General features: G+C 37.3%; 1 protein-coding gene and 1 pseudogene across 2 annotated transcripts; one reads left to right on the plus strand and one right to left on the minus strand.

The window, feature by feature from the left end:
- Positions 1 to 7383: 7383 nt before the first annotated feature.
- Positions 7384 to 7728, minus strand: LOC308262331 (adapter SH3BGRL-like; annotated as a pseudogene). The gene has a single exon. The product of its transcript is annotated as an adapter SH3BGRL-like (transcript).
- A 26868-nt stretch (positions 7729 to 34596) lies between these two features.
- Positions 34597 to 56355, plus strand: BPNT2 (3'(2'), 5'-bisphosphate nucleotidase 2; the record flags this gene model as incomplete). Its single annotated transcript, XM_080694573.1, has 5 exons — positions 34597 to 34983; positions 46336 to 46498; positions 47626 to 47721; positions 54224 to 54385; positions 56084 to 56355. The coding sequence occupies 5 exons, from the start codon at positions 34597 to 34599 to the stop codon at positions 56353 to 56355; spliced, it is 1080 nt and encodes a 359-aa protein (XP_080550699.1).
- Between the last annotated feature and the right edge of the window lie 15734 nt (positions 56356 to 72089).

The following is a 72089-nucleotide window of genomic DNA, read 5'->3' on the forward strand; positions in this document are numbered from 1 at the left end:
ATTTTATATTTTATTTGGAAAGAGGGTCTCTTAAGCCAGCGAGGCTGGCTTCAAACTTGCGCGATCCTCCTGTATCCGCCTCCCAAGCATGAGGATTACAAGCGTGAGCCACCATGCCCGTCTCAAAAAGCATTTTATAAGATTTAAAAAAAAAAAGAAAATTCTTGCCTGGTTTTGTTCAATGTGCATTTCTTTGATTATTAGTGACATTGAACAGTTTTTAAGTTTATTAATCACTTACGTGTCCACATTTGTGAATTCCTTCTTTGTATAATTTGGATAACTATTTAATGATAATTCTGGCGGTTTCTTCATTTATTTGCATGATATAATTATACTGATCTTTTAGCATATCTGCCCTTTTTCAGTTCCTTTGTCCTTATTATTATTCATGATTATTTTATAGAACTTTTAAAATTTAATGTACTCAAAATTAATAAGCTATTTTTCTCAAAAGTATTTTAATCTTAGAAGCATTTTTCAAATTCGGGGATCAATAAATCTACATTAATAATTTCATTTACATTTGTAGAGTTTTTTGTTGTTGCTAGTTTTTATTTTTACAGTTACATCCTTAATTAAGCTATAATAGTTTTGGAAATACTGAACAAAATAAAACTTTAAAGTGATTTCCCTCAAAGAGCAGTCTTTAAATATTTAAATGGATGCCATCTGTGCAGATGTAGGTTGGAGAATTAAATTGGCTTTGCATGGCTGAGAGAGAATTAAAACCGATGGTTCTTAGAGCAATGTAAATGGTGATGATATTTAAAATATTGAACAACTGCTATGTCTTATTTTCAAAACATACCAGCAGATTCCAGTTGTAAAAAAAAAAAACTATAGTTGTCACAAAATAACTATCAGCTTTGTTTAAAACTACCTAAATATGAAATGGGTCACCTTGCAATTCAAAGTAGAGTGACCACATACCTCAGTTAGCCCAAGAGAGTCTTGTTTATTGTGCAGACATAAATATTTTTAATTCTTGCCTTCACTTTTAACACTTCCCCAATTCATTTTATGTGTCTTTTGAGATAGGGTCTCCCTATGCTTCCCAGGCAGGTCTCAGACATATGAGTTCAAATGATCCTTCTGCCTCAGTATCTCTAGTCCTACAGGCACATTCCAGCACACCTGGAACTCTCCTAATTTTTTTTTTTTTTTTTGGCATGTCTGGGGATGGAACCCAGGGGCATTCGACCTCCGAGCTATACCCCGTGCCCTATTTTTCTTTATTTTGAAACCAGGTCTCACTGAGTTGCAGAGGCCCTCACTAAGTAGTTGAGGCTGTCCGTGAACCGCAATGCTCTGGTCTCAGCCTCCCAAATGCTGAGAACTCTCCTAATTTATATGTCCAGATTAGAGGGTACTTCTTCCATGAAGATATTCAACTAAAAGTTTGGCCAGCTAACTTGGTGGGCATGGTAGAAAGAACAGTGGTGTTTTATTCAGGAGTTGCATTAAGGTTTTCCCATTTTCTTACTGCCCAATATGCATGCAGATGGGCCTCAGCCCTCACATCCTCCCCTCAGCTTGAAGAGTGCATGCAGAACTTCACATATACTAATAAATCAAGTTCCCTTGTAACATGTGATACTGTAATTTTTGCTTCTACTAACATCTCTAGCTAGTACCCACATAAAGCCAAACATCTTGTTTTGATTTTGGGCTTCTGGAATCTATGGAAGAGGTTGTTTACTACCTCCCTCCCCAGACCTGATCAAGTTTGAAGAAGCAAACTTGTCTCTCTGTTGGATATGGCGAAACTGTTGAAATTTGATAGCCAGAAACTGAGATTTCTGAGGTTCGTTCCATAGACAGTTGAAGTCCTGGAATAGTGAGGCCATCCTTAAAGAAAAGATAGAAGGTATGAAGTTCCTTGCAATTCCATCTCTTGCCTCTAATTTAGAGTCTTTAAGTTCTTTAAGCCTTAAGGATGATCAAGAAAAGTTCCCAGATCATTCCCAAGCAACCTTCCAAGTGTCCAGAGATCTGTCCACTTCCTAAGATCTGTCCACTTAGATCTGAAGTTTTAACTAAGCAAAATAAACACCCATGGGCCTTTTGGGCATAAACAAGAGTGGCAGTATGACACTTGGTAGAAAAAGAAGTCCCTCTCTGTGCATTATACCCAAAGGAAGGATGAATTAAAGATAATTTATTTTAATGATGGATTTGCATTAATGCAGTTTAATGAAATCTCATATTTTGTTGCAATGGGGATGGTTAATTCAGGACCCTCAGTTGCAGAGTTTTCCAGACTAACCAATAAAATTACTGACCCAGGTTTTTAGATTGAGGACTGTGAGTTATCAGGGTCAAATCTGCACTGAGAAGAGATTTCTCCACACATCTACACATACAAGAAATAGTTCTATTGAGACTCTAGCTTCCTTATGAGTAATCAAGCAAAAGTTTTATTTATTTATTTATTTTGCAGTACTGAGGATGGAACCCAGTGGTATTCTACTTTTGAGCTACACTCTTAGCCCTATTTTTTATTATTTTGAAAGAGGGTTTCACTAAAATGAAGAGGGCCTAAGTAGCTGAGATTGGCCACAAACCTGTGATCCTCCTATCTCAGCCTCACAAGTACTGGGATTACAAGTGTGCGCCACCATGCTCAGCTGAGTATAAGGTTTTAATATTGTTGTTCTTGGGAGTCATGAGGAAACCTCTTAACAAAACACTGGCTATATTAGCCTGGGCAGGGCCTTACTGTCAAAAGTCCTTACTTTTACTCTTGGAACAGTGTATAAATGTGAGATCTTGTAAGAGATAGGTTTTATTTTTTTTTGGGGGGGATACATTCCTTAACAGAGCAGATGCAGAAAAAATCTCCCAGATGTAATCAAGATGTAAGCTTGTGAGGAGAGAGCTTTTGGTTCATGGGAACCTATACATTGCTACTATGGGCTTTGCCTTTATTCAGGGCATTCTAATGTAGTATTTCCACTGAAGTTATCAACAAAGGCTGGTAGTGTTTCCAAGTTCAAGCTTTTCTGCCACCTCCAGCTTAAATGCTTGTCACATCAGGGCTTTGCTAGGGTTGATAAGATAGAACAATAGAGACTCTGGCTATCTCTTCCCAGTCCTCCTTGAATCTCTGTTAGCAGAGTTCTGAAAGTGAAAAAGAGTGATGGAGTGGCCCCCTGAGCCCACTCTCCTTTCGTAGGGCAGTGGAGTAAAGCAAGCAGCTTCTGTTGCTCACTTGTGTTTATGGCAAAAGCTTCCCAGGGAGATGAAGGAACCTGTAGCCTATGAGCTGGAAAATTACTTTAGGAGCACTTGAATTCCCCCTCAGCATTTTATGATATGCAGCCACTTTTGGGGGTGAAGGGAGATGCCCAAGTTAAGGAAAGACAAAGTATCCTTAAAATATTGCAGAGTTGAGACTCAGGGAGATAAACGCCTACAACCTGGAGCCAATTCCCCTATACAAAGGTAAAATGAATCTTTGTGGTAGCTTAAGCTGTTCTGCAGTGGCAAAGCAGCAGGAATCTTAGTGTTTTAGCATGTGAAGTTTTGCTCAAAGTCCCCTGGGGGCCACTAACTCTGCAGGGCACTTGCTTTGCAAGCAGTGACATAGGGCCTCAGAGTGATTTCACCTGTGTCTGCATCTGCTCAGTAGTGACCAAATCAATCGATAAGAAAGGAAAAGTGGGAACTGGAAGTCGCTCAAGTGCTTGGAGCACCCTTGTGATGAAGGCATGGCATAGCACACTCTTTCCACGTCTCATTGGCCAAGCCTCATCACATGGCACCATCCTGACCATAAGGATGCTGGGAAATGGAGGGCAGCACCTGAGTGTGTGATGAGCATTAAATGTCTCTGTGGTGACTCTTTCCTAAGTTAGGGAAAGCTAGAAGAAAGAGTCTTTGGCAGAAGAGCTGAATTTAATAATGTTATACTTGGATTGTCAATACTTACATTGTGTGCAGTTCCAGGTTTCTGAGAGTAACAGATGGAAAAATAGATGGGACAGTTCACGTATCACCTGCTAGAATTCTGGCCTTTGACTTCTGCTTTCTAAGCTCAATTACATTCCTTTAAGTCTCTGATTATAAATGATAAATTTTATTTATTTTCCTAATCTCCTTTATTTTTGCTGAGAATAATAAACAGCCATTAAAGCCTATTACAATGTAGTCAATGTTTTCAATTCAATTCAAGCGCAAAATATTTCCACAACAAATTCATTATTAATTGTTTCTTACATTCAATAGTCTTGTTTTCCCTGTTAATTTTAATTAAAAATCCATTTGAACTACAGCCATATCCTTACTGACATAATATTTCAAAAGATCTACACTGCATGAGATACGTATGAGTCATCTCTCTATATTGAATAATTATTTCATTATAATACTATGCTTTTCTATTATTTAAAACTCAACAATTTAGGGAGGCGATTCATGGAGCTCTTAATGATTTTATATTTAGTCATGTCTTCATCATTTTAAAAGGGAGTGTGTGGTTCATAAAGCAGATAATGAGCTTTTGGTAAAAATCATTTATAACATTTTTAAATCGAATTAAGAATATAAGGCAATGACCAGTAAGTAACACCAAAGTGATATAACAAATTAATAATAAGTCAAAAAAGATTAAGATAAACTGTTACTTGTTTTATTTTCTTTATAAATCTCTCATCTTTACTTAGAAAAATGGTAATTCACTTAAATTTAAGACAGATTTTAGACTAGGGATAAAGCTCAGGAGTAGGATGCTTACCTAGCATGTTGAAGGCCCTGGGTTCAATCCCTAGTACTGAAAAAAAGAAAAAAGAAAAAAAAAAGAATTAAAACTCTCCAAAAGAGCATTTCTAACTATTCATCTTAGTTGTGAAGTTCAACATTATTGTTCAAATAAATATAATGTCACTTGAAGTGTAGTCATATTTTGATGTCTCTGAGAGAAGTAAAAGACAATGCACTTAGCCCTACAAGTCACAGTTTTCTGGAGTTGTAAGGGCCATTAAGGATCATTTAGTTGAATCCCCTACTTACTGTGTAATTTTTTTCTCTGATATTGCTGTGAAGTAACCATCTGGATTCTTTTAAAATGTGTCCAGTGAATAGAAGCCCACAGTATTTCTAGGCCACTGCAGTTTTAAAGTTCACTATTGATGTAACTCACTTTATTTTTAACAGAAACTTGTGTTCATATATCTTCTTTCCAGTGCTCTTAATTATACCATTTCCAGTAACAAAATTCCCCTGCATAGCTATGATATCTGCTTTTAATCTTTATTTAATTCTAAACCCAATCCCTTAACGATTAACAACAAAATGGTCTAGAGACTCCTTCCTATATGAATCATCCTCTTAGTTGGTGATTCTTAGCTGGACCAGGATATTTCTTGTTCAGGGGAGAACTCTGTTTGCGTAGGAGGATGACAGGGCTTTCCACAACTTTGTGCTCTCATCCCAAGATCCTAAGATGCTTCCTAATGTCTGAGAGGAAATGTACTTTATCCTCACTCCTCATAAGTATGTAGCTGGAACTAACCCCTGTAACAAAAGAGAGATTAACAAGAGAAGGACAAGCAACTTCAGTGAAAGGTAATACACATCAGTGGCTCAGAATTCTGGCCTCTATCACATCTTCAACCAAGAACGACAGTTTTAGTAATGTGAAAAAACAAAGAAAAGCAGGCTTATCATTTAAGGCAAGAAACTATGGAAAATGTAGGGAAAGAATCCATGGAGTAAGCCTCATTTACAGATTCCTCTGGTGCCATATCTGAGTTGATAAGAGTTATTTCTAGTAAGGGAAAATTTGTATCCTGTCCTTAGGTGGAAATGGAGAGAACAGAGAGAACTCTTCTTCTGTGTTTCTTAAATTGCCTTTAATACAAAAAGTACTCATGTCAGAGAGGCACGTTTTGGGGTGACATATTCTGGTTTCCTTCACTACAGAGAATTTTTTTCTCCATTCTAGGAATGACAATGATTGATCAATCTGTGTGTGAGATCCATTCACAATGCCCATTGGTATGTGTTAATATGCTCTTCTAGTATGATGTCCCGATTTTACTATACAACTCCAGATTTAGTTTGGCAATTACAAAATACAATCAAACTTTTTTTTATGTTTCTAAAAGTATGGTTTATTTTAAAGCATCACATTTAGTTTGAATCTCAGTAAACAAAGCCATGTCTTCTTTATGTTGATTTTTACAATGAATACAAACTTTCAAACAACAAATACAGTAAATCAGTTTAAAGTAAAAGGTATTGTTTTTAGGAATAAAGTAGTATAGAACTAAAGTCCAATATGGTTTACCTAGTGGGTAAGTGATCTAGGCCACATTTCTTACTCTTATTTTTAGAAGTCTTCACTATTATTTTAAAAGTTAGCCCTTTTATTTGATACTTGTACTTTTTTGTAGAGAAGCATAGACAAATTCTCTCTGCTTAGATTAGTACACTTATAGAACATACGCCTAAACTGAAAAAAGGTTATATATCAAGAGATAGTGACATTCCTGATCACAAGTTGTATTCAAGGGAATTAAACTGATAAAATTTCTATTACCAAAATCCCAAGCTGATTAAATTGTAGGCAACGTGTGTCAAGATATTTTAATAGCTAACTGAGTATCTGAGCTCTACTCAAGAGGATGCCATTTTAAACTTCGATGCCATCCCACTTCCATGACATACACATGCATATTTGACTGACTGAGTGAGCAACTTAGAGATGTGACTCCATAACTGTGGAGTTCAATGAGGAATTTGTCAGCTCAATGCAGCTAATAAATTTTTGTGGGGAGTCATCTATTTTGATCTTTTAATATGCAATGACGGCTACATTTAGAAGCCAGGAAAACTTGAAGTTCAGGTCATGGAAATGTCTTCTACACAAGAATGGGAATGTTATAATTGCCACCAAAAATTACGATGTTTAACATATCAAAAACACTACCTGCAAGCATTTTAATCACAATAATATCACATCAAAAAGGTACATATTCTTGTTCACTGAAGTTAATGAGGCAATTTAGGAATAAGAGACAGATTGTCTCTCTTTTCTTCCCTTTCTCCTTAAGTTCCTCAATGTTGAGCTGCATACTTAAGCTGCAATAAAAATATCAAAAAGAGTGTCTTCTTTGTAAAATGACTGAAGTACATTAATGCCTTGGCAGATAACAATACTATTCTAGGATACTTAAAGTTTTATGTTTATCTTTCACTCTCCTCACCATAATGTTCACATTTTAATTATGTTTTCATTTTGATTGTTTGCCTGCAAGAACACCAACTAATCTATTATTTCAACATTAAGCCTGTGCCTTTTGAAGCCACAATAATTTCGCTGCTTTATAAAAGCCATGGAGACTCATTTTCAGGAAGCTAAGGCAGAATGCTTAAGGTTCACATTTGCTGCTGTGCCTGGGCTTCTGCTTCCTTTGAACCAGGTGGTGCTGTCAAGCCTAAAAAGGCATATACTGCATTGTTTTCTTGGGCTTCAAAGAAGGCATCATAGTCCCCACGGTACTGGCTTTCATTGAAAATCTGAGGCGGCAGGGGGTACCCTGTGGCTGGTCGACTATTTTCCGGTACATTTTCTCTCATTCACTTCCGGTTCTCTTCATTGGCTGCAGTATCTTTTTCTTCAAATCCTATTTTGTTGGCTTCTAAGAAACCAAGTACATCTTGCTGTTTCTTCTTAATCGCTGTGGAGCCCGAGGAAGATGCAATGTACACACGGATCACCATGCTGGCAATGGCGGCTCGAGGTTGTTTGGGTCCCGAAAATGGCAGCGGAGCAGCTGCAGCAGCGGCTGGGATGGAGCTGAGGGCCAGAGGTTGGAAGAGTCCTACCTGTAGCCGGGCGTGGTGGCGCACGCTTGTAATCCCTGTGCTTGGGAGGTGAAGACAGGAGGATTGCGCAGGTTCGAAGCCAGCCGCCCTAGCTTAAGGGACCCTGTTTCTAAATAAAAATATAAAATAGGTCTGGGAGTGTAGCCCAGAGGTAGAAGGGTTCCATCCCCTGTACCACCAATAAATAAATAAATAAATAAATAAATAAGTTCCTACCTGTAGTAATACAGCTACTATTTAATTTTTTCAGGCCTTAAAGCATGTGACTATATATACTTTTACTAACATTAAAATATTCCTTACTAATATTAAAAATGCATTTTGACTTTCTATCTCTGCTGTCCTACCCATCTACCTGGTGCTTCCTGTTAACCCATGTATCTTTTTTTTTTTTTCTTGCAATTTACTAAAACAAAAAAATGAATATATCTGCATTCAGTGTTAGGGCTGACCTTTCTAAGTGTGTTTCATTATCTGACTCCCAAAACGACTCTGTTGTAAGTTAGTATCCTTACTTTAGAAGGAAAGCACAACATTAGAAAACCTAAGTAATTTGCTAAGGTTCCATGTCTCTAAAGTGGTACATTACTGTGTAATTATATAAGTAATTGCAAGCTCTGCAGTAGGGTAACAGAAAACAATAATTCTGCACTATCACTTTAAGTTACCTGTCTGTCTCACATTCCCAGCAACCTAGATAACCATTCCAAGTCATTGCTATTTTTATTGTTTTCTCTAATCTCAGTACTTGATAGGCTGTGAGGATTGTCGGTTCGAAGCCAGCCTCAACAATTTAGCAAGACCCTATTTAAAAGTAAAATAGGGCTGGAGGTGTAACTCAGTGTTAAAGTATTCCTGGATTCAATCGCCAGCAACACACACACACACACACACACACACACACACACACACACATACACGCACATGCACAAACACATACATGTCTACAGCTTCTCGGCACTCAGGCTGCGTGATGACTGAGTTCAGGGCTGGAGTCAGAGACCTCAGTTTCTCAGAGTGAAGGTCACGCACCAGGCAGACTCACACTCTGTATTCAGGACAAGTGGAAGTGAAAGGTCACGGGGTTGATGACTGCTTTAGTATCTGATTGCCTAACTTTTCCACTTCCACTTCCTTACATATTACTGCCCCATATGTTTCTTACAACTACATTACTCAAATCTCACATCAGTCTGAGCTGTGCCTCTAACCTGGCTCCTACACCTTAAACACAACAGGAGTCATTGCTGCTGCAAATGGAAAGTGGCCACAGGGAGTTTCATGCCTGAGCTTTTCAAGTGGCATGGACAAGTCCAATTGATACAACTGAGGGAAACTCTCTAGTGTTTAAATTTGAAAATGATCCTGAAGATTACTTTTTTTTTTTTTTTTTTGGTGGTACTGGGGGTAGAACCAAGGGGCTTTCTACTCCCAGACCCATTTTATATTTTATTTGGAAACAGGGTCTCACTAAGTTGCAAAGAACCTCACTAAGTAGCTGAGGCTGGCTTCCAACCTGTGTGATCCTCCTGGCTCAGCCTCCCAAGCACTGGGATTACAAGCGTGCGCCACCATGCCCAGCTGAAGTTTACTTTTTAAATCTCTCCTCCTTGGCAAATAGTTTACAATAAAGAGCTCTGGAAAGTCTTAAAACAGTCATGATTTTTAGAATTTAAAGCCCTATGAGGAACTTGAAGCAGTTTAGTGACTTTCTTACAGCTGTGAAACCAAGCTGATCATGAGGCTCCCAGGAGCCTTTTTTGGGGCTTTGATCTAAGTGTCTCTTTGAAGGAAGTGGCTACTTGATGTAAAAAGAGGTTCTTCCATAAAGGAAGGAAGAAAAATATTCTGGATAAATTTCTCCTTTTGGATCAGAGTTCTGCAAATAGTACAGTTTTTCCTCCTCTTCTTGCTCCTCCTCTTCCCCTTTTTTCTCCTCCATTCTTTCTTTCCTTCCTTTCCTCTCTCTTCTCCTTCTCCGTTTTTCTTCTTTTTGGATTGAACCCATAAGAATTCTACTCTGAGCTATAATCCTAGCCCATTTTTAGTTTTTGATACAGGGTCCCACTAAAATGCTGAGGGTTTTGCGAAGTTGATGAGGCTGGCCTTGAGCCTGCAAATTTCCTGTCTCAGTCTCTCAAATCCTGGGATTACAGACATGGGTACTGGGCCTGGCTAACATTTCTTTCTTTTTTTTTTTCAAACAACTTATCTCTACCTTTATTAATGTTATCTTATGTAGCCAAAAAATTCTTATCTTGACAAATTTTATAGTAGCTCTGAATTGCATTGTCCTCTCCCCTAATTAATTCAATAATGATAAAATGAATAACTAGAGAACAAATCATCATCAAAGCAAACTAAGTGGACTCAAGGCATTGAACAAATTAAATAAATATGAAATTCATTTCTTCCTAACTGTTATCCCCTGAAACTACTTCACACTGACCACCTGCATTGGCACACACCTTCAACACAACTGTAGAAAGCAGCAGTGGCACAGCAGGTATCCTTTTCTTGTTTTGTTTTGCTTGTTTAGTGGGAAATCCGTTGATGTCCCTCTATTAAGAAAGTAGATCAAAGCTATAACTCATAAAGGAAGAAGAGCACTGTAATAGAAATCAGGTGATCAAGGCCGGGCGTGGTGGCGCACGCTTGTAAACCCCGTGCTTGGGAGGCGGAGACAGGGGGATCGCGCAGGTTCGAAGCCAGCCGCACTGGCGTAAGAGACCCCGTTTCAAAAATATAAAATAGGTTTGGGAGTGTAGTCCGGAGGTAGAAGGGCATCCAGGAATCCCAGTACCACCAAAAAAAAAAAAAAAAAAAATCAGGTGATCAATACCTGGGCAACCTCCTGGGGAACAAATACAATTTGCACACAAATGTAAATGCTATTTGTAATGCCATCATTAAATTTAAGCCCTTAGGTGGAACCAGGCTGATATATGCCCCCAGGCACTTAGTCAATCAACAAATATGGTGAGTGCTTTTCATGTACCACTGAAATAAATAGTAGCTATTCATTCTGCCCTAAGTGACTGAAAGTCATTCTAATCTAATCTATTCTTTTTATGGAGAAGATAATCATTTTCTGTTGCATGGAAATGTGTTTCTTCACATGGTGTTATCTGTGTTTATGGGGATACTGAGCGAAAAGCTTATTTTCATTGTTTTAACATATGGGGCTTCCTGTGACCTCTCATTTCTCATCAGGGTGGAGAGAGAGTGAGCGGAAAGAGCATGTGAGATATCAAATCTTTGGCGTCTATGGTCCAATTGTTTAAGAGAAGTGAAGTGAGGAAGTGCTGATTAGAGCAATTTAGCATGTTATTTTGAAAAAAACTGTGGTTGTGGAGGAGCCTGGGAGGGGCAGTTAGAGGATGGGGGGGGGGAGGTGGCAGAAGCCTGGTTTGATCCCCAGCTACAATCTCCCCTCCTGGAAAGGTGGGGTGGGCACTTCTCACCACACCCTTTCCAGGATGCTGGAGGTAGATGGCTGCCCCTTGGGGCTAAGGTGAAAGGGGCTGTTGTTAACAACTTGTGGCCAGGGAGGAAATGAGGACTCTTTTAAAATTAAAGCAATAAAAATAGCTGTGATCTACTTTCTTAATGGGGCACGTGAAATGATTCCCCATTAACATAGAAAAAAACAAGCAAAAGATTCCTGGCTTTTTCTACTGCTCTCTGAAATTGTGTTAAAGGTGTTTGCCAATACAATTTGTCAATATGAAGTGGTTTTAGGGGTAAGAATTAGAAAAAAAGTCATGTTTTCAAAAGATAAAACTATTAAATAGATTGAAATTTTCTAAGAATTTATGGGCAAATGATACAAAAATAATGGGATTTAGTTAAAGTAGAGAAATTATTAGTTTTTACACATACATGCAACAAACTGTCTGGCAAAGATTAAATGGGACAAACCCTCCATTTATAGTAATAGGGTATATATATATATATTCATAATAGTAATTATGTATATATAAATATATACACAAAAGCATAAAATGGAAGAGAAAAAGAAATAGCAATATGGGTTGGAAATTAGAGCATTAAGTAAAATATTATCTAATAATTTTTATTTTTTTATTTGGAAACAGAACCTTCTTAAGTTGCTGAGGCTGGCCTTGAACTTGCGACCTTCCTTTCTCAGTCTCCCAAATACTAAGATTACACGTGTGTACCACCATGTGCCTGGTTTAAAACATATTCTATCCTGGGCATTGTGGTTAATTACTTTATAAGCTAATAGTGAAAAAAAACTTTCCTAAATGTGACTCAAAAGTCTAAACCAGTAAGTAAATATAACAATAAATGTGACCACATGAAAATAAGAATATTGTGTTACAAGTATCTACCATAAGCAAATTAAAAAGTATAAATGTTAAGCTGGGGAAGAGTATTAGCAACTTTTATTATATATAAAGGGTTAGTATCTGTTAATATCTCATATTCAAAGAACTTCTAAGTTAGAATTGAGAAAAATAATCAACTACTTCAAATAGAAATATGCAAAAGACATAAAGAGACAGTTTCTGAAGAAAAATTCAAATAATATTAAATGTATAAAAATTGTTCAATATCCCTCTAAAAATAAATTAAAATTTATTGTAAAATCAAACTTCCCTTGCACACCATCTTTCACTTATCGAATTCAGAGAAATAAAGAAGTTTGACTACACACTATTGTCAAAACTGTGCAAAAATGGATTTTTATATTCCATGATGGAGTATTCCTCTAAGAAGTGAGGAGAACCATACAGTACAGTAAACTCCATGAGATATGTGTGTGGGGGGGTTGAATATAGGGCTCTGGCAATGCTAGGCAAGCCTTTTACTACTAAGCTACATCCCCAGCCCATGAACTCCATGACATACTGCTAAATAAAAAGGAAATTGCATAGCAGTGTGGATTATGTGATGGCTAATTGTATATGTCAACTTGACTGGGCCACAGTGTGCTTAGATATTTGGTTAAATATCATTTCTGAGTATGTCTGTGAGGGTGTGGGTGTTTCTAGATGAGATTAACATTTGAATATGTAATATTCGAATAGACTATTGTCCATCAGCATATGGATGGGCCTGACCCATTCATTGGCAGCCTGGAAAAAAACAGGAGGAATAAGGGAGAATTCATCCCCCTGCCTGTTTTCAAGCAGAGATGTTGGTTTTCTGCATTCATGCTAGATAAAATGGGGAGAATCCCTATAAGATAAAGACAAAACAAACAAACCTAACTATGCATAAAAATGGTAGCTTAATAACAGAAAAAATAAAATGACTTTATTTTTATATAGTTTTATTGGTGCATTGTAATTATACATCGAAATGAGTTTCAAAGTGATAATGTACACAGCACTTGATGTGACTTTAAAACAATAATTTTATTATGTAGCTCACTTGGAATATATTTTAAGGAAAAAAATAACTTCAAAGAAAGTATAAAGTGTGTCGTGTTCCCATGGATAATAGTAATAAAGGGCCCGGGTCTTTCTGTCTTTCTTTCCAGCGTCCTGAAGATGTTGGTTCTCATCCTTGGTTTGTCCTGCAGTGATCTTTCCTTTGGTATCATGGGCCAGAATTGGGTTACAAAGCCACTCTCTAGTTTTAAAAAAGGCTGAAAAAACAGGGAGCAGGGTCATCACAATTATTTAGATGGTGTGTGCACTATCACATGACACACATTGCTCTCTTCCACAATAGCAGGGATCTATTAGTAAAGAAGAAAGTGCTGACAAGAGGCAAGGGTGAGGGAAGGAGGTGGAGGATGAGGGGTTTCTAAGAGCGATGATGAGCTGGTCCTCTAGTGGGCACTAAGAGAGAACTACATGTGTGGACTGTGTGTGGGGTAAGTTAACTAAGGGAGAGATTTTACATCTATCACTCTTCTCATGAGTGGAATTACAATCCATCTTTCCATCTTTCCAAAGCATTTTTTGAAAAGTGTCTGACATCCGTGTGTGTTTGCATGGGTGTGTGCATGCACACTCTCTGAAAAAAGGACAGGCTCAGCATCTTGCCTGACATCATTCAGTCAGTGGTCCAACCTGGATTCCAGCTCACATGGTCCATTCATCAAGAGAGGCAGGCTCTTACCTTCTGAGCAGCTACCATTGAGACTAGTTCTACTGACTTCAAGATAAAGGGTACTACACTGACTTCCAAGCAAGGGCCAAAGGCAGAAAACATCCAGTGGCCAAACAATATACAAAGTGTTTTATCCACCACCTCATTAATTCTAGAAAAATCCCAACTATACTAAGGTGGTTCCAGATGAAAGCACTGAAACTCCAAAAGGCTGCGCTATGTATCTCAGAAGCAGCACTGGGATTTATTCTTAAGTTAGTTTTTCTCTAGGGGATTTGCCCTCACCTGCTTAGGAAACTTTGTCTGGAAAAAAGTTGTTTTGTTTTGTTAAAGTCTTTTTTTTCTCACATATTATTTTTTAGTTCAAAATCCTAACATCATAGGCTTTTTTTGTATGTGTCTCATTAAATGGGCAAAGATTTTAATAAAATATTTTTAAAATATAAAATATTATAGTGGATAATATGCAAATCAAAAGAAATTTACTCCATAAATAGTGAGAGTTGAGAATTCTGAGCACAGTGAAATCAGGCTGGGCACAATGGCACATTCCAGTAATTCCTGTACTTGGAGACAGCATAGAAAGATCATAGGTTCTAGACCAGCCTTGACAACTTAGTGAGACCCTCAACAACTTGATGAGACCTATTTCAAATAAAAAACAAAATGGACTGCGGGTGTAGCTTGGAGGTAGAATGCCTCTGTATTCAGTTCTCAGTACCAAAAAAATTTCTGTATTTCAGAATTGGTGGCCTAGATCAATTGTGCTTAAGCTTTAAAAAGCAAATTGTCTTGTGAGTAAGAAGCCTGGTAGGTAGAAAGGAGAAAGGGACATGGTTCCTAGAACAGGGGCCAAGAGGAGATCAAAGTCCACAGCACACTAGGCTCTGAGAATCAAATACGTAATGCAGTGGAACTTTCCAAGGTTGACTATTACAATAACAAAGGGATACAGGGGAATAGCTTCCTCCTCCAAACCCAGGAAAGCTTCTGCTGCATGACCAGCAACGCTGGTCTACACTGACAGCCCTAAGTGGCCTGTGTCTTATTTAAAGAATACTTTCTGCATCAGTGACTCTGAAAGAAATCATTGTCCAAGTTTAAGAGCGCCTGATCCCTGGGCTCCTCCTATGTTGATTTCTGAGGATTACCTGTTCATATTTAGCCTGGCAAGTTAACGATATTGAACAGAAGCAATTTACCAGAGCAAACACAGTGTCAGGCAAATGTTCCCATATTAAGGATAAATATATTCTAGAAATAGAAAAGCCACCTGAAAAAAATTAGGTTTATTTGTGAGAGATGCACTAATGTCCCAATAAATGAAAAGATAGTGACAGGGACACTGAAGTCCTGACATAGGAGGAGTTTACTAACCAACTGGGTGTTTGCTTTTAGCAGTTCTTTTGTTGGTGGCGTTGTTGCCTGGGATCTTACTTTAGCCATTCTCATTATCGTTACCATTTTCCTTTTGTATTTGTTATTCTTATAATGAGCAGTGGATTACCCAAAAGAAAATATAGATATATATTAATAAATATAATAAGTATATATAAAAAGTAGGTAATATATCAATATATAGATATTTACATAAGATATATATATATATATATATATATATATATATATATATATATATATGTTATCTTACTGCTGATTTAGGTTTGTTATCATCACCTGGCTTTTTGCTTACTCCACCACCTCATTACAACCACAGAGTATTCATTTCATTTCATGGAGTTTGGGTGTTACAGGTCAAGACTTAGTATTGCCTCTCAATCTATCTCCTAATACTGTGGGAAATATTTAGATTCACTGAAGCAGTTGTTTAAAAATTGTAAAATCAGGTTCTCAAAGGAATAATTGACTTTGGTAAAGAGTATATGAATCTTCTCTATCTTTAGTTTTCGTAATATTAAACTGGCTTACTGGGAATATTGCTATAATAAATATTGAGATTCTAGCCGTCAGCTGAACCCAGAATAGCTTGACATAACTCTTGCCTTCCTACAGCTTTTTTTTTTTTCCTTTGTTCCTCCACTCTGCTATTCTGGCTTCCTTCCATAGAGTCTACATAAATGTAAATGAAATAGAGTGCATGTAAATATACATAAGATCATTTTGAGAATAGCAGAAATGTTTAACTAAAATAATGGATTTTTGTGTTATTGGAGACCGAACCCAGGGATATTCTACCTCTGAGCTACACCCCTAGCCCCATTCTATTTTATTATTTAATTTTGAAACAGGGTCTTGCCAAGGGTTTGCTGCAAACCTGAGGAGACAGTATAGAGATTTTCTTTGTACTCTCTGCCCCCACAAGTATAGCCTTTCTCATTATCAATAAACCCCAACAGAGTGGTACATTAGCTACACCTGATAAGCCTGTGTTATCACACAGAGCCCATGGTTTACACTGCATTCTCTGCACCTCCACAGATTTAGACAAATGCATGATCACATGCAACCATCATCATAGTGTCATGCCAAGTAACTTCACTGGCCTAAAACCCCTCTATACTCTGTCTTTTCCTTTCTATCACCTAGTTTCTGGAAATTGCTGATTTTTTTTTTTTAACTATCCCCTAGTCTTTATAGAGTGCCACACAGTAAATAGCTTTTTGAAATTGGTTGCTTTTATTTGGTAATATGCACCTAAGATTTCTCTATATATTTTCATGGCTTGGTAGTCTCTATATTTTAGCACTGAATAATATTCCATTGTCTGGATGTACTACAATTTATTCATTGACCTACTGGAGAAACTGTTGGTTGCTTCCAAGTGTTGGAAATTAAGAATAAAGTTATCATGAACAATTATGTGCCAGTTTTTTTTTTTTTTTTGTATATTAGTTTTTAACTCCTTTGGTTAAATGCCAAGGAATTGCTAGAGTTATGGGGGAAGTAAGTTTAGTTCTATAAGAAATTGCCAATTTGTCCTCTAAAGTGGCAGAACCATTTCCCATTCCAACCAGCAGATGAGAGTTTCAGGGATGTTGTTGTAAATTCCTGCCAGCATTTAGTGTTGTCAGTGTTTGGATTTTTGCAATTCTTATGGGTGTGTAGTGGTATATCATTTTTTTAATTTGCATTTCCCTGATATATTATATGAAGCATTATTTATTGTATATCTTCTTTAGTAATGTATCTGTTAATGTCTTTGGCCTGTTTTAAATTGGCTTGTTTCTTATTATTGCATGTTAAGTGTTCTTTGTATATTTTAGATAATAATTCAGTCCAGATTTTTTTCAAATATTTTCTCCTGGTCTGTGATTTTTTTTTTCTTTTACTACTATCATTTAAGAAGCAGACATGTTTAACTAAAATAAGAGATTTTTGTGTTACTGGAGATTGAACCCAGGGATATTCTACGTCTGAGCTATACCCCTAGCCCCATTTTATTTTATTATTTAATTTTGAAACAGGGTCTTGCTAAGTTGCTGAGGGTTTTGCTAAGTTAGTAAGCCTGTCCCAGCCTCCCAAGTACATACCTGAGCCACTATGGCTGGCTAATGTTTAATTTTTATTATGTCCAGCTTACCAATTCTTTTTTTCGTGAATCATGCCTCTGGTGGTGTTTTTAAAACCCCATTGCTGTTCCGGGAAGATGGCGACTGAGAAAAGCGGGGCTTAAGAGTCCCGCTAAAAACCAATCTCCATTACCACAAAAAGAGCGCCTTTCATAGCCAGAAAACACCATCACCAGAAAAACAAAAAAAACCACCAGGCTCCAGAGAGAAAGCAGACTGAGAACAGAGCTCAGGGCCACAGAGGAGACACACGAGCCCGAGGACGCGGCAGCAGCGCCATACTGCCGGCGGCAGCGGCGAACTCAACGGACGGCTACAGCAAGCCAGGTGAGCCGCTGCGGAACAGCCAGGCGGGATCTTTCGGCGCAGACAGCATTTAAAGCTCCCAGTGGCTGAGCTCAGCACACGCTGCAGGGATTCAGAGTGGAAATCAAAACCAGAGAAGAAAAAATACGCCAGCCTCATGGCTGAGGGCGTGGCAGAGGCGCCATATTGCCACTGGCGGCGGCAGCAGCAGTGAATTCACCGAGTCCAGTACAGCTACATCTGCGTACTCAAGAACAGTGAGTCAAATTGCGGGCCACAGAGGAGAAATCGCAGTAGTGGGCCTCCTGGGACTTGACCCAGTGAGGGAGTGGTGGTGGCAGAGATATCACACCATAGGAGAACATGCAACCTGGCACCCCCCATAGTTTAAAGCAGCCTCTATCGACTCCCTGGGTCGGAGACTCTGTGATACAACCCAGTAAAGGAGTAGTGGGGTCTGAGATACTACTGACTCGAGATCCAGAACACCTTAAGTGAAGTCATAGTGACCCAAGGGAAGAACCCAGAGAAGGCACAAACATCCGAAATCATGGGAAAGAGGAATAACAATGGAGCAATGAATGCCCATAACCCCACAACATCAAAACCCGATAAAACAGAAAATCAGAGATTTCTAGAAGATCAAATCAGGAAAATAACTGTAGAAATAATAGAGGTGCTTCGAAAAGAACTCAGAGAGAGCCAAAAAGAGATAAAGGATGCAATTAATGAAGTAAAGGCCTCAATTCAAAGCACAAACAACCGATTAGACCACATGGAGAACAGAATCTCACTCTTAGAAGATGAGCAATCCAAAAATGAATGCATAGTTTCTAATCTAGAAAAAAATATCCAACAGCAGGAATCTGACATTGAAGAAATATGGGCCCATCTTAAGAGAGCTAACCTAAGAATAATTGGAATAGAGGAGGGAAAAGAAAGTGATACCAAAGGGATCAACAATCTCTTCAAGGAAGTAATAGCAGAAAATTTTCCAAATATAGAGCAAGAGGTTGATACACAGATCCAGGAAACTTATAGAACTCCCTTTAGACAGGATCGGAGAAGAGGATCCCCACGCCATATAATTGTCAAAATGACCAATGTGGAAGCCAAGCAGAGAATCTTAAAGGCAACAAAAACAAAGGGCCAACTGACATTCAGAGGCAAACCAATTAGAATCACTCCAGACTTCCCAAACCAAGTCATGAGAGCCAGAAGGGCTTGGAGTAACATATTCCAAACTCTGAAAGAAAACAACTTCCAGCCAAAAATTTCCTATCCAGCAATCTTTCTATCAAATTAGATGGAGAAATAAGAAGCTTCCATGACAAACAGAAACTGAAGGAATTTATGTCTTCAAAACCAGCGCTAGAGAAAATACTCAAAGAGATTAACTACAAAGAAGAAATAGGTAACACTCACCAGAACCAGAGAAACAAGAGTTTCCATCCAACAGACAACTAAGATTGGTTATCTGTGGAGATTCATTATTTATGTTAGTCTTTTACCTATCTCTAAGTTGTATTGTTTGCCTTTATTGTTGTTAATTTTTAGGATTTCTAGTTGGAATATTAATATACCTTCAGATATAGCATTTGGAAATATTTTATCCAATTCTATTAGTAACTTTTAACTCTGTTTACATTGTCTTTGGATATACAATATTTTCTTTTATTTTTTAGGGAGTTTGTATATTCTTCTGTTGCCTGTGCCATTGAAATCATATCCAAGAAATCACTGCCAATTTCAATGTTGTGAGGTTTTATGACCCAGATTTTCTCCTAAAAGTTTATAGTCTTAAGATTTATATTTAGATCTTTTATCTATTTTGAGTTAATACTTGTATATGGGATTAGGTAAAGGTCCAAGTTTATTCTTTTCCATGTAATTATTATTTTTCAACAATATTTAGTTAAAAGATTATTATTTCTACCACCAAATGTTCATGGAAACCTTGTCAAAAATAACTTGACAATATAGGGAAGAATTTAGCTCTAGGCTTGTATTTAACTCCAATGGTCTATATATCTGCCTTTAGAACAGTACTACACTGTTTCAATTATTGTAGCTTTATATGGTTTGAAATCAGAAAATATATATCTGCTAGCTTTGTTCTTTTTCAAGATCGTTTTGGGTATCTAGAATTCATATTCCATATTAGGATAGATTTTTTTCTGAAAAATAAATATATAAATATATGATAGTTTCACCTAAAAAAACAGAAAAAAATATGCTCTAGTAAGAAAGAAAGCAAAAAGAAATATTGAAATGCTATCTTTAAATCATCAAACACTTGGTATCAGACAAATGAAACTGTTATGTGAGATTATCATTTTTAATTTTGGATAAATTGCTATAATACTAGATGTCAACCACTAAGCCAAGCATGGGAAGGAGGGATGGGGAGAGAATGGGGTGGGGATCGGGTGGGGGCTGACTGGGCGATGTGTGCATGTATGTCTACAAAAGTTTGTATCCCACTATGATGTATGAATACAGTGCACCAATAAAATAAAATTAAAATAAATAAATAAATAAAACCCCATTGCCAAGTTGAAAATCACCTAGATTTTCTTCTGCTGTGTTATCCTCAAGAAGTTTTACACTTTTGTTTTTATATCTAAGTCTGAATTTACTTTTGTGAAGTGTGTAAAGTCTGTGTGTGGATTCTATTTATTTATTTTTGTATGTGACTGTTCAGCTGTACAGCACTATTTGCTGAAGACATTGACTATGTGAGCGTATTTATGTGCTCTCTCTCTATATTGTACTGATATATTTGTCTATTTTTCACCAATAATATACTATCTTGATTAATTTGGCTTTATAGTATGTCTTGAAGTCAGGTAATGTCAATCTTTCAACTTAATTATGCTTCTTCAGTATTGTATTAGCTATTCTGTGTCTTTTTCCTCCTTATGTAAGCTTTATTTCTATACACAAAATAAATTGCTGGGATTTTATATGGTATTACATTGAATCTGTACGTCAAGTTGGGGGTACTAACATTCTGACAATATTGCATTTTCCTATCAGTGAACATAGAATATCTCTCCAGCATTTATATTTTAAAATTACGAAGTATATTTAAATATATACTTGCCAAACATCTACTTAGTATGTGAGAAAACTACAAAATGCATCTCAATGGTAGCATTTCTTACATTTGGTTTTATTTCTCTACTTTCTATCCTTAAGGTTGGCCTCAGACATAGAAATATACATGGAAGAAGAAAGGCACAAGTGGATCTTTTTTTCCTGCCACTAGCTCTATGCAGAGGGAGGGAAAGAAGCCTCACATTAAAGGGTTTATGTGGTTCTCTTGTGATCTGATTCTGCAGCTCTGTATGTGGTAAAATCTCAAATTCAGGTTTTCTCTATTGGGGGATTTTTGTGGGTTCTCGGAGACCTCACACCCTCACTCCTCTTGCTGGGGGAACTTTGACCCCAGACTCCTGGTGTGAAAGACCTGCTCTCTAGTCCCTGGCTTAGTGGCTTCATCTCAGAGAGGCCTTCTCAAAGTCTCCTAGGCCTGGGAAGCAGGCATTGCCTCATGGAGAGTCCCAAATCAGAGAGCCCTCACCTGGTTACTTTCTACAGCCACTTTGTTCAGGGCAGAAAACCTGGTATTTTACTCCACTCCTTTCCCCTACTATATGAGCTGAGGCTGCTCCATATAGGCCTCACTCTTGGCTTTTTTAGGTCTTATCTGCTAACCTCTTTTCTCTAGCTTTTTCCATTGCTGGTGCTTCTGCAGTCTAGGACACCTATATCTAAGATTCTGTTACATACAGTTAGTATAGTTGGGCACCTCTTTCATTCTTCAAGTAAAAGGCATTACATAACCAACCAATAATCATATCTATCTGGGTCTCTGCCAAGTACTAAAAATGTTGTCAAAACTAGATTACAAACCTTTGCAAACAAATATTACAATAAATAAAACAAATGGCTTTTATTTAAATTCCATTAAGTCAACACCAATACCTGTGTCAACTGGCACAGTCTACTTGGGCTAGTCAGACCAGCCACAATAAAACAAGGATGTAGGAGATTCATCCAAGGCAGTGCACTGCAAGGGGCCAGTGGGAAGTGATATAGCCCCTCGTCAGAGTGTTCCTAAGCCACTCACAGGATGGCAACCCAGAGGCCAAGAGCAAAAAGTGCCTTTCAAGGTGACAGAGTGCAGGGGAGGAAAGCAAAGGGCAGTTAACAACTATGCCAGAAAGCCTAGAGTTTGAAGACACAGGGAGCCTCAGCCTTCCAGCCAAGTTTCAGCTTCTGGGTCATAGCCATCTGATCCAGCTCCAAGTCCTCAGGGAAGGTACTTCAGCAGCCTGGGAATGCTGACATGCACAGAGAGTGAGAAAAATAGATGGAAAAGGAAGGTGTAACTTTCAGTGTATATGAGAAAGTCAAATAAAAAAATGAGAACTGCCGGGTGTGGTGGTGCACGCTTGTAATCCCCGCACTTGGGAGGTGGAGACAGGAGGATCTCGCAGGTTTGAAGCCAGTTGTGCTGGCTTAAGAGACCCTGTTTCCAAATAAAAAGTATAAAATAGGTCTGGGAGTATAGCCCGGAGGTAGAAGGGCTTCCAGGAACCCCAGTACCAAGAGAGAGAGAGAGAGAGAGAGAGAGAGAGAGAGAGAGAGAGAGAGAGAGAGAGTCAGTCTTGGTTATTGGACTATATATTTCTTCTTTTCTTTCTTTTATTTTTTTTTTGTTCTTTCTTTTTTGGTGGTATTGGTGCCAGGTGTGTGATCCAGAATTTTTTCATGCTAGTCTACCACAAAAACCAAATTTCTTTGATTACATGAGACTAGATCATATTGGTGGGGTGTTACTAATGTCAGGTATGGTTTAATAAGATAAATACAAGCCAGGTATGGTGGCACATGCTTGTAATCCCAGCATTCAGGAGGCTGATACTGGAGGATGGTGGTTTGTGGCCAGCCTCAGCTCCTTAGTGAGGCTCTCGGCAACTTAGTAATACCCTGTTTCAAAATAAAAAATAAAAAAATAGGGCAGGAGATGTAGCTCAGAGGTGGAATGTCCCTGTGTTCCATCCCGACCCCCACACACACAGAAAAAGAAGATAAATGCAGTGATAAACTTAATAGTAAGTTATCTGAGCACAACAGAAATTCATAGAATGAATTAAGGGAAAAGAAAGACAAGTTCCAGGGGTTTGGAGACCCACTAAGATTTGGCAAGGCAAAGAGGGCAGAGAGAACACTTAGCAGAAGAGAAAATAGCTTCAGCAACTAAAAAAGATGCTCCTTGTTAAAAATCCTAGAACAGTTAAGGGTGGGGGGAAGAATTCTTTTCTTTTGTGACTTTGTTCTCTCCATTCTCAGTCTCAGGAGCCCTCTCCCAGGGTGACAGTTTTGACTAGAGTTGGCCTTAATTAAGTTTCAGTTAGGAGGCAAGCAGAATGTCTTTCCAAATTCTTTAGTGTGCATTTATCTCCTTGTATTTGATTAGTACCTTGTGATTGACATAGACATGTGATTTCCATATTAAATGTTATTCTAAGTTAATCTCTATCCATGTTAATCTCTGAAGGACCACGGGGCAAAAATTCAGCAAGCCTGGGACTTAACTCATCCTTATTTTTTATATTCATTTGCCTTATAATCCATTTATCTGTTGATGGAATCTTGGCTGGCTGCATAGTTTGAAAATTGTGAATTGTGCGGCTATGAACATAGATACCCATGCACTAATTTGGTAATTTGGTTTCAATTCATTCCCATTCTTCTGAGTATCCTCCATCCTGTTTTCCAAAGTGGTTGCATTAATTTGCAATCCCACCAAAAATGTATTAGAGTTCCTACTTTTTCACATCTTGCCAGCATTTGTTGTTCTTTGTGTTTTTTTTTTTTTTTTTCAACACTGGGAATAGAACCCAGGGACATTCTATCTCTGAGCTACACTCCCAGCCCTATTTTTCAGTTCTTTTTTTTTTTTTTTTTTTTGAAACAGGGTCTCACTGAGTTGCAAAGGGCCTCTCTAAGTAGCTGAGACTATCTGTGAACCACGATCCTTCGGTCTCTGCCTCCTGCATGCTGGGATTACAAGTGTATGCCACCATGCCCGGCCTGTTCTTTGTGTTTTTAATGATTGCCATTCTAATTGGAGTTATGTGAAATCTCAGGGTAGTTTTTATTTCTATCTCTTTGATTGCTAATGATGTTGAACATTTTTCCATATATTTATTGGCCATTTGAATTTCTTCTTTTGTGAAGTGCTTATTTAGTTCACGTGCCCATTTTCTGATTGGGTTATTTGTTTTATTAGTAGCGAGTATCTTGAGTTCTCTGCCTACTCTAGATATTAATCCTCTATCAGAGGAATAGTTGGCAAAACTTTTCTCCCATTCTGTGGGCTCTCTGTTGAGACTCTTGATGGTTTCCTTTGTTGTACAGAATCTATGTATTTAATGCAATCCCATGTATTGATCCTTCTTTTAGTTTCTTGTGCCTTTTGGGTCTTGTTGAGAAAGTTTTTACCTGTGCTTGTATGTTGAACTGTATGTTGAAGTGTTGGATCTATGCCTTGTACCTCCTGGAAAGGGGCTATCTTCTTGCCCACTTTCTGGTCATCTGTATTCTAGCTTGACTAGTATCTTTGCACCCCTTTATTTGTATTTATGTTTATTTTTATTACTCCATGGGAAGAATGAGCTTGAAGATCATGCTAGACAGCAATAGATGGCGTTTTTTAAAACATCACATCAGGACAATCTTGTTGGGACTGCACTCATAGCAAGACTGTGGCAGGCAATCAAATGTCAGCTCTACCCCTCCAGACAGAGTAGGTTTTGTCTCCAAAAAGTTACATTGATATCACATGAAAGATTTGCTTCCGTCTCAATATCTTTTTTTCCTTTGTCTCTCTCCCTTTCCCCAAATTTCTTTCTTCTTTGTCTTTCCTTCTCTTCTTTCTTTTTGCCTTACAAAAAAACGTTTTCAAGATACAACCTATATACTAAATTCACCAATTTTAAATGTTCAGTCTGATGATTTTGACAAATGTAAAGTCAGGTAACCAATCTATCATCATAATGTAGAAAACTTCTGTCACTTCAAATGTCCCCCTGGGCCCCTTGCAGTTAATCCTTACCTCCCAGCCTCTTGCTGGCACATTTTATCCTTTTCTTAAATATGAAAAGGGACATTAGCATCTAAAAAGAGCAAGGTAACATAAATATCCCAAAAGCTTTCTGATCTTAACTTACAGAGATTAAACTCTGTCAGCCACTTCCTAATTGGCACTCTCAATAATCAGAAATGATTATAACCTGTCTTGATTTTGGCTACTCTTTAGGAGGGACCAGCTGGAGTCTTTAACTCCATTGACTGCTCCTGGTATATCAAAGATTATATATATATATATATATATATATATATATATATATATTTTTTTTTTTTTTTTTTTTTGGTGGTGGTACTGGGGTTCCTGGAAACCCTTATACCTCTGGGATACACTCCCAGACACCTATTTTTCATATTTTTATTTGGAAACAAGGTCTCTTAAGCCAGCGCAGCTGGCTTCGAACCTGCGCGATCCCCCTGTCTCCACCTTCCAAGCGCGGGGATTACAAGCATGCGCCACCACACCTGGCTTTCAAAGATATTTTTGCTCCATGTTTTCATTGGCATTTCCTCAGGAGCATAAATAGAGCATTCTGACCATAAAGAGATAGAGATGTACAAGTTCAAATAAAGGTAGTAAACTCCACCTCCTTTTTTTTTTCTATTATCTTTTGGGTAGATCTTGGATATGTTCATATCTGAGCAATCTTCACCCTTATTTTATTAACTGTGAAATTACAAAGAGATATGAAGTAATGAATGAGGCTGGATTAAGAAATCTGGATGAAAGAGTGATTACATAAATATGGTGGGATGAACAAACAAATCACTTGTTGAACACATGTCAAGCAAAGTGTTGAGTTCTGGGATACTAAAACAAAATGGGATGTTGGATCTTGCCAACAAACTCTTTGTCCAAAGGGGAAACAGCCAGATAATAAAGCAAAGATGCTCTGTGTTTCATGCAATGACCACAGCAATGTTCCTTGATACAAGAGGGTATGTAAAGATAATAGAGACAAGGCATGTGACATGGGAAGCTTCCTGTACATCATGTTATCTAAAACCAGGTTTGAAAATCATAATCAGTATAATACCTGGTTGTTCCTGATAATAAGCAATTCAAAAAGTAGAAGTAGGAGAACATTTAAAACTAGGTGGTATCATTCAGAAGCACTCAAGAAATGAGACCAATTAAAAATTCAATCTGAATATGATCATATGCAAATTTGAAGTGATTTAATTCAATTAAAACAAATAAAAAGAGATGGAGAGAAGACAGAAAGCATACCCTACTGCCATGGAGCAAGTGCTTTGGCAAGGGCTGAAAATCCAGGTATTTGTATTTGAGGGTCTAACACTCTTGCAGCCTCCTAGAGAGGGTGATGTCATCCAGACCTGGGCTTTGGATGGAAACCATGCCAAAGAGAATGTAGGAGGCCAGGGTTCTTTGGAGAATTCAGTTTAGTATCTATAAAATCAAGAGATGGAACTAAATTCTCTCTCAAGCAGTCTAATCTCTAAACTTTTCTGATTTGATTTTCACTTGGCAGGTATTTGTGGCTTTATCATAAGGTATGAAGATGTTTAGATATCTAAGGAATTTTGCTAGATGGTATTATGCTTTGGATTTTAAATATCCTCCAAAAGCTTATGTGTTAAAGGTCAGGTCTCCAGCTAATAAACTATTGGTAGGTAGCAAAAACGATGGAGGTGGGGCCTACTTGGAGGAAATTAGGTAAATGGGGTATGCCCTCAAAGGAGATGCTAAAACTAGTCCTGACTTTACTTCATATCCAGTATGATGTGAGCAGCTCTGCTCCACCATGTGCTCCCAGCCACAATGTTCTGTCTTGTCACAGGCCCAAAGTTATAGGGACAACCCACCATGAACAGAAGGTATGGGCCCAAATAAACAATTCCTTCTTTAAGGAGGTTTCCTCTGCTATTATTTTTCACATCAGTGAAACTTTGACTGACACAGATGTGCAATGATGGCCATATCTGACCATGGCCCTTTGCGAACGAAAATTAAATCAGGCAATATTGCTCCTCAAGCTGTTACGGCTTTTCCCATGTGTGGATGTCAAACAAAATTGACCCGCTACCTTGGATGAAATGACCCAGTCAGATCCAAAGACATTGATGTAAATGCAGGTAAAAGAAAAATTATGGCAAGACAAGGAACTTGGGGCATAAAACACATCTGGTAGAGAGCTGTTTTTGCTGATGTGAACAGGATACACAGAAAAAAAAAGTGGTGAGTGAGTGAGTGAAGATGCTTTTGATCCTCTTCAGGTTAATTTTTGGGCATGATGATATTAAGCATAAGAAATAACACGTCATGTGGGAAAACTTATTCTTTGGACCTACTTTGCTTCGAAATTAGAGTTATAAAATTTTAAGTCATTCCTGTATTTTGCTTTTTAAAATATCTTTTTATGTAATTATACTTTGCTTTTAAAGTTCATACAAACACACACCATATATATATATTTTTTTTTTTCCTTGAATGCATAGTGAAATCTCAATGAGGACAAGATTAAAGCTTTGCATACAGAATATAGAATTGTCTTCCAAAATGTGGGGATTGTGATTGTCAAGACATTCTAAGGGTCTGAGCTCCTACATTATTTACAGCTCATAGTTATATAGCTGGTTTCACTGATGCTGACAGAGGAAGGAGACCTAGGCTCAGCGACCCAGGGATAGCAGCACTCAGAGTGTCAGCATTTGCACTTGTTCCTCAACCCAAAACCCCACAGGGTGACCCTAAGAGGCTCTCAGCTCCTACACACACAAGGGGATGCTTTCCAGAAGAGAAAGTTGAACTTAGAGACTCTGTCCTAGAAGAAGCCATTATCTATATTATAATGTAATATAACTTTCCTTTGCTCTGGAGGGAGAGGCCACCACTGTCTTCCAAGGCTGATTGCTGTACAAACATCCTTGAAAAGGTAACATGTTTGGAAAGGGAGTCAGTTCTTCCGCTGAGACACAAAGAAACATAAGAAACTCAGAACTGTCTTCAAACAGTGACCAATTAATTGAAGCAGGAAACCAATTTACAGAGTTCAAAAACATACAAGAATATTTCCTGTAGTAAGAGTAAGTATTGTTTAGTGAAAACTTTTGTTATTTCTACAAGTTTAATTCTTTACGTTATTTTTTCTTTGGCAAAAATTTTCAAAAACATTGACTATGGTAGGAGAACTTGACTTGTATTCTATCCAAATCTGTGTAATAGCAATATTTATTATGTTGAAGTTCTTCTGCAACATAAATCATGACCACAAGTCCATCGATCATATATTCTAATTATGATGTATAAACATGTATGAATGTAATTCCTTGCAATAAGAATATTTTAGCCCTAAATTGTATTTTAACTAAATTGAGTTTTAAAAAGATAAGTTTAGCCGGGCGTGGTGGCGCACGCTTGTAATCCCCGCGCTTGGGAGGTGGAGACAGGAGGATCGCGCAGGTTCGAAGCCAGCCGTGCGCTGGCTTAGGAGACCCTGTTTCCAAAATGAAAATGTAAAAATAGGTCTGGGAGTGTAGCCCCGAGGTAGAAGGGCTTCCAGGAACCCCAGTACCACAAAAAAATAAATAAATAAATAAATAAATAATTAAAAAAATAAAAAGATAAGTTTACCTTAGACTGGAGATGGATAATTAACAAATGATGCAAATACTGGCTCTTATAAGCTAGAAAATAAATAGAAGCTCTTATACAAGCTCTTGTCATCTAGAAAATAAAATACAAGGTGGGCAAATTTTACCAAGCATTAAATGTAACGAAGAACACACATAAAAATTAACAAATTGTCATCTCATTAGGTAGTTAGCTAACTATGAGCAGGACAGGGAAAAAAAAGTGGGGGAAGTGATTTCCCCACTCAGCTGTTATCAGAAAGTTCAGCCTATTATGTCACAGGTTTGGATTTCCCACATGATGCAATTGTGTGCAGCAGTACTAAGCTGTGGTGCAAAACTCAAAAAGTAATCACCTAAATTGCTATGCAAGAAAAGGAGTGGAATTTCTAGATGGTATAAGAGACTCACTATGCAGCAGACGAGGACTCTTCTCTCATTTATTCTACTCAGAGTTTAGCCAGTTCTGTGACTCTCTTGTGGAACCTACCCAGTAAGATCTTTCATGCCTACCCTATTTGAGTCGCTAGAATGAAATCTATCTTTTGAGGAGACAAGAATGGAGGGAAACTCATGGCCCTGTAATAATCTTAATAGTGCTAAAGCGAATATACATTCACTTTATACAATAGACAGAATTTCACTAAAATAGTTTTATAAATATTAGTTATAAAAAGTCCAGTTTTATAAATATTTTCTGAGTTATTAAAATATGTGAAGGATCAGAGTTAGAACCTATAAAGATATTCAAAATACCTATCTGGTCTTAGGTGCATATGGATTAGAATGATTATAACTTCAAAGGATTGAAAATGTACCACATTTTCTTTTGCATATACTTATGACATTGTCTCTGTTTAATAAGAACTTATTGTTGTTATTGCTAAGATGTGGGGAGCCATTAAGGTTTTCCCCTAAAAGAATATTTCTGACTCAGCTGACTGTCCTTCACCCAGAGTCAACAAGGTTTGGGGTCATAAAAGGTTCAAAGTAAAAGGTCTGAGAGAAGATTAGGTGGTGATGGCACGAGGCTATTGATTGACCTACCTGTAATGTATGTGCTTTGGATTGGTCTTTTATTGTATTCAAGTGGTGATAGCACAAGGATATTGATTGACCTGTAACTGTATAAATACCTCAAGAGAAATAAACCCATTGTCGGCTAGTAGAAATATTGACCCAGGAGCAGGGGTTGGCCAGTAGAAGATATCAACTCAGGAGTAGGCTGGTGCCCCCCATGTTAGAATTAAAAAATTCTTGGAATCAAATTCTTAAGAGTTGAATTCTTTCATCCTCACTCCTCTCTTCGGAACCCGTACTTTTGCCGGCTGGCTCCGGCACTAAGGTATGGGCCAAAGTAAAATGTTATAATGCTAGCATAATTTTTTTACATGAATAGTTACCGGTTCAATTGTCTGTTTCTAAGTCTTGGGGGAAAACAATTTTAACAATAGATACAGATGAGGTTTCAGAAATAGGTTGTCTACAATCGTAACATATGTGCACCACTATTTCAGAACTCAATGTAAGGAATAATACTCTTCTGGTAAATTGTATTTTAACATAAAAAATGTCATTGATTTGTTGTTATTTTTTTCCTCAGGAAGATACTAGAACCACTTTTAATGAGGGTTCCACTGGCCCAAACCTTTAGTTATGTTGCCCTTCTTTAATGCACTGTTTAAAGTCAAAAAAAAAGTAGGTATCTATTGTCCCCTAAGACTCCGACCCGCAGGGGCTTAGAGAACGACACAGACACCTCTTCAGCTGAAATATGAATTCTTCTTTAATGGATCCTTAATATGTCTCAATAATATGTCTCTCAATATGTCTAATAATGCGTACAACAAGCACAATATATATCAGCATCATAATCCCTCCCTCTATTCCCTACCAACCCCAAGCTTCCCACGGCTAGGGCATGCACATTTCTGACTCTCTCATAGGCAGGCTGGTGGTAGCATGAGGCTTTGCGTCACTGATCATTCTGCAGGCACGTAGCATGGCACACTGCGCATGCTCAAGGAGACGTCCATCTTGTGAGTCTCATGACTTGGCTGCAAGCCTAGGCGCCATCTTGAATCCATGCTGGCAACAAGCCTGGGTGCCATCTCGGTCCAGCCGAATGGGCCCCGACAGGTATCATTTATTTCATACATAATGGAGAGTATAGGAAAAGGTGGTATTTGTAGGAAAGGCAGCACTATCTAGATATTCAGGAGCAGTCCTTTGTCTCATGCAATTAGGATTGGGGTGGGTCAGTAAATTGAGAAGCCTCAAGTTGGGAAACTAGAGAAAACGTAGGTATTTTAAACATTTGAGTTTTCTTGTGTGTGAAGTTTTTTCAGTTCATTTTGTATTCTGGACATTAATCCTCCATCAGAGGAGTAACTAATCTAGCAAAGGTTTGCTTTTCCCCCCATTCTATAGGCTGTCTCTTCATGCTCTTCACTGTTTCCTTTGCTATGTAGAAGCTTTTTAATTTGATACTAACCCATTTATTGATTTTTGGTTTTATTACCTGAGCTATAGAAGTCGCACTGAAGCAGTCTCTGCGTCTGTCTATATGTTGGAGTTTTGACTCTGGCTTTTATTCTTCTGTTGCAAAGTTTCTGGTCTAATTTCTAGGTTATTGCTCCACTTTCAGTTAATTTTTGTGCAGGGTGAGAGATATAGATCTAGTTTCATTCTTCTTCACGTAGATATCAAGTTTCCCTGCACCACTTGTTGAATAATCTCTCTTTTCTCCAATATTTTTTGGCACCTTTGTCAAGGATCAGATGGCTACAACTGTGTGGCTCTTTCTCTGACTGTTCTATTTAATTTCATGAATTTGTTTTAATGTCAAACCCAAACTGTTTTTGTTCTTATTGCTCTATAGTATAATTTGAAACCAGATGCTATGATGCCTTTTGTATTATTCTTATTGCTCAGAATTGTTTTGGCTATGCTGGGTCTTTTGTTCTTCCATATGAATTTTAGTACTTCATTTTCTAGTTCTGTAAAGGCTGTTATTTGCATTACATTGGATGTATAGAATATAGCCATTTTTACAATACTCAGACAATTTACTAAATAGACATTTCTCAAAAAAATTACAAAAAGGCCAACAAATATAAAAAAAAAACCCTCTCAATCTTAGCAATCAGGGAAATGTGAATCAAAACTACACTGGGATTTAATCTCACTCCAGTTATAATGACAATCATTCAGAGATACAAACAATAATAGATGATGAAGTGATGGTAGGGGAAAGATTATACACCATTGGCGAGACTATAAATTAGTACAATCATAAAGATCAGTATGGAAGTTTCTTAGAAAACTAGGAATGAAACCATCACATGAACTAGCTACACCACTCCTTATATTTTTCCAAAACAACTAAAATAAGAGATATGGATAAAGACCAAATAATATAGTATGTGTATATGTGAATATATCACTATAGATATATATTACATACTAAACAAATAATAACTATTATTACATAATAAACCAATAAAAATTTAAGAAAATACATTAAAAGAAAACATAAACTTAAAAAGATAAAATATATATCCACCTGTCTTTTTAAATAATGCCATGTCTATGGGGGCATAGCTACTAGTTGCAGTTTTAAGTTGTATTTCTTGTATCAACCACATGTGTAATGAATTCTTGTATTCTTTCACACATTGGTTTTGGTTTTTTTAAAGAGGGTTGAAAGCTTCAAGGTTCTCATGAACCAATCCCATTTCAGCATCTGTTTGAATTTTTATGATTCCTTTTCTCCCAATCAGCTACATTATTTTGCTCTACCACACTTATCAAGTCATCCAAAGCAGTTAGTTTCATATTTCCACTGATATTTTATTGTTTTCCATATTTTACCCAGCAGATGTTTATAATAGTAACAAGATGGTAAAAGGGGTTGGAAATAAACAAAACTGACTTTTGGGAAGAATATAATGCTCAACTAGTAAGAGTGCCCCAAGAGCACTTACCTTGCCAGGTGTGAGCCCTGTGAATGGCATCATCAAAGCATGAAGAGCATGGTCCTGGCAGCCAGGTAAGTGGAAGTTGGTTAGGGAAGTTACTACTTGATCTCAATTCTTTTTGCTATCCATATATATACAGAAGAAACATTAGGTGAGCCTTGTCACTCTAACACCTAGGCAAAAAGTTTTTTTTGGGGGGGCGGTTGGGGATGGAACCTGGGGGCATTTGACCTCCGAGCCACACCCTCTGCCCTATTTTTTATTCTTTATCTTGAAACAGGGTCTCACTAAGTTGCAGAGAGCCTCACTAAGTATCTGAGGCTTTCTTCTAACCATGATCCTCCTGTCTCAGCCTCCAAATGCTGGGATTACAGGTGTGCACCACCACTCCCCGCTTGTTTTTGGTTTTAAAAGACCAGTTTGCTTCAAGTTTGCAAACTTCTTACTTTTATAAATGTTTCACTAGTAGGCATGCAGTTTTTAAAACTTTGGACAATTTGTTTTTGAACTGTACACCTTGTTCAATCAATTTCCTATGAAAAGTTTTAAAATCCCATCTGGGATGGGGATGTAGCCCAGTAGTAGAGCACCTTCCTAGCATGCTCAAGGCTTAAGGCCCTGGGTTCAATCCTTACAACTAAAAAAAAATTAAAAAATAAGAACATATGCAATCAATTAAATGTTTTCTTCTTGCCATAGTTTCTCAATTCCTAAATACGGTGTTGTCAATACCTATTGCATATTATCAATTATCACTGGAGTACTGGAGTGCCTCTTAGATCTACAATCTTTAAACACACTCTTTTACATATGGCTTGGCATTTTCTCCCTCAAGTCTTAGACCCCTTTCCCACAGCAGAAATACTCCAGAACTTTAAGAATCTCCTTCAGCCTTCTTACATAGTGCCAGAGTAAATGTGACCCTATATTCTTTCCAAAATCCTTGGAAAATACTGTCATATTTATATCCACAACCACTTCTGAACTGAAATCTTTTTGCTGTTCTCATGTTGCAGTCTGAGGTGGTTTTGCTGAACTCAAGCCTTTTCTTTTAACCCTGATAAAGATTCCTGAGATGAGTATCTTCACTTTCAAATTTGTTTACAAGGCAGCTTTACTTGTGTCCTTACTCAGAATAGGATGGGCAGCTTCTTTAAGGTCTGGCACAGTCAACACCTGAGGAAATGTCTTTTCATTGATTCATATTTGTACTTGATTTTGTACTATGTTTGCTTTAAAGCTAGTTACAGATAATCCGCAGAAAAAAATCAAGCAACAAGCGAAGAGTATTTATTGTATCTGTATAACCATATGCAAATTATGGAGAAGCCCTGCCCTCTAAGGTAGATCACAACTACTTTATTGAAATAAAGCTACAGGCTCTGTTCATACTCCGGAAAAAGGCTCCCAGAGGTGTGTTTTGAAATGGCTAGTTGTCTTTTCTCCCATTCCTCGATAACCTGAGAGTGATGGGAAGACATGGCCACTGTGGCTTCATTTCAGACATCTCTAAGGTACAAAGGGAAATTCCACTTAAATATCCGCCTAGTACTCAGTGGCCTTTTCTGCTTAGAGAGCAGCTGGAGGTCTCCCACAATGTTTCTAAAACCCAAACATCACCCGGCAAACTAATGAAGGTAGCTCAGCCCCCCGCCCCCTTCCAGGGAGCCGGCACCCCGCCCCCGGCCTCTCGCCCCGCCCTGGGAGGGCTGCGTGGCCCCGCCCCGCCAGCTCGCCCCGCCCCAGCCTCTCGCCACGCCCCTGGAGGGCTGCGTGGCCCCGCCCCAGCCTCTTGCCACGCCCCCAGCCTCCCGCCACGCCACGCCCAGTCCGCGTAACCCGGATACGCCCCGGCGCTCCCCTTTCACCTCGCGCCGCGGCGGACGTGGACGCCGTCCCTGCCGGCCGTCCCTGCCGGCCGGCCCGAGCGGGCAGCGCGGCCTGGGAGCGGGCGCGCCGGGCCGCGGGGTGTGCGCGGAGGCGGCGATGGGGCGCGCGGGCGCGGGGGAGCGGAGGCCAGTGTAGCCGCGGCGCCTGTCCCGGTCCCCGAGCGCGGCGGCGCGGGCGCGGGGAGGCCTGAGAGGCCGCGGCCGCTCGCCCGCGCCATGGCGCCCATGGGCATCCGCCTGTCCCCGCTGGGGGTGGCCGTGTTCTGCCTGCTGGGGCTCGGCGTGCTCTACCACCTCTACTCGGGGTTCCTGGCCGGCCGCTTCAGCCTCTTCGGCGTGGGCGGCGAGCCGGGCGGCGGCGTGGCGGGGCCCGCGGCCGCGGCCGACGGAGGCACGGTGGACCTGCGCGAGATGCTGGCGGTGTCGGTGCTGGCGGCCGCGCGCGGCGGCGAGGAGGTGAGGCGCGTCCGCGAGAGCAACGTCCTCCACGAGAAGTCCAAGGGGAAGACGCGCGAGGGGGCCGAGGACAAGATGACCAGCGGCGACGTGCTGTCCAACCGCAAGATGTTCTACCTGCTCAAGACCGCCTTCCCCAGCGTGCAGGTGGGTGCGCGAGCCCGGCTTCGGGGAGGCTGGCACGTGTTGCCGCCGCGGGCACTCCCAACACACCAGGTCCTGCAGCCTCCGGCTCCCATTTTGCAGATTTGAAAGCTGAGATGCTGAAGTTAAGGCGTGCAAAGTCAAGTAAATGGTTACATGCGGGAGGTGGACTCAGGACCTAGAGACCTGGGTTCTTGGGTGGGTTCTGATACCAAAAAGCTCAGAAGGTGGACTGCAGCATTGCTTCAGTCTCTTCTGTAAATGAAAAAGGATTGGACTAGAACCCCTCGGGCCTGTGTTCTGCCTTGATTTCTTTACAAGAAGGGTTATGACAGGAGTACTAGTTTTCTGATACATTGGCTGGTAGCGAACTAGAAGATCAAGAACTGTATATCTTGTACCCCATTAAGTTGTATGACTACAATGCAGCAATAAAAAAGTTAAAAACAAAACAAAAAAAAAACAGAAGTCCCTAGGAGAGCTGTTAGTATGCAGAGCATTGGGACGCAGGGGTACATATACTCATAAATTACTCTAGGCGTCATTTATGAGGACCTTTTTAATGGTACATAGTTTTGGAGCCCTTCAAGAAAGTATTTGGAAATACATATTCCTTTAGCTGTATATCCTACCTGACACTTAAAGATTCATTATTTACACCAGAGAATAAAAATTGATTTAACATTTACCTTTTCTTCTGGTAGGTTTGTGAGGGAGTTGATATTTTCTTAAGGAAATCTAGACATTTTGGGTTTGTTAATACTTTTGGGATTCTTTATTTCGGTGGAACTGGTATTGAATTAAATATATTGTGAAGCTTTTCTGAATTCATTTTAGTTCTAGAGAAAAGAGTTAAAGATTATAAGTGTATGTCTCATTTAACAGTAGCACTTGGCTACTAGAAAGATAAATTTTCAGTAAAATTGTATTAATTTAGCAGTGATAATTAAACTCAGGATTCCTTGGGACTTTTTACTATTGTTTTTGGAAGAGTTAGAGTATTGTCATTGTAGAATTGTATATCTTACATAACTCTCCTTCTAGTCTTTCATATTACTGCTTTGGTTTTCTTTATCCCCTCTTCTTCCCCTGCCTGCCTGCTTTTTTCTTTAAAAATTTTCCCCTATAAAACATTAGGTTTTATGTCAGGAACTGCTGGATGCCAGATGTAATTGACTTAGAATTTTTTTCAAATGTCTACTCAAAACCCTATTTCCACTTTTTCTTTTGCCCTATTAGACTTTATCTCCATATATAATACCTTATTTGCATCTAGGTGTAAGATGTGCTTGTGAGATGTCTTTCTGTCTTTTCCAAAACACACATGCTTCCTAAGAGTTTATAGAAAAAACAGGAGTTTCAGAGAAGTTCTTGTATGATAGTTAAAACAGTACTAACAGTGACCACTTACTCAGTGTATTTGGTGTCCAGATACTGTCTACACAGGACTTCATTTGATCTTCACAGCAACTTTAGTAAGTAAATTTTATTTATGCCCACTCTACAGGTGGAAAATCTGAGGCTCATAACATTCCCTTCCATGGCCTGTATGAATTATCTAATTCTTCATTTTGGCTAGATGTGTAAGTGGCTTCTTAAAATTTATATTATGACATCCTGGGGAAGAAACAACTATAGAAGCTTACAGACAGTAATAGTGAAATACAAAAAGCAGAGTCGAAAAAATTTTAAAAAGCATAAAGTCAGAAGTATCTTAAGCATTGAAAACACTGTGTGTGTACATGTGTCGCACTTACATTGTCACTTATTAGCAAGCAACAAAGGAATGAATGGCATAAACAAAACTTCTGGATTTGCAGATGTAAAAGCCTCTGCCTAATAAAGAAAATCACTATTTTCTTATCCTTATTTGTACATCTTTAGTGAGTTGGGTTTTTTTTTTTTTTGCGCTTGATTGGTGAAATAGAGGTGGTTGTGTTCAGTTATAACAGTTGTCATATTGAGCTATATCCCCTTTAAATCGTATTTTATTAGACTAGAGGCCAAATGTTCCAGCCATTTGAGTAGAGTTTGAGTAGAGATGATTTTTTTTTTCTGCTTGTCCCTTCCCTTCCACAGTATGCAGAAGCACAGTCCTAAAACGTTGTTTTTAAAGCCTCACCCCAAATTTTGTGGAAAGAAATTTAAATTATATCCCCAGCAGTTTACTTGCTAATGAAAAATGACCATTGAGAAGCTGCATCTACTTTATTTTTTCTTTTTTAATTTTGTCTAAAGGTCTGAGCTTTCCTTTCTAGTGTTCCTGCCTCAGTAAAAGAATATACCAGGAGTCATTCCAGAGCACTCTATTGGAGAAACTTTTGTCCTTCAAGGGACAAGGGACATTTGGCAACATCTGGAGACATTTTCGGTTTTCACAATGAGGAGTGGAGTGCCACTGGCATTGAATGAGTATAGAGAGTAAACATCCTCCATACTACAAGACATCCTACAAGTCAGTTCTTTAATTATCTTGCCCAAGTTGCCAGTTGATACCTAGGTTGACATACTACTCCAGAAAAATGTGTGCCAAACCAATATGACTCCTTTGTCATAGGCTTGCTAGATTTCCTTTTTTCTTGAGCCTTTCTCAAGTTAGGGATCTTGGGAGAGTCCTTGACTTATAGATGGGAGTTAAATTGATCCCTTTCATCAGAAGTATTCTCTGTTAGAAGTTGAGAAAATAATAAAGCACAGTTACACTTGCTTTATCATCTTGTTTGACCACCAGCATAGGTGATCTTGGCCAATCATTTAACAACTTTGAGCCAATTTCCTCTTATGTAAAGTCAGGATAACTAATAATTGTGCCAACATAAGCAATACAGGGAGAGAACTCTAGTTCAAAGGAGCAGGCCCAAGAGATGGTAGCATGGCAAATTCAAGTACTCTGATGAACTTGAATGAAATTCTCTGGAGGAAATTAGATAGGCCTGTGCTAGATTATATTCCAGGCTGAAATGAGTTTGGACCTGATCTCTAAATTATTGCTGTTGTATAGAAAGAAGGCTTCGTCTTCTTGAGGCTTACAATTTACCATACTTTGGGCTTTGAACATTTTTTTTTAGAAGCCTTCTAGGATAGACCATGTGAGAGATGAGGTCCAGAACTCAGGCAATGGGAAAGTTATGCTTGACTTGCTTGAAGCTGGGTGTGGTGGCTCACGCTTATAATCCCAGTACTTGGGAGGTTAAGACAGATGTATTGAAGGTTCTCTGCCAGCTCCAGCTACTTAGTGAGGCCCTCTATAATCTAGTTAAACCCTATTTCAAAATAATAAAATAAATATATAGGACTGGGCTTGTAGTTCGGAGGCAGAATGTCCTTGGATTCAATCCCCAGTACTGAGGGGAGGAAAAATCACACAGCTAGAAAATAATCATAGAAATTCACATAATAGTCTGAGAATCATTTCAGGTCTGATTATGCACATAAGCAGTATAGGAGGTGTAACAAAAATGTACTCTTAACTGGTATTTTGAATGAATGAAAACACTCAGTAAATCCTTGGAGAATCCTTTAGATGAGAGTCAAGTAGGTACTGAGAAACAGGTTTGGAGGCTTTTTCAGATGAGATATGATATGTTTTGAATTGGAGTTGTGGTTATAGAGGGAATGGATATGGAAGAATATGAAAGAATTTTAGGGATTTGTTAAAAAAAACTCTAGCTGGGAGGCTGAGACAGGAGAATCATGGTTTGAAGACAGCCTCAGCTATTTAGACCTCATTTCAAAATAAAGATCAAATAGGGCTGGGAGGTGTAGTTCAGAAGTAGAATGTCCCTGCGTTCCATTCGCAGTACTGCCAAAAAAAAAAAAAAAAAAATCTTTTACAGTTGGTGTTTTGTTGGTAGCAAAGGGGAATGGATGAGAGATTATGAGTTCCTTTTTAAAATGGTGTTAGAGATATCCTTGATGTGTCCAAGGGGACAAGGAGGCAATTGAATATGTGGGTCTGAAGCTATGAAGAAAATGTCTGAATTGGAAATAAAAACTTGTAAGTCATCAGTGTTGCAGAGTTAACTGAAACTGATTGTGGACAGGATTGTTAAGGGAGAGACTATGGTGTGAAGGGGAAGATTGGGGCTTTGGACCAAGGATAGTGAAGACTAAAAAGTCATTTAACAAGAATAGTAGCAGCTAGCCTTCATTAAATGCTTACTCTGCAGTTAAGAACTGTACTGAGTTTGTTTTACCTTTTCTATTTTATTGGTTCTCCTTAAGAATCCTATAAGAAAGTATATTTATTTTTCTACCAATGAAGAGGTAACTACCGCAAAGAAAGGTTGGGTGACTAGTATAAGTCGGTCACATACCAAATAAATCAAACAGCTGGAATTTGAAAGTAGGCAGCTCAGTCTCTTAATCATGCTTCTATATGTTGGTCATTGATAACTTTTGTGAAAGCTGACTCTGTGACATGATGGGGTAGAGTGACTTTATTTTTATATATACATCTATTGTCAGGCAGAAGAAGTGGTGAATTCTCTTTTCCTCTCTCTTGTTCTATTCTGACCCTCAAAGGATTGAATAATGCCCACTCACATTAGGGAGGGTGAACTACTGAGTCTACTCATTCTGATGCTAATCTCATCCAGAAATACACACCCATAAATAATGTTTATCCACATATCTAGGTACCCCATGTCCTATGAAGCTGACATTAAAAAAATACCACCACAAATACTGTGTGATAGGCATTATGTGAGGTGTTATATCCAAAAACCTATTAGGGTATAATCCTTGAGAATTGCAGGATATAGTTGATTCTTTCTATAAGCATTAACCAAAAGTCCCTCCAGTGCCAAATTGACTGAACTGTAAATAGCATTATGTTTTGGTCTTTGTCAATACTGATGAATTGTTTCCTTCCTGGAGCCCAGGATACTAGCCTAGCTTTGATATATGTATGTGGGTATATCTGTGGTAATATGTACATGTATGTCTATATGCACATATAATTAAGATATTTAAATAAAGAAATTCACCTTAACCATTGTATTCAATCAGTATTCAATTAATCACTGACTCCTGACTTGGCTGGTGGCTGTGTTAACTTAGAGTTACTTTTCATATAGATAAAACATTTTCCATTTTTAGAATTAAGGACCACCCTTACTAATCTGTACCTGTTCTCATCTTCCTTAAGCAGTGTTTCTTCTTCAAACTTACTCCTGCCTTTCTTAATTTTTGCCTTTTTATATTCCCCCTACTTTCCAATTTTAAAATAATTTTCCTCAAAGTTGCTGATCCAAAGTTGGGATTTAGAGAAAGAGAAGCAAACTAATATTGAATTACTCATATATGGATTTCTTCTGCCTCTTAAACTGATTGAGAGTGTGAACTTTGATATAAAAGAAAAAATGCATTAGTCAGGAAAAACAGAGTAAGCAATGCTGTATTAGCTCACCTCCATGGAATGATTCTAAGACCTGGCTGATTCGTACATGTATGATTCTGTCAGTCAACATGGCAAGAAAAGAGAAGAGATTGGAGAACCAAACAGAGCATTTCTTTTCCTTGCCACAGCCATGAATTTGAATTTATGTATTTTTTATCATATTTCATACATATATACCTTTGTCCATATTTCACTGACCAGAACTCCTGTCATGAGCCTCTGACTGCAAGAGAGGTAGAAAGTATAGTCTCCCTTATGTTTAGGAAGGAAATGAACCTGGTAAAATTATAGCTAACAAAGAATATGAGACTATTTTGACAGTTGCCGGGTATAGATGGAAACTATAAGATGAGCTGTTATGGTTATAGCCCAGGGTCATTTTTGCAGTTTTCTGATTTCTAGAAGCTTTTTATGTTACCCTGCTAAAATTTTGTAGATTCTTGAAAGCTGCATTTTTTTCTTCTCACATTAATGGCTCCTTTGGAAGTGGGCCAGGCTTCATTATCTTCAGTAATGAAATATTTATTGAGCACCTACTTTGGTGTAGGCAGTAAGGATGAGGCTATAGTAATGAAACAAAATTTGCCCTTCTAGTTATAAAAGTTATGTCCTAGCTGATGAAGATAGGTAAGTAAACAAGGGAACAATAAGGTCATTTTAGGTACTGATAGAGCTTTGAAGAAAATGGGGTCATGTGGGAGATTGTCCTGGAGCTCCTCCTCTCTGGTAGCCAGGGAAGGCTTTTCTGAGGTAGTTATTTGAATTAAGACCTTGATTAAATATAAGTAGGCCACCATGCAGAGATCTGGGGAAAGTATGTTTTGCAGAAGAGTACAGCAAGTACAAAGGTCTTAGAAGCTGGGACCATAGAGGACTCCTAGGTCTGGAGTGAAGTAAATAAGTGTGCAAGTAGAGAACGGTACTGGAGATTATGTACTGCCATCAGATCATATAGAATATACCATGTAGAGCATGGTAGGGAATCTAGATTTTTCTCTGCATGTTGAGAGCATTTATACAATTTTTTTTTTTTTGAGGTATTGGGGATGGAACCCAGGGACATTCTACCTCTTAGCTATACTCCCAGCCCTATTTTTTATTCTTTATTTTGAAACAGGGTATCACTGAGCTGCAAAGGGCCTCACTAAGTAGCTGAGGCTGTCTGTGAACCCTGATCCTCCTGTCTGAGCCTCCCAAGTGCTGGGATTACAAAGTGTGAGCCACCACACCCTGCTCATTGTACAATTTTTAAGTCGGAGTAACATGACCCAATTTTGGAAGATAGCAAGTTGCATGATTGAGAAGGGAAGTTCTGTAAAGGTACTGACTTTGTCTGTTTTGTTCATTATTGTAGTCTAATGCCCCAGTTTAAAGTATGGTAGTCATTAAATAGTTGTTGAATTAATACAGAATAGAAAACAAGAATAATCAAAGAGGAATCCAAGTGCAAGACAGATTCTAGTGGATTAATGTAATATTTCCTTGATAGACTTGTTACATATACTTAAAATTGGGATGTAGAATTTTTAGGTCTTACTGAGAGATCAGATATTAAATATGGAAAATGAGTCAGGTGTGGTGGTGCACGCTGGTAATTTCAGCATTCTGGGGGCTGAGACGGAGGATCAGAGGATTTTTTTTATTCTTTAATTTAAAACAGGGTCTCACTGAGTTGTAAAGGGCCTCAGTAAGTAGCTGAGGCTGCTTGCAAACCAGGATCCTCCTGTCTTGGTCTCCCAAATGCTGGGGTTACAAGCCTGTGCCACCACGCCCAGCTGCTAGCGCATATTTAGTTAAAAGTACTTGAAGTTGACTTGAACTCTAGGCAAAAATCTTAGTCATAAATCTCAATAGTTACTTGTCAGGCACCGCCATTTTTGTAAACTATGATGTTCATGACCCATTAACTACTTTAAATTTTCTGGGAGACATTTTTTTATTTGTTTATTTTTAAGTTTATTTCTTGTATGGTGGTGTTGCTACATTCATCATCCTGACCTAGCCTAGCATTTTCATCAAAAGAGTGTGGGATCTGCTGAGCAGTGTCTCACATCTCTAATCCCAGTACTTGAGAGGCTGAGACAGGAGGATTGAAGGTTTGAGACCACTAAACCCTTTATTTATTTATTTATTTATTTATTTATTTATTTTTGGTGGTACTGGGGTTCCTGGAAACCCTTCCTCCGGGCTACACCCCCAGACCTATATTTTTATATTTTTTATTTGGAAACAGGGTCTCTTTAAGCCAGCAAGGCTGGCTTCGAACCTGTGCGATCCTCCTGTCTTCACCTCCCAAGCACGGGGATTAGAAGCGTGCGCCACCACTCCTGGCTTATTTATTTATTTTTGCGGTACTGAGAGTGAGACCCAGACTAGACCATATTTCAAAATGGATGGATGGATGGGAGGGGCTTGAAAGTAGAATGTTCCTGGGCTCAATAACCAGTACCAGAAAAAAAGTATGAGCTCTGAAGTCAGAATGCTTCACCATTGTCTTACTGTGTTAATTCTTCTTTTTTTTTCTTAATTTTTTTTGCGGGTCTAGGGATGGAACCCAAAGGCATTTGACCTCTGAGCTACACCCCCTGCCCTATTTTTTATTCTTTATTTTGAAACAGGGTCTCACTAAGTTGCAGAGGGCCTAAGTAGCTGAGGTTTTCCGTGAACCATGATCCTCTGGTCTCAATCTCTAGGAATGCTGGGATTACAAGCCTGCACCACCACACCCGGCTTAATTATTCTAACATTAAACTAAGTCTTTATATCTGGTAGGGAAAGTCCTCTCACCATGATACTCCTTTTCTTTCTTTCTCGCTCTCTCTTTCTCTCTCTCTCTTCCTCCTTCCCTCCCTCTCTCCCTCTCTCTCTCTTTCTCTCTGCCTCCCCCTCCAAAATACTGTGCTCTTTTGGCTGCTTACTATATAAAGTTTAGAAATGCTTTGTCCAATTTTTAAGTGAAAAAGCTAGGGATTTGGGTTGAAATTCCATTTTTTGATAGGATTGACATCTTTACTATTTTTAAGTCCTTTTAGCCATTAAAATGGGGTTTCTCTTTATGTAGTCTTGCTCTTTCTCTTTCATTCTTTCTTTATTTCTTGGGTTAAACACAGAGGCATTCTACTGCTGAGCTATATTTCTAGTCCCGGCCCTATTTTATTTTTTATTTTGAAACAGAGTCTCACTAGGTTGCTGAGACTGTTTTCCTGTCTTGGCTTCTGAAGTACTGGGGTTACAAGCTTGTGCCACCATGCCTTGCAATAGATTTTTATTAATGTCTTTTTTATTTTTTATTTTTTTCAGTACTGGGGATGGAACCCAGGGGCATTCTACCTCTGAGTGACACCCCCAGCCCTATTTTTTATTCTTTATTTTGAGTTGCAAAGGGCCTCACCAAATAGCTGAGGCTGGCTTCAAACCTGAGCAATCCTCCTGTCTCAGCCTCCCAGATGCTGGGATTACTAATGTGCATCACCACGCCTGGCTTCATTTATGCCTTTTAAAATTTAATTTTTTTCATATGTCTTTTACTTTATTTCTGTTTTAATGCTTTTCTTTTTTAGTTACATATTTGTTGCTGATATATCAAAATGTAGTTTTATAAGTATTTACCTTATATCTAGCAGCTTTTTGACATTCTGTTATTTTGTAAATTATCTCAGGTTTTTTGCTATTTTCACAGTTCTCAGTACTAGCATATTTATGGTTTTATTTCTTTCTAACATGCCCCTTTCCTACCATCTTCAGCTTACTGCAATGTTTAGGACCCTGTGAACATTGTTAATAGAGGTTATGAGGGAAGGCAACTGACTATGTTGTGGCCTGCAAGATTCTTAACCATGTGGCTTCCATTGCTCTCTGACCTCATGTCTGGTCCTTTTCTTCTTAGCTGACTCTTCCCTAGCTTTGCTTTCCTCCTTGCTGCCCTGTGAACATGCCAAGATAATCCCATCTCAGGGTCTTTGTTATTCCATGGGCTAGAATGCACGTCCCCTAGATGCCCTGAGAGCCTTTTAGGTCTTCACTCAAATAGAACCTTTTTCACTGAAGGCTTCTATGGCTACCCTTTAAAAATATATATTGTAGCAGTTTATGCATCATATAGTTTGTCCATTTCAAGTGTATAATTTAGTAGTTTTTAAATGCCAATTTGTCATCATTAATCAGTTTTACAATATTTTTTTTATAACCCTAGTAGTATCCCTGTGACCATTTACTGTTCTTATACCCACCCCTTGCCTGCTAATCTTTCTTCCGTCTCTGTAGATTTGCCTACATTGGACATTTTACATTGATGGCATCATATAGATTATGATATCTTTGCCTTCTTTCACAAAGCAGGGAGTTCATCTTTGTTCTAGCCTGAATCAGTACTTCATTCCAATTCATCCTGCTTATAGCTGGATAACTTTCTATTTTATAGATATATCACTGTGTATTTATGTATTCATCAATTGATCGATAGTAGGTAGTTTCTTCTAGCCATCTGATTTTAAAGAGTAACTTTTTCTTCCCTCTCCGTCAACACATTTCCTGTCCTTCTCTGCTTTATTTTCTCCTTTTTACAATATCCAGCATACTACATGTTGTACTGAATGCTTTGCTTATGTATCTTGCTTACTGTTTTCTCCCCTAGATTCTGAGTTTCATAGGGGCAGAGATTTTTGTCCCATATTGATTTCTGTTTTATCTTTAGGTCCTGAAACTATGTCTGGCATAAAGCTGGCAGTCAGTAAGCATTTGATGAATTAATAAAATACTAAGTGAATGGATAAAATGGATGTTTTCTGTGCTCTGTACTGAGAAATATTTTATGATTTAAGTGGTTTAATGTTTCTAGACTGTTACTATTTTTAATCTCCTTTGTGACAATTCATGAACTTTCAGGGCACCTTCCATAGATTGCTGAAGATTTGTCCCCAGAACAAATAATTATCCAGTGCAAACTGTTAGTAGTGCCAAGGCTAAGAAATCTCATTTTTAAGGAATCTAGTACATTCTTAATAGTACTACATAGATAAATGACGGTTTACAAAAATATTTCTAAAGACATATCTTTGTATAAACATTTATATGTATACATATGTATGATATATATACATATACATACACAGACATATACACACATACATATGTGTGATATATCTCATCTCCTCACTCCACATGCTTACTTATCTGTATGGTCTGCTTTTGTATATTTTAATTTTGTTCCTCAAAATGCTAGCTTATTTTCTGTCTCATAATTTTTAGGATTACTTTTCCATATAGGATAAAGGTATATTTTAGGTGATCGCTGTTCTAGGATATTTTATCTTTTAGCATTTCTAATTTCTTATTTTGAAGGCATATTGCATTTTGAAATACATTGTCACTTTTCTTCCATTCTATTTACTTCTCATTATACTTGCTTATGTTTCATGTTTCAGAATATTACCTACCTTCATATTTTAGGTCTTTTTAATATAAATCATCAGTAAGCTTTAAATAGCTTGTTTGATGTTTAGTTTCTGTACCTTTGAATTTTCTGTCTTAACAAAACTTTGCTTAAATATAGGTTGGTAAGTATTTAAAGGCAAGATATCCTGGCTTTTTTTTTTTTTTTTTTTTTTTCAGGTCTGGGAATGGAACCCAGGGGCATTTGACCTCCGAGCTATACCCCCTGCCCTATTTTTTCTTCTTTATTTTGAAACAGGGTCTCACTGAGTTGCAGAGGGCCTCACTAAATAGCTGAGGCAGCCTCCCGAATGCTGGGATTACAAGCGTGTGCCACCACGCCTGGCTTAGCGATTTCTTTTATAATCTATTTTTATCTTGTTACACGTACCTTAATAGACAAATATAAGAATTTATTTAATAACAATTTATGTGATTTTTGTCCATAATTTGTTGTCGCTCTGGTTTTATTAGGTAGTAATATTGTTCTCATTTTTTTTTAACTGTCAACTATTTTTGTGCAGATAAATACTGAGGAACATGTGGATGCAACTGATAAAGAGGTTATCTTATGGGATCATAAGATTCCTGAGGATATCCTGAAAGAAATCACTACCCCTAAAGAGGTACCAGCAGAAAGTGTTACTGTCTGGATTGACCCACTTGATGCTACACAGGAATATACAGGTGATTTTAAAATTGACCTTCACCTTTAGATTGTCATTGTATACTAGAGAACCAGAACCAAGGCAAGAGGTATATATGTAATGGAAGATATGGAAGATATCTTCCAAATTTTGTAACTTTAAGATAAGAAAACTGGGTTAGTGCAGTGATATATGGAACATTTGAACTAGATGGATGATCTCAACCTTTTTTATTTTTTACTCCAAATCTATATTGTAGCATATACCTCTAGGTGATACTAGCTTACTCAGAATAAGTGGCTCACTGATTCTTCAGTAAAGGAGCATTTCTAACAGTAGCAGCAAAATAGTTTCTATTGGACACCTATTACTGAAGTATTATTATTATTTTTTGAAGTACTGGGGATGGAACCCAGGAACATTCTACCTCCAAGCTATACCTCCAGCCCATTTTTTATTCTTTAGTTTGAAACAGGGTCTCACTGAGTTGCAGAGGGCCTAAGTAGCTGAGGCTGTCTGTAAACCATGATCTTCCTGTCTCAGCTTCCCAAATGCTGGGATTACAAGCATGTGCCACTACACCCAACTTATTGAGGTATTATTGAGGAAATTTATTTTGCCAGGATGAGATATTTAGAATTGGGGTTCACTGCGTGTGCATCTATTTGACCTTGGTTTTAAAAACAGTAAATCTAATTACTCAGAAAGCAAGTAAGATGCAAAATAGAACCCCTTCTCCTCTTTTTTTTTTTTTTTTAAATTTTAACCTAGTGTTAGCTCAGCTTCATTTCTCTATTTTTTATCAGGCCTTATTTCTTACCCAGAGATATCTAATTCCTATTAAAAGTTATTTTAATTTATACTAAAGATGAGTAATTAATTATTGTCTGTATTATATAGATGAGAAAACTGAATGTAAGTATTTTGTCCCAAAACATGCAGCAAATAAAATGGTGAGCTGGGAGATTAACACAGGTAATCTGGGTTTAGAACCAAAACTCTTACCTACTCCTACAGATGGCCCTTATTCCTATCTGTTTTCTTTAGGGAATTGTTATCTTTGAAAGTCATATCATGTCTATAAATTTTTAATGAAACATAATATTGTATCCTGAATTTATGCATAGCACTTAAAAATTATGTATTTATTTGTTTTTTTCCTTGTAGAGGATCTTCGACAATACGTCACTACTATGGTGTGTGTGGCTGTAAATGGTAAACCTGTACTAGGAGTTATACATAAGCCATTTTCTGAATATACAGGTATGAAATGTATAGCTTTCAAGAGTTAATGTTATTGAACTGTTTGTCTCTACTACTTGCTGTTGTGTTAGGGTCTCATCAGTAGCTCAGTAATTACTGAAGTATGTCTCCTTGCCTGTCACACCCCTTCACTGGATATAGTGAGGATTTATAATTAAAATTGATAACATATGAAAAAACATGGCTTCCTAAACTATGTTTTAATGGGCTGGACACTGTGGGATGGAAAAAAGATTCCTAGTGTATTGAGGGATATCATTGGACACAGATGCAACCTAGTGGTTGGGGTTCTCTTGCTGAAGCTGGGGGGTGAGGCTCAGGACTCTTGCATTGTGAATTTTGTGGTCCACTCTAGAGTTGCCATAGCCAAATCTGTTGTGGTGGTGGGGAGTTTGTGTTTAAGGGCTGTGCCACCTCAACATCAAAAATGAAATGTCACTCTAAAAGTTGAAGAGTTGGGAAAATCCTTTACAACTCCTTCAGACCCTTTGTCCCCCACTTCTTGATGCTCTCATATTAGTTGGCTTATAGCAGAAGGTGGGACAGGTCAGTGATGGTCAGGTTGGAAGTGAGAAGGTATGGAACACCATGCTAGTCGATAGAATATTTTGGTAGCAGTTATGGTGTGAACTACAATGTTTACCATGACATCATCAGCTGTCATGCTGGAGTTGGGAGGGAAACAGTTGGTATGAGCAGTATTACTGAAGCCTGAAGGGAATTGTCAGATCTTTAATTGATAACTCCCATCATCACAGGGGAAAAATTATGGCTCTTTGGCTCCACCTTTCTCTAAAATGCTAAGGGCGATTTTTTTGTTTTTGTTTTTTGTTTTTGTTTTTTGTTTTGTTTTGGCAGTACTGGGGAAGGAACCCCAGGGTATTGTACCTCTGAGCTACATCCCCAGCCCTATTTTTAGTCTTTTTATTGTGAAACAGGGTCTTACTGAGTTGCAAAGGGCCTTGCTAAGTAGCTGAGGCTGTTCATGAACTGCTATCCTCCAGTCTCCGCCTCCCAAATGCTGGGATTATAAGCGTGCGTCACCATGCTCAGCTAAAATGTAAGGTGTTTTATGGTGACAGCATCCACTTTACCAGTATTGAAAACAGCTCTGATGACTAGGGAGAGTGGACTATATAATGTCATTTCCAAAGGACTACATTACACCCACCCTTGTATTAGTTTCCTAGGGCTGCCACAATTAAAAATTACCAACTCTGTGTATTGAAAAACAGTAATATATTCCAGTACTGGAGGCCAGAGGTCCAAAATTGGGACTGGTGTTGGTAGAACCATGTTTTCTCTGAAACCTGTAAGGAACACTCCTTCCATGTTTTTTTCCAACTTAAGATAGTTTTAGTTCATGGTATCCTTTGACTTGTAACACATCACTCCAGTTTCCACCTCCATTTTCACATGGCATTCTCCCTGCTTTGTGTCATCTCCTTTATTTTTTAATGATACCAGCTGTATTGAACTAAGGGCCCACCCTACACTAGTATTATGTCACCTAAATGAATACATCTGTAGTGACTCTATTTCTAAATAATGTCAGATTCTGAGGTTCTAGGGTTGGGGCTTCCTTATATATTTTTTGGGGGGAGCAATTCAACCTATAATAACCTAAAAAGCTAAGTGATCAGTAGCGTATGCCCTTAAACAAATGAGATTAAGAAACAAAAAAGGTATAGATGCATGTGGGATAAGACATTGTGAAGGAAGAGGCAGAGATTTGAGGAATCCTTGAGTAAGCCAAGGGTTGCCAGCAGTCCTGAGAAGCTAGGAGATAGGTATTCTCCATCTTAGCCTCCAGAAAGAGCCAACACTGACAAGATATTGATTTCAAACATCTGACCTTCAAGAACTAGAGAAGATACATTCCTTTCTATAAGCTACTGAGTTTGTGTAATGTTATAGCAGCCCTAGAAAACCAATTCACTAGGGTGTCCCATACAATTATTTACTATAGCTATCTCTATGGTGGCTCAAGAAGTACAGCTAACTCACAAAAAGACAGAAATAGACAAGTTAAATTTTTATCAGGTATATTTATTTTACTAAACATAGATTCGAAATTCCAGCTGATTTGAAACAGGCTCAACATATTTGTGCTTGGCTCTGCATTTCAAAATCATATCTATTTTATACTATCTAACTTTTATCTCCTTTTTATAATTCATATAGTTATTAAATGTTGACAGTTTGTTAAGCTATCAAAGGTTTATTCCATTGCAGTGATGATGAACCTTAAGATTAGTTATAAATGTGTTTTTAACATCTTCCCTTTATTCCTTAGTGAATTAGTTAACATAACAGGTTAGACTTAAATTTAGGCCACTGTACTACACACCAAAGTACAGGAACTTTGTTTTCTGATTCCTGGTACTTAAGCAATCCAAGGCTATCATGGTAACTCCCTGGGACTAGAAATGCAGGCCTGTTGCTCCTCCTGTATTGCTTTCCTAACACTTGTGGCCCTCCCCAGCATGACTGAGCCATATACCACCAGTGGAGAGGTACAAATGGAGGCCATGCTTATTAAGGGTTTGGCCTGTAAGTCCCATGTGTCACTTCTGACTTCTCACTCATCCTCTTGTTATATCTAGAACCAAGCCACAAGGAAGGCAAAAAAATGTAGTCTTTATTTTCAGTAGCCATTCAGACTTAACATTTAGGGATTCTATCCCTGGAAGAAAATAGAGAAAGAGAATATCAGAGTACAGCTTAGTAGTATTGTACACTTACTCTAGCCTATAAGAGGATTGTTTCTTAAATTAAAACTCCTACTTCCAGAAAAGTAAATAAGACTAAAAAATTAAGTACTTTTCTCAAGGTTAATCAGCTAAATTAGTGGCAGAGTTCATATGCCTAAGAGCATATCACAGGGCTTTCACAATAATAACTTTATAATTCTTAATATTTGTATAGTATGTTAGAGTTTTGCAGTGTACTCTATGTTATTTCATTAAAACCTTTTGATGTAAGTCTATTTGGCAAGGAAAACTTTGCTTTTAATTATTGTTATAGGTACGAAAATGGGCTTAGGAACTTAGGAACTTCTGTCATGAAATCTATATAGTTCAATAGATTCATGTAAGAACTGACCACTTCTTGTAAGTATCTTGCAATTAGTAATTTCAGTTTATAAAGTACATTGTGATACATTTTTATGATGAAATAACTGTAAGGAATATGAAATGGGAATTATAGTCACTTTTTATAATATAAAAAGGCATATAAAGGTTATGTATAGAACCTTTCAAACCTTGTTCTTTGGCATTTTTCTTTCTTTCATTGCCTCTATATCAGTTAGGATTGCATTTAGCTACCTCAAAAAGTCATTTGGGTGATAGTGGTTCAGCAAGTGAAGGTTTTTGTTGTTGTCGTTGTTGTTGTTGTTGTTGTTTTCCCACTTAACAGCAGTTCAAAAAATAGGGATGAGTCAGTGATAACAAGGACTTGACTTCACTTTTCTTGTTGCAAGATAACTTTTTGTTTTTATCCTTGGAAAGATGGATCCCCCAATTTACCCTGACTTACTTTCTACAGGAAAAAGGAAAGAAGGACAGAGTCCTTTGTATCTGGAAAAAATAAAATTGCACCATTAGCTAAAAATGGAGACTGCTACTCCAAAGAGAATTAGGACTTCATAAAGGAAATGAAGAGAAAATTGATACTAGATAGACAAAGAGATTCACATTCTTTGGGCCAGCCTTTGTTTTCATATCTTGTTAATGTTAGAGGGGAAGAATAAAGATAGTAGAATGCCCATTTTCAAAAACCTGTATTCTTTAATAATTATAAACCCTTAAAGAAGCCAAAAGTCTAATGTAGGAAGTTTTTCCAAAAGTGTCCTTTTAAGTTAGCATTATAATGCCTCTTTCTGTGCAGTGACTTGCCCAATGTACAGGAACATAAAAGTGCTTACTAGTCTGTGCATATTCTAAAGGAATCAAAATGTTCATACATAAGTATGGGGTGACATTTCATTTCTAGATAGAAGGTTTGCTTGATGTTGGCCTTCTTTTGGGAATGTTATTTTCAGACCCACACTGTATATTGGTGTTGGCAGAGTACCAATTTTAAAGTAGGCTCTGCTTACTAGAAGTTAGCTGTACCTGACTATAATGGGAACAAGGTATCTTTGTTGATAGCAGCTGGCAAAAAACTGATCAAAATTTTTATGAGACATAATTGTAATTAATTCCTTGACTTTGAAATTCTTAGAGGAAATACTTGTATCATATTTAATGAAGTAAGGGATAAATGTAGAAGTATGATATGTTCACTTAGTGGAAATTTGTAGTGAGTAAATCAACCACTTTAATAGAAATATCAACCACTTCCATTTTTCACTTATTTTTAGCATATCTTACCAATAAAATAAACATTCTATAGGTGCTATTTTACCTTAACACTGTTATTTCCTCCTTACCAATCATTATATTTAAGTAACCTATTGTACCTTTAAAATGTGTTCATATCAGTATTATAAGTGAATGTACTGAGTTTAGACAACATGAAATACATTTTAAAAAATACTGAAGTAGTCTTATATAAAATTACTCTTACATAAATTTATATCTACTGAGATGCAATTTTTATTCTGTTACACAATACTGACCTCTACAGGTACAGAATTGTAAATTTACTTAGTAGATAGAACTGAACATTTTAACAAAGAATTTGATTCTTTTCTTCAATTCTTTTTACTTTTATTATGAATAATTTCAACTGATAACATTTTATATATTTGCTGCTCTTTTGGCTTATATAATCTAAAGGATTAACAAGGATCATAACATTTTACCCCTATATACTTAAATATACAGCTCTAAAAATTAAGGATATTTTCTACATAAAAACAGTTCTGTTATAAAATTAAATTATTTCTTAATGATATCTAATATTCAGATTTCCTCAGTTATTTCCAAATTGGATTTTACAGCTGGTTACTTTTTTTCCAATTATTCATGAGGTGGGACTGATAGGAAAATGGATGAAATTTAGTTTAGGTCTGTTAGCATGAGGAAGGCATCTTAATTGCTGTCGGTTTTTTGTTTTTGTTTTTGTTTTCCTCTCGTTTTCTCTTAGTTGAGGAATGTCCCTTTCCTCAATCCCTTCCTTCTCCTTGGCTCTAATTGCTGACTTCCAAATCTCAGAAGATATCTTAAGTCATCATCTCCCTCCCAGGTGTTCCCAGAACTATACTTTAAGTTCTATGTTTTTTCCAAGCCTTAGTGCTTTGTCGTCACATTTCAGGCCTACTTTCAGTATTTCCCAATTTACATATGGGATCTTTTCATTCTGGGAAGAAATCCTGGCCTGTATTTATCTGAATTCTACCACCATGACGAGCTCAATGAACTCTTGGTACTGCTGTGACGCTCCTGCTTTAATCCCCACTCCTGCGCCTATTCTGCTGATGGTTGATGCTTGTGTTTTCTGCTTTCTCATGCGTATGTGTTTGTAGCTCTCCACTGTTTCCTGCTTACTTTCTAGGGATAGGTCATGGGTGTTTCTATCTGCTGACCATGTCACTTTTTTCAAAGGAGATGTGAGACTAGTCCAGGAGACTGCTATCATCCTTTGGGAATATAGAAAACCTAAACTAATATTTATTTATTATTTATTTATTTACTTACTTACTTACTTACTTACTTTTTGTAGCCAGGAATAAACTAGCCATGGTGACTATTTTATCTTAAAATTAGTCAATAGGCGTAATTCTGAGAAAGTTTGTTTTCTTGAAGTGTGATAGTCAATGAAGAAAATTTCCAACCCAAGAAAAATATCTTAGATCATCTCTTTGACCGCTGCTCACTATCAAACTTCTGTTTTCTAAAATATCCATATAAATACACACACATACATACATGCACACAAACATTTAAACCTAACTCACCTCTTAACCATCTTTTGTTTGTAAAGTCACTCAGGAGATTGAACCAATATGCAAATTAATACAGCTAAATCAGAAGTAGAGATAATAGCATAGGAGAAAAATCAACTTTAAATTTTGAATTATCCAAAGAAGTTATATTTATGTCACATTGGGCTTTCCAAGAATCAGCTTTGAGATAGAGATTAGTATTCCAGATACTTATTAGGAAGTTTTTTGGGATCACATTTGTGACAGGAGGGAAGGAAGCAGGACAGATGCAAGGAGAAGTTGAGTTGCAGGTCAGTCCTACTGGATTCTCAGTCGATAAGACCATGGGGCACTCCAGGGGGATTCTTAAGCCAGATATTTATTACCATTATTCCTGTGTAGGAATACATGGCGTTTTGTTTTTTTATATCTTTATTAGTACATGCCTATTTATTATAAAAGGTAAACACATTAGTTTTTGTACTCAGAAAAAGAAATCAGATACTCTGTTTTAGAAAAAAAAAAAGGTACAAATAATTCTGTAGAATGAAACTTTTTAAGTCATTTGATACTTAGTTCCAAAGAGTATAACCACTGAGAGTTTTAATGGATATTATATTTGCTTTTCAGCATGGGCAATGGTAGATGGTGGTTCAAATGTGAAAGCTCGCCCTTCCTACAATGAGAAGACCCCAAGAATCATTGTGTCTCGCTCCCATTCAGGGATGGTCAAGCAGGTTGCTCTTCAGACATTTGGAAACCAGACTACAATCATCCCAGCTGGTGGTGCTGGTATGTTCCTCCACCTGTGATTCCCAGCAAGTGTTTTCAGCATGGCAAGGCTGTCCTGTTTGTTTGTCTTATGCCTGGGAAGAAAGTGACAAGGAACAGTGTACTTTCGAGGCAGGCTTGGTTTCATTAGTCAACTCTAGGGTAGGATTTCAAAGGCTTTTGACCTTGTCTGAAATACTCTCAACAGTGATTTCTCTTCCTCAAGTACTACAGAAGCATCTTCCCATAAGAGATATACTATTAGTTGTTGCTTTTCATATGATCTGACACTTTTTTAAAAAGTGTTCTATCTGTTCATTGAGAATACTAGGGAAAGAAGGAAAGATCAAGTACTTAAGATGCTTCATGTGGCAGTAGTCATCCTAAGTATTATTATTAGGATGATGAGTTATCACTGAGTCACTGTTAACAGCTCTTAACCCTCAACCAGCATGTCTGGCTTCAACAAGAGTCTAGTGCCAGCTCCCTTTTGGTATATCCCATACTATTGTATTACCTGATTATAGATCAGAGGTCAACCCACTTTATCTAAAACAGACCAGATAGTAATTGTTCTGACATTATGAACCACATACAATTTCTGTTGCATACTATTATTTTTAAACCACTTTAAAATTTTTTTTTTTAGATTTTATTTTTGACATTTGTACAGAAATAGATGGCAACCTGGATTGGGCTCAAGGGATCATTTGATGACTTTTTTTTTTTTTTTTTTCTTGTGGTACTTGGGTTAGAACCCGGGGCATTCTATATCTGAACTACATCCCAGCCCTATTTTTTATGCTTTATTTTGAAGCAGGGTCTCACAGAGTTGCAAAGGGCCTTACTAAGTAGCAGAGGCTGGCTTCAAATTTGCTCAATCCTCCTGTCTCAGCCTCCCAAATGCTGGGATTTTACAAACGTGCACCATCACGCCTGGCTTATTTGATGACTTTCATTGAGTACTCTTTAACACGTCAGAAGTGTTCAAATTCAGGTAAACAGCAAATTGGGTAAGAAAACATTTGTGTTGAAATAGTTTTTTAGCACAGTAACAGTAATAAAGGGAGAGGTGGCGCTAGCTAACTTTTAAGCTTAATAGGTTTAATTTGCCAGTTGCATATATTTACCTTTTTTATATTTACTTACATAAATTTTATATTGACTGCTAGGTTGGTTAGGAAAGGTAATATCCAAAATGTATCTAATAGGTTAGGAATATTCTCGACCCTGCATTCATTTTATTTATTCTTTCCATCTCATTACAAAAAAAGACTTAAGGGGTGGTGGTGGTGGTGGTGGTGGTGGTGGTGGTGGTGGTGGTGGTGGTGGTGGTAGTTTTTTTCTCTTCTTTCATATCAGGCTTGCCCATATGCTTAACCTATGATTGTTTAGCTTCAGTATAATGTCATTTCATAGAAGATGGCACATACTAATGTGTCACTCTATAGAAAACAACTACAAAGAATATTTAGGTAACTTTAATGATACCTTGCACTGTATTTTTGCTCTCTTGAGTTGGATATTTTACTGTTATTTGTAAAAAAATGTTTTTTATTTGGAAATAATTTTAGACTTAGGGAACATTTGAAAAGAAAGTACAGTAAGTTCCTGTAATCATATGCTATCCTTTTTTAACAATATTTTTAGTAGCTAATGTATATACTACATTTAAAAATCTTTCAAACAATAATCTAAAATCTTGTGTTTATCTTTTAGGTTACAAAGTTTTAGCACTCTTGGATGTTCCTGAGAAGAGTCAAGAAAAAGCTGATCTATACATTCATGTGACATACATCAAAAAGTGGGATATATGTGCTGGCAATGCCATTTTAAAAGCCCTTGGTGGGCATATGACTACATTGAGTGGTGAAGAAATCAGTTATACCGGGTCAGATGGCATTGAAGGGGGACTCCTTGCTAGCATCAGAATGAATCACCAAGCACTAGTCAAAAAACTCCCAGATATAGAAAAGACAGGGCATAAATAAGCATAATTGATAATTGAGCGCAACTCTTTCAAAGCTGAAATGTTATCCTTGAAATACTGGAAGCTTCAGAGGATTGGTGAACACTATGCATGGTTAAGGCCATCTCGAACTTTTTTAAGTATTTATGAAGCATCAGAGACTTATTTTCCCTGTAATAGAATGCAAGATCAGGGAAAATGGGTTGCTTCGTGTCTCAAGTATTGTCTTTATTTTTGAGACTATTTTCGTACGGTTGTCATACACAAGGCGCATATATATATTTGTGAATTAAAATCTATAGCTAAATCTACATTGTTACGAATCAACCATTTTCTCACAACATCGGAATCTTCACTGTTTGTTAATACTTTCATATAGAATTGGGTTGAAGGCAGAATTGATTTTGTGTAGATGTTTAATATAACCTTACAATTATATCATTGAAAAAAAAGTGGGGATTTTTACTCTTAATTCGGATGGAAAGCACAAAAATCCACATTTCATTAATATGAAACAAATGCTGTATTCATCTGTTACTGAATATTTATGTGATTAGGATAGAAAAAGTTTAAATTGATTTTTTTTTTCTTTGAAATTTTGATAACAGGTTCACCGGCTAGTAGAAAATACAGATACAGGATGGTTTGCATTGTAATTGTAATTTTCTCTGTGTGCGTGTTTTGTTTTTATAAAGCAAAGTGTTTGTACCCATGGGTTCAACATGTTTGCCATCTTGCTGTTGATTTTCATTTTCCCTTTGGAAGATGCATGGTTTCATCTTTTTTCTCTTAACCAACATTTAGTCTTGTAAAGTTTGGTTTTAGGTTTCAGGGTTAGTACTATAATTTTGGTATATTTTCTCATTAAGGTTAAAATATGCTATAAAATAAGAATAACCAGTTCTATTATAATTGAAAGTTACTTGGCATTACATGGATTGAGCTAGTTTCTATTATTTTCAGGAACTTTGAGTAAGTTTTAAAAAATTTGGCCAGATTTGTGTATAGAGGTGCTGTCATTATCAGGATTGAATACAGTTTTTTTTTTCCATGATTGTTTTTTGTATTACTAAATTACCTAGCCTAACCAAACTCTCAAAGATTAACTTTTGAGTTACTCTAATTTCCCTACAGGTTATAATAATGATAATTAAAATCACCTTTTGATGAAAATTTTTTATTTAGTCAGCAAAGTCTGGTTAGAAAAAGGGTTGTAATATAGTCATTGTATTACCATAACTAGAACCTTCCTTTATGAGTTGTCTTTCATTGGGATGTGTGGTTTCTCCCAATGTGATATCTAGAAACTTCACGTAAATAGTCACTACTATTATTACATGTGGTCCCAGTGCCTTTATATTCCATACCACTGGTAAGGAGAGGTATTTCTCATGCTTCCTTTGAATTTCCTTTTTAGGAGACGTTTAACCCTAAAGCAGCTTTCTGTTTATTTCCCTATCTTGGAAGTAAAACTGACCAAACAGTGTACATTCTAACCTGACAGAATGTGTATACTGTAGATTTGCATGTTACACTGTCTAAAGCCCTTTACTTTCTAAATATTAGCAAACTAAATCTAGTATGATACAAATGTTTCTTCTCAGTCTCTAGCAATTGGTTAAAAAAACTATTAGGTAGGCCTTAGTGAATATTCAGACCTGTAGTAGTTGAATCATTTTGACATTTAAATTGGACTTCAGAATTTTGAAAAGACTACCAGAGACCTCGTGTTCATTTTACAGTAAGACAAGGAAATTATTTTTCTCAGGAGATGACAAAGTAATATCCTGTTACCAGAAGGATATGCTTACCAGAATCATAAGTGTTTGTTTTAGTTGTTATATTATCAAAGTTAGAAAAATGGGACTGGCAAGTAGGAAATGGAATTTAATTGGAGATTTTTAAAATATTAAATGGAAACTATGACAGTGAACATAAAACTAGTTCATAATAGTAAGCATGATTGATTTTTTAAATTTTATTAATATCTATAATAAGGATGTGAAGAATGCATTGAATGCAAAAATTAAGGTATTGGCTGAGAGTTGAATACATTATTTTTATAATTTGGGGGGGTTAGGTACTAATAATATTAAGTACTTTTTGTAGAAATTCATTTTTAAAATTTTATTTCTAATAGCCAGTATACATTAAAAGGAGCAGTATTTATATTTATTTATATAAAACATTATTGTGCCAGAATATACCAGTAAAATACCTCCCAGAATAAGACATGTAATATCTCTTAGAATTACATAAAGTTATTTCTAAAACAGCAAAATAATTAGTTTTTGTTTAGTGATCCCTACCTCTCCAACTACTTGGTCTTCCCTTTCCTGTGTGGTTTCCTTTATTTAGGGAGTAATTTTTCTTAAGGCTGAGCTTTACACATCACATTAGTAGAAGCCATAATATGAGTAACAACCTTCGTATCCATCAGCTGTCCTTTCCTCTGTTCCTCTTCGTCCCTCTTCCTTAGTATACCCCTTCTAGTGCACCCCCCAAATACCTTTATGTACCCATTTCTCTCCAGATTGGCTGCTTTGGTAGAATTGAGGCTCTGGTAAAGTTCCCAGTGAGGAAGACTGGTCCTGTCCAAGAGGCCAAAGTGACCATTTCTTTTCAGAGACTTGATAGAAGTAAAGAATCACCTTCAAAATCACTTTTGAGTGTAATCCAATACTAAAGTCTACTGTCTTTCAAGAATTGACATAGAAAATAAAAGAGTGGGAAAGAAGAGCCTCTTTAAGAAATCTACTTTTTCCAGTTACCAACTTGTATCCCCCATTTCAGTTGCGTTTACAAGGGCTTACAAGATGGTCATATTTATATTCGGTGTGTGATTATCCCTTCTCCCGATTTTATTGTTACTTTCTGATTTTAAATCAATTTCATATGAATTGTTTATGAAATATATTGAAATAACACATTTTGGGTTATATGTTTTAAGTAACAAGTGTACGAATTCTTCTGTTTTCTGGGTGCCCGCTTTGAATATTTTGCAAATTGTGTCATAGGAGGTGGGACAAGGACTGTGGCTGAGAAAAGCAGAGAGAGGTCAGGACAGGGGCAACTGCAGGATGACTCAGATCTAGCCTCTGTCCTGTACCCGTTAGGCTCATGTTAGCAGCTCTGCCCTAGTCTCAATTGCTAAGTTCACAAGGGAGATTTCACTCAGGTGTCCAGATAGCTCAAGCATAAGTAAAGAGAGGTGGAATGCTACTGCAGAAAGCACTGTGCTCCATTTTCACCTTGAAGGGGCCTCCTGGGCCAGTGTAACAGGTTAGGACAGAAAGTGGGAATTCTCCCTTCAACTACCTATTGTGATTATGTGTTGATGTATTCTAGACAGAAATGGTGATTTGTTTTAGATCTTGATGGAATTCAAGATATATTTAATTATGTACCTACAAAGTATAACTTTGTGTAAAGTAAGCCTAATCTATGATTTCATTTGTATCCTTAAAAAAGTCGTGCCTTAATAATGGGGCATTGTATGTTAAAAGGGAAAACAAAACCTTTTTTTAATAGATGGAGAAAATAGGAACTTTTTTGCCATTAAAATTTAAGTTCTTTTAATGTTTTTAATATTAAAGTTGGAAATTCATTAAAATTAAATAAATTGATACAAAATTATTTTTGCATAATCTAGCATTTACAGCTAAAATACATTTTTATAAGAACTGGCATCGTGATGTATATAGGTTCGAAATGTTATTTCATCTTTTGATTTTAAATTTAAATTAACATAAAACCAGGATAGATCACATTTTCACAAGTTTTACTTTTAAGTAAACCATCTCAATGTGCTAATATATCTGTTTTAGCCTTCTAGAATCATTTTAGTTGATAAAATAGGTACTCATGACAGAATGTTGGTCATTTATTAATAATAAATAATGCTATATGTTATATGATATTACAGATGGTTCCTAAGGGTAGAAGATTCTAATCAACTACTGAGAGCAAGAAGAATCAAATTCAGTACTTCAAAAGGAAGTTTTGGTTTTATGAGGTGCTGGTTATGGAAATTGTCTTTATTTTATCAAAGTCTGGCAGGTATATCCTTTTCGGTGTTTACCATTGGCAAAGCTTTTTTTTAATTATAAAGTTGAGGAGTGAAAGAATTTTGTGGAAAAATGAGATAAGCTTTCCTTTGGAATAATACATGCCAAATTTTTAGAAGTTAAAGATGATGAATAACTGTATGTAAGAGTTCCCTAAAATATTATAATTAGCCTGAGTAAATTGCAAAACCAAAAGTATGTTCCATTGAAATTCTTTTTGAGGTGTTATACACATAGTGAATTTTTATTCAGGAATGACTTGCTCTTTCTACATAAACATAATATAGAAAGAAAGCATAGAGCTCAATTAACCTACAAAAGGATTTTATCTCTGTCCCCAAATTATCTCTTAGCCTACATCATAATTCATGTGGTGTTACAAAGGGAACATTTATGGACATGATTTTCATGTGCCCTTACTGTCCTGGCAGTAGCTGGACATAGCTCCTTTAGTCCATTAGAGAACAGTAGTGCTGCCAGGGCTTTTTTTTTTTACCCCCGTGACAGCATTAACTGGAGCAACTGCATCTGTATATACACAGGCTGAATTTACACTGAAATTGACTGTTTATTCCAACTTTTTTCCTTTTTGTCATCTTCACTTCCTATTAATCCATTTCTTAGAATAGGTCAAGAATGATAAGAGAGACAAAAATATTTTGCCTTTGGGTCCTTCTTCCTCTTTCACACACACAAAGCCATTTGGGGGAACTACACCTTTTCCTATTCTGGAGACATACTTGTTAATTTTTCTCAGAGTGTTATGACCTTCCTTTCCCAATCCATGAAATTTAAGTAAGTCCCAGCTTCAACTTTCACTAGGAAGTAATAGTCTTCTCCCTCCATGGCTTTAGAGCAGTTTTTGTACCTCACAGCACTAATTTTCTCTGTGTTTGTTACTTGAGTGTAAACCTCTTAAGAAGAGGAATTGCATCTTGGTAATTTTCGTATTTACCTCCACCTCCGTGCTCAGCCCAGTGTCTTGCACAAATTAGGTGCTCAGTGTGTACTGAAACAAACTGTTAGTCACTAGAGGGTTCCTACTAGCGTTAGCCTGTTTCATGCTTCAGTTGTATAAACTAGTTGTTTTGTTTCCTTGGTGAATATTTATGATTGTCACCCCACAAACAGTAAATTATTTTAAAATTTTTGCCTTTTCTTCAGATACTATCCCATGGCCAGTTAACTAGAAAATATGATTGCATCCAATGACCTAATTATCCCAAACTCTGCCCCTGGATATACTTTGCCAACTGAAATTTGAATTATCTGAATAAATTGGTCATGTCTGAAAGAAATGGTGTGTAATGTTTTCTCTTTCTTAATATACTAAAACATATATATATATATATATATATAATATTTTAATATATAAAAATGTTACCATTTTAACCATTTTTAAGTACATTGACAGTGTTGTACAATCTTCACCCCTATCCGTTTCCAGACATATTTTACATTTTCAGACTATGTCCTTTGAACAGTGACCCCTCATTTCACACATATAAAGTTAAGTGTATTAGGCTTTTTACCTTAGTGAAATACTCAAGCCTGGGTAACTTCATAAACACATATTTAGCTGCCAATTCAAAAGGTTCAAGGGCATGGCAGTGCTTCTGCTCTGCTCTGGAGAAAACCTCATGAAGGGCATCATGGTGGGAGTACATGTGGCAGAAAGATTAGATTACAAGACAAGAAGCCAGAGGGACCCAGGATCAGGCTCAAGCTTTTCTTACTATAGGGAGAACTACCACAGGTCACAGAGAAATTCCCTTAATCTTTTCTGAGGCCAGCACCCCCACTGATGTTAGACTCCACATCTTAAAGGTCTTGCAGCCTCACATCATTCGTGAACCCTTGGGTGATAAGCCACATCCAAACCGGAGCAGGTGGTAATGTGAAAAGTATGACAAACTTTGATAAGCAGATATCATCCAACCTCTCTGAGGGGAGTTTCAGCCTTTAGTTTCTCCTGAGGATCAAATAAAGCAAGCTTCAGAATAGCTAGACTTTTTATTCTATCACTCCTTACTAATTTATTAATTCACATTTGATTTTTTGTTTGTTTGTTTTGGTACTGGAGTTTGAAATCAGGGATATCTACCTCTGAGCTACACCCTAGCCCTAATTTATTTTTTAGTTTGAAACGGTCTTGCTAAGTTGCTAAGGCTGGCCTCAGAGACCCTCCTGTTTCAAGCCTCCCTGGGATTACACATCATGCCCAATTTTAAACTCACATTAATTATAATTCTTAAATAAAAATTGATGATTTTTCAAAAGCATGATTTTTCTGAAATTTTGCTTGTTAAATATTCTAAGGATTTCTTGAAGTATATGAACTTGGAAGTTGAGTGATACCCTCTCGACAAAGCTCAGTGTGAAGAGGGCAGGGCAGGGAGTATACAGGTTTGCTTCTGAAGCTGGGGGCCCACTTCTCCCATAATTCCCCTCTGAGGGAGGCCACGACTACATATTGAGGCAGAAAAACACTTGCTTAAAAACACCTGTAAGCAGCATGTGACCCCATGATGCTCTAGAATTCTGAGATATGATTTTATATTATCTGAGTGCTTTGTAATATTGGCTTCAGAACTTAAAATACACCATTATAAGCCAGACATCGTAGCACATGCTTGTAATCTTGGTAATTTTGAGAGGCTGAGATAGGAGGATTGCAGGTTCTCAGCCAGCCTTAGCAACTTTGTGAGAACCTCCGCAATTTAGAACTTGTTTCAAAACAAAAAAGAAAGGGCTGAGGGTCTAGGTCAGTTAGAATGCCTCTGGGTTCAATCTCAACACCAAAAGTTACACACACACACACACACACACACATTTGTCATAATAACTTAGTTAGCTCAGGAAAGGATTGTGGGTGAGGGATGTACTTTGTTCCTCCTGAATGCTGGGATTACAAGTGTGCACCATCATGCCCAACTAAAACATGATTTTTTATTCATTGAAACCAACATAAGTTAAGAGCTCTGTTCCTCTACCCTTGCCAAAGTATAAGGAGTGTCTTGTTTCTCATTCTGGGATAGCATTTGTCATGGATTAAGTAAAAGCAAGTGGCACCTGGAAGGGTTAAGATCAAGGAAGGAAAGGTGATACGAAACACAAAGCAATGCAGTAGACATCTAGTTACTACTTACTGTCTCAGTCAATATTCTCACTGATATAATCCAAAGCAACTCATCATACAACTTAGAGAAAGGAAGACTTAATTGATCAGGATTTTGAAGATTCTGGCTTCAGTCCATATGGGGGGTCTCTGGATCTCAGGGCATGTCAGCAGGGATCAGAGAGGAGAGCACACAGGCTCTGCTCCTCACATCCTGGAGGCCAAGAGGAAGACAGTAAACAAGCAAGGAAACTCAAAGACAAGCACAATCCTGAGGCCACACTCCCAGACTCCTACCTTCTCCAGCCATCCCCCACTAACATAAGTTACGACCCAGATAAATCTACTGAAGAGATTACAACCCTTGTAACTCGATTACATCAACTTCAAACACCAATTTATGAGCTCTTCAGGGGACATTCTGTATCTAGCTATAATACTTGCCAAGTGTGTATGTAGATGGGGAACCAGACAGTTCACAGCTCAGGATGATTAGCTTAGTTTATATAAAATTTTTGCACTTCTTAATTCAACTTTAGTATTCTTAAACCCCAAGAAAGAGAGAAAAAGTAACCTTTTTCAGAAATGGTCTTTCATAGGTGTCAGCAGGAACTTTCTAAACTGGCAAGTACAAAAGCCTATCTGACTTTATTTTTGCTCTGGTTGATAAATCCTTTCTGAAAAATATTTTCCTGTTTATTTTGGTGACTTCGTTTATTTTCGTCTTACCTTTCTGAGGCTACTTCTTTTCAGGCTTTTCCTGGACTCCCTGCTGCTCTCCCCCCACCCCAATTCCAAAATCTCCCTGCATCAAGTTTCTTCTACACTTCAGGCCTATAATTCAAAATAGATATTTTTAATTGATTATACTTCATACTCCTCAAATTCAGCATGTAAAGATCTAAAGTAATTACTTTTCATTACCTACTCTCTGGTATTTTCTTAACTAAAGAAATCAATATCCAAGAGTCTCCCAAACTAAAAAGCATAGAGATATTTTTATAAATTTTCATTAGTTGACTTTCATTTTCACTGCAACACCAGAAACTTGTTATACTTGCCAAATGTCTCTTGAATCTGTTTCTTTTTCTATTTCATTGAACAGTTTTAAAATCTGTCCTTAATTCAGTTTAAGAGGTTTTAAAATTCAGCCTGAAAGCAGGACTGGAAATAGTTTTGAAGTGAGTCTTTTTCCTATTTATAAGCTCAAAGAGAAAATAAATATAGACAAAAAGAAAAGAATAAAAGCCACCCTAATCTCACCTCTCAAGAATAACCAGAATTCACATTTTTGTGTCTGTTTTTTTCTGTATTTTCCTGTGGAAATAAAGATTACATGTGCACATTTTAATAATAATAAAAATATAAGAAACAATTTTCCTTTTTTGTTGTTTTTTTCACTTAGTGATATAGCATTGATGTTTTTCTTAATATTAATGTATATTCTTCTTTTACTGGTTAATGGATTTACTCCTTTCATCCACTATTGTATATTTAGTTTGTTTTTCATTTTATGCATTACAAATAACACTACAGTGATAACCCATGTGATTAGGTCTTTAAACTTATATCAAATGATTCATACCTGTGAAAAAACAAAGTAATGGATGCATTATTATTAAATCAATAACGTGTTTATCATAGAAAAATTATAAATCAGCCCAAATTGCATACTCCTACACAGACACTGATACGAGCTGCAAATTATGAAGATCTTGAAGAACACTCTCAGTAGTTCACCAGAAGAACTCACAGAAAGCAAAACTGGTTATACAGTCATAATTTTTCTTTATTTCATCAAAAGGATATAGATTGAGATCAACAATAGGAAAGACTCATAGGGCAGAGTCCATAAAAGTTCAAGGCACAAGCTTCTGATTATTCTTTCCACATTAAGTATCACTACCCAGTGAAGCCCACAAAAGCCTTGGCATCCAGGGTTTTTATTAGAGTTCCATAAGAAGGACTAATCACATGACTGATTACCAGCCCTTTGAGAGGTCACACTGATACCATATAATCCTGGAGCCCCCATCAAGATTCACTTTGTTATCATGAAATATCCAGTGTGACCCAAGGCCCCATGGTAAAGAGTCTTAACAGGCAGGACATTCAGGACTTAGAGGTTACTTCCAGAAGTTGATCAGGAGCCAAATCTTCTTGATCAAAATTAATGCTTTACTGAACACTGACTGGTTGATGTTCCTCTAACCCAGCTGTCTTTGTATATGTATATAGGTATGTTTCTTATTGTATGTATGCCTCATTATCTTAACTTAGCTTCTCCTATGTCTATGACTGCACAACTAATATATTGTTTATAATTATCAATATTATTCCATTATAATAATTTGAGATTATTTCTAATTATTTTTCCTATTATGAATTATAGTACAGTTATTGGCTCTTAATACTTGTGTGTGTCCATTATTATATCCTTAGAATAATTTCCTAGAAATGAATTTATTAGCTAAACTACCTGGTTAACTACATTTTTAAATATTTCTGTACATATATAGAAAAACCATCACACAAAGGCCACAGGAAAAAAATGTTGTTAATATATGCTTCCACCAAAAAGAATTATGTGCTCACTTCTACTTATCCTCCCAAACAGACTATTTGGTAGATAAAAAATGGTTTTGCTTGCATTGACAAGTTTAACATTATGTTATCCATTCATTTGGGTTTCATCTGTTAATTATATATGTTCTTTGTCTTCTGTATCACTGGTTTATATATGTTTTATTTAAGCATATATAAACTTTTTTGCCATGTGTGTCAATTATATTGGCCAATTTGTTTCTGCTGTGCACATTTTTCTTTTTCTCTCCCTTTCTTTCTTTCTTTCTTTCTTTCTTTCTTTCTTTCTTTCTTTCTTTCTTTCTTTCTTTCTTTCTTTCTTTCTTTCTTTCTTGTGGTACTGAGATTCCTGGAAACCCTCTACCTCAGGGCTACATTCCCAGAACTATTTTTATATTTTTTAAATTTGGAAACAGTATCTCTTAAACCAGCACGGCTGCTTCAAACCTGTGTGATCCTCCTGTCTCCGCCTCCCAAGTGCAGGGATTACAAGCGTGCACCACCATGCCCGGCTTGCCTTGCACATTTTTATCCTCCCCAAAACTCTCTGGTTTACATCATAGTGACAGGAAGTCAGCAGTAATGCCTAGCTACTATATGTAACAACATGTCTTGTTACTCTGCTTCAAGATGGTCTCTTCATCATGGAATTTTATCAGGTTATTTATGATGAGCCTTGGTGTGGTCTTCTGTCAGTTTTTCTTGCTTAAGCTTTGTTGATTATTGTTTAATATTTTCATTTGATTATTTTACTTATGTGTTAGTTTAAATCCTTGAACAAATTTACACCTGTTTTTTTCTGTTTGTTTTTGTTTTTTGTTTTTTTGGTGGGGGTCTGGGGATGGAACCCAGGGGCATTCGACCTCCAAGTTACACCCCATGCCCTATTTTTTATTCTTTATTTTGAAACTGGGTCTCACTGAGTTGCCGAGGGTATCACTAAGTAGCTGAGGCTGACTGCGAACAGCGATCCTCCGGTCTCAGCCTCCCGAATGCTGGGATTACAAACCTGCGCCACCACACCCGGCCCGGCTCTACAACACCTGTTTTTAAGTCTTACCTGTTAATTCTATCAATTCTGTCATTTCTACATCTTTTCTATTGATTCATTCTTTCTTCTAATCAGCAACATTATTTTCCTGACTCTTTGCATGTGCAGTGTTTTTTGATCTTAAAAAGTAAGCATCTTCAGCAATGAAAAGTTATTTTAATAAAATTGTAAATTGAGGGCACACATCCTCTGGAGGACAGAATATTTATCTTATTTGTAATCATCTTGTTGAGGATCAATCTTTTATCACTTGGTTATTAAGAAATATTAGAAAATGAAGAGAAAATAAAGCATGGTCCACAAATACAGTAGTCTCTTCACTCTTTATTCCCTTTAAGACCATGTATGATGAGGACAATTTTAATGAACAAAACTTGGTGATTGCTGTTTTGAGAATTAATGTGTGCTTTGAAATTAAATACATGTTGTCTAATCAAAATGTCAGCTTTACTATTTAGTCACTGGAGTGTAAGAAATTTTTGAACATAGATTTTTGTGCCTAAAGATAAAACGTCCTCTATTTTTATAATTTGCATAAACTTGAGTTATACAGTGAATTTAAAAGCTATATATATGGTAATAAAAGCAGAACAATAGCCAAGTTAGGGCTTGAGTTCTATAATTTGTAAAAGCAATAAAAAGTGTTCTCAATCAGAAAATAATAAATTTATTTTTGCTCAGAAAAAGTGCTATTTTCCATCTTCAGTTTACTCAGAGTCAATGTTTAATGACTATTCCGGTTTGTTATTGAAGTCAGGGAAACTATAATCTTTGAGGACGTCAAGAGAGTTATAAATCCACTACTTGGAGAAAAATACAAATCTCACTTCAATGTAAAAAGAGATGAATAAAGCCTGGGATGCAGTAGACACAAGATAGGATGTTTGGGGACATGAACATTAAAATAAAATTAGCACATAAAAAATCATAGTGACTTCTGGCTAGCAAGTACCGATATTTTATAGTGGGGCTTGGGGTGGGGTGAGGCTAGCTGTGTGGGAATGCCGAGTCTCTCGCGACATCCAGAGTCTCCAGCATCTGGAATCTGTCTCGCGATGTCTAGAGTCTTGCGACATCTCGGCTCTGCCTTCTAGGGTTCCACCTGCTGTCCCCACTGCGGGGTTCTGTGGGGGAAGGGATGGACTCCAACTATCAACTTGGTATTGTCCTTCATAACCCACCCTACTCCCCACTTTTTCCTCTCCCATACATGTTAGTAAGATTAGTAATGATAACTTCACATGTGAATATAGCATTAGTTGAACTTTTAGCTTCCTCAAATTTCATTTTTCCCTCCCCTACCTCCTTTCCTCAATGCCCTTCCACTATTCTACTGGTCTCCCTCCTCATCTAACTGAAGTCTCTTTTGTTTTTTATTTTCTCTCTAGCTTCACATATGAGGGAAAACATATGACTTCTGACTTCCTGAAAATGGTTGCTCTTACTCAACATAACATTATCTAGATCATCCATTTTGTGAAAATTATGTAATTTTCATGATATCATTTGTTCATGGCTAAGCAAAACTATTGTGTGTCTACACACATTTTTGTTATTCATTCATCTGTTGATGGACATCTAGGCTGGTTCTATAATTTCATTCTTGTGTATTGTGCTGCTATAAACATGGCTATGCTTATATCATTATAGAATTACAACTTTAATTCTTTAGAAAAAATACCAAAGATTGATATAGCTGGGTAATAAAGTGGTTCCATTCCTAGTTCAAGACTTTATATAAAATGGTTAGTATTTGCATATAACCTAAAATAGGATGTTTCTTATATACTTTAAACTATCTCCAGATTATCTATAATACCAAATTCAATGTGAATGCTCTGTAAATATTTGTTATGTTATGTGTTATTTAGGAAATAACTGTAAGAAAATATCTAAACAAATTCAATTCGTATAGTTTTAAAAATATTTTTGACCCACAGTTGGTTTAATCTGCAAATGATGAACCAAAAGACACAGAGGGGTGACTACATACATTGCAACACACACACACACACACACACACACACACACACACACACACACACATACACACACACACACACACACACACACAGTTTTATACTTCCTATGATAGTCTCATTTTAAATGTTCTTCCAAAATTCATATTATAATAACCCCCAAGTTGATGGTATTTAAAGGTGGGGCCTTGGGAAGGTGAATAGATCAAAAGGACTAGTGCCTCTTAGATGAAATTAATACCTTTCTAAAAGGGCATGTAGTAGTATTCACTCCTTTCTGTCCCTTGTGTCATGTGAAGACACAGCCAGAGGTACCATCTATGAAGCAGAGAGAAAGCCTTCCATAGACACTAGCTCTTCATGCTCCTTGGTGATATAACACAGGATTTTCATGCAAAAGCTATCTTTAATGGAATTACTTTAGCCTTCTTTATCTAATCTTTTCAGGAATCTATCAAGGACCCATCCTTTTCATGTGGTATTTTAAAATCTAAGCATCGATTTCCAATTGTACTGAATTACTGCCCCCTTAAACAATTAGTGCCTTTCTTGGTTCTTCCAGAGCCCCTTTATTTTTATTCACCATCCCTAATCACACTTGAGACTACTACCATCCTCCTAGGCTATTCCAGCATCTACCCCACCCAGGGAGAAAGTATCACAGACTTGAATAATTTATGAAAGAGAGATTTCTAGTAACATCCTCCTTCACTCTTTAGCTTATATAAATTCATCTACAGGAAATACATCTGTAAGAGAAGAAATTGCATATGGTGCATTTCCATGCTCTGAGAAGTATAGGAGACTGAGACCAGACTGAGACACAGAAGTATGATCTATGGAGAGAAACCCATCCTGTGTGTGGGTTTCTTGCCTGTTGTCCCACTATGCTCTCTTTTTCTCTTATAAAAGCCCTTCATGCCCCTGAGCCCCCTAAGATACAGATTTGAGATGGGAAAATTCTATTCTGTCTTCTTCAAAGACAGATTTGAATAAAACTGTTTCCTTGAACCAATTTATGTGCCCCAAATTTGGAATAGGAAGGCAAGTAGCACTGGATGTTTGATTGTGATAATAATTGTGGCCTTCTCAGCTTCCAGAACTGTGAGAAACATATATCTAGTGTTTTTTAATTACCTGGCTGAAGATATTTTGTTATGGCAATATATATGGACAAAATATGTCCCCTCTTCTATTTCCCTGCAACTGAATATAATATGTGTTAGCTGTCCAGTGGAACCTCCAGTCAACTCCTGCTAGAGCCATATGCCCACCTGCCCACTTCTGAAGGACCCAATCTCTCCTGGCCAAAAGGCCTTTTATGACATCCCCTGACAGCAGGAAGTAGTTATGGGCTCAGTCTTCACCCAATATTACCAACAGGCTGGGATGATAGGTCAGGTCTTCCCGTCCCCCCTGGGACCCTGCAGTGGGGACGGACGGTGGAACCCTGGAAGCCAGAGCGGAGATGTTGCAAGACTCCAGACATCATGAGACAGAATCCAGATGCTGCGAGACTCCAGATGTCACGAGAGAATTGGTATTCCCACACTGCTAGCCCCACCCCCACCCCCACTATAAAATATTGGTACTTTTACTCCACCACGTGACTCTGCTGACTGTGAGGCTCATTGGACCCTTCCCCCATGGTCCGTAGATATCACCTAAAGGCGCAGGTTGATTAAAGCAGCTTTTGGTAAGTAGGCTGCTATTTACCTCCTTCGTGACTCCTAACTCAATTTCAATGTTACATAAATATTGTGTGTAGATATGAATGTATCACTTTGATCTCACTACATTGTGTAATTACACTGTACCAATAAAAGTACAATACACACATAGAGAGAAGGTATATATTATGATCATTTATATAATAAACACAATAAAATACAATAAAGTATATTTATTATATTTATTATATAAATGATCAGAAAAAATATAAAGGACTTGAGTATCTTTGGATCTTGTTATTCATGGCTCTCCTGGATGAATTCCTCAGAGATTTAAAGGGATAACTACATTTACTTCTAAGCAATGTTATACATTATAGATTATCTTGTTGAGTCAGGAAATAAGTATTTATATGTCATCAGTCATATGGTAGTAGCTGAGGTAGCTGTGGTTTGAAACCATCACCTGAAACTTCCCATTCCATATTCCTTTGCAGTACAAGGATAAGCCTGTTAATGAAATAAACAGGACTACAAGGCAGATATAGCCTACTACTTACCTGAAAGGAACGTGATAAATGAGAGAACCGCACTTCCTCCCATTAGTTGGCAGACAAAGGAAATCACATTGTTCCCACCAAAGCTTAGTTTGTTGTCCTTCCAGTTCTGGGGACTTATGGTTAAACAGTAGTGTGCACAGTTGTTGAAACAACTCCCAGAGCCACACCTCCGCCTTGATCAATTACAGCAGTGTTTGGGTTTTGTGTTCCCCTGCCTCATGGCTCCACCTGGGTAAGGCCTACGCTTTTCAAGCTCTTCTGGCCTCTCAAGTACATCTGTTTGTAAACTCTATGGAAATGGGAGACAGCTCTTTGTTTATAGCAATTGCTTTACTTACCACATTTTATCAGTTGATGCACATTTGTATTCTCACTTTGATTTGAGTTAAAGTCTGTAGTGCAAGCAAAATATCTATTTGTGAAGATTTCATTGTTAATCCCAGTTCTTGGGAGGCTGAGACGGGAGTATTGCAGGTTTGAAGCCAGTCTCAGCTATTTAGTGAGGCTCTCAGCAACTCAGTGGGACCCTGTTTTCAAATAAAATATAAAATAGGTCTGGGGTGCAGCCCAGAGATAGAAAGCCTCTGGGTCTCATCCCTAGTACCACAAAAATTTCATTGTTACATATTCATATTTCACATTATTTTTCAGTATCAAATATATTAAGAACATTATGAAGTTCCTCATTACATAAGGATTTGTAGATTATTTGTAATGTTACTATCACT

The sequence above is a fragment of the Muscardinus avellanarius genome, assembly GCF_963383645.1.
Source record: "Muscardinus avellanarius genome assembly, chromosome: 4".
In the NCBI taxonomy this organism is placed as follows: Eukaryota; Metazoa; Chordata; class Mammalia; order Rodentia; family Gliridae; genus Muscardinus; species Muscardinus avellanarius.